We start from the raw sequence: 72,089 nt of genomic DNA, 5'->3' as shown, positions 1-72,089 counted from the left end.
TAGGCCTCCCCGAACACAGGTGGGCCCTAAGTGTAACCCTGCTCGGAGCCTCTCACCAAGGCTCTTCTCTGACCTGGCCAACAAGAGGGTAGGAGTTGACTTTGCAATGGCTCTGTTGAATGAGCCACAAGGGCAATGCTGTCCAGGTGAGATCCATAACAATGTGTGGTCTCTGAGAATTTCCTATATAACCAGTGACTAGGGATCTCCTATCAGATAACACCGCTTGGAAGCGTGAGCAACCTTCATCCCCCATTCCCACCTCACAATCTGGTTCAGGAGGTCTACACCAGACCTTCTGGGGAGCATGACTCCAGAGACTCCCTTTCCCACCCTGCACCACACCATGGATCACCACTCCTCCCGAAGAACCAGACCCCATAAGAGACTCTGTAGCCCCTGAGGCTGCCTGAGCATCTCTCTCCGCCTTGTTTCTTCACTGTTTCCCCACAAGGAGCTGTGAGAAGTTCAATAACTTTTTTAAACAATGTGAAGGTATATTTTTTCAAAGTTATTTGTATTGTTTCTTTAACCTTTTCCAGCATTACAAATTGGGGAACTGGAGAGACAGTAGAGTAGGTAGAGGATTTGCCTTGCATGCGGTTGACCTAGGTTTGCTCCTTGGCACCACATGTGGTGCCTGCCCCAAGCCTCGCCAGGTGTGTAATTCCTGAGTGCAGAGTCAGGAGTAATTCCTGAGCATTGTTGGTGGTGGACCCCAAAACCCAACACAAATAAATGAAACAAAAGAGAAATCATTTAGTAAAATAATAATAATAATAATAATAATAAATCAGACATTCGGGATTCTTTATTAGTTTTTAAATCCATACCATTTTAAGGCAAAATAACACAAGTTGTTTTTATGAAGCACTGTTCCTTTATTAACAGCGAGAAACCTCCAGACCAGCCCCATACCTAAGAGGCAGAAAATCAAACAGGGCCAGGCTCTGAAAATAGCAATCCCACATGCCAATCCGAGGGTCAACCAGGGGTGTTAGTCTGTGTTTCTAGAACTTCCCCTCGTAATTAAATTCACAGGAACAGAGTGCTAACATATGTCCATTTCATTGGCTTCCAAGGAGAAGGAATTCATGTTCGGGCCAAGAGGATGACTCAGTGGTAGAGCACATGCCTTGGTCCTGGGTTCAATTCTAGGTACCACCGCCACAAAAGAATCCGTGTTCAAATGAATCATTGTGACTGTCACTCAGTGGCCTGTGAACTTGATCCCTGAGGCTGGGCCCCCAAGGATATACAGGTAAGAACCCCTTACAATGGGCAGACACAGAAAGATGCTAGCATGGCACCTCATTTCCTACTGGATCTTTCAACAACACTAAGAAGGAGGGTTGTTAACCTTTATCCATTATCATTCTCAGAGTTAGGAAGTGAGACCAAGGTCACATGAAGAAATTCTAATCCAGCCAGACTCCACCCAGAGCCAAGTGCTTCATAGGTAATTCAGAAAAACATTAAGTTTTGGTTGTGGTGGTTTTTTTCTTCTTAAGATAAGATTTGTATCCAACTTACTTTTGAAAGACTTAAGGCACCTTTAAGATTAAAACAGAGTGTAAGAGAAGGCATTTAAGGACAGCACTCCTGCTAAAGTAAGCAAAAGAAATGGAAGGTTCCAGACACCTGAGTGGAGCAGAACAAGAAACATTTATTTGCTTCTTAACTTCTCTGATAGCTAAGCCTGCAAAGAGAAACATCTTCGTGGCAGAGATTTTTATTTTCCTGACAATTCAGAGTGTACATATTTATCTACTGAAAAGAAAAAATATATTTTACTAAAGGTAACTTAGGTGGCTTTGGATGAAGAATGTAACAGAGAGAAAGGACTTTTCCTCATTTGTCAAATGGATGGACTGCCTTCAAGTCTCCTTCCAAATAGTGAGCGTAGAAAAATAACCTGTGCTGGTTCCACCAACGCGTGAGAAGCACAGTTCCCCCACAGAGCTCCGCTTCTCCTGACCCTGCCGTGAGACAGACCACTGTACACGGAACTTAGGGAAGGCAAAAACCCTAGGGAGTTGCAGGAAAAGGAGCTGCTTCATGGGATTTGGCAAGGTGGGAGAGATTCAGAATATCAGTGATGAATGGTTGCCCCGGCCTTCCTGGATGTGCACGTAGTGCTCGATGGGAAATTCATGAGCACTGGGCACAGGTGCTCTGGTCTGGCAGTATCCACGGGCAACATCAAAATAAGACACGGAAATGACTTTCCATAAACACATGTCAGTCCATGTATATAGTTATTGAGTTAAACTAATAGAACAAGATCGTGTCTCAAAGCTGAAAATACAAAACATCGGCATAAGGTACATTGGAGACAAGATTGGCAAAACCCTCTACGACACTGACGCTAAAGGCATCTTCAAAGATGACTTGCCACTGACCAGGCAAGTAGAAACAGAGATAAACAAAAAGGAATATCTTAAAATAAGAAGCTTCTGTACCTCTAAAGAAACAGTGGCCAGAATACAAAGACAACCTATAGGATGGGAAAGGATATTCAACCAATATCCATCTGATAAGGGGTTGATACCAAGGATATACACTGGTTGAACTCTGCAAGAAGAAAACATCTAACCCCATCAGAAAATGGGGCGATGAGATGAACAGAAACTTTCTCAAAGAAGAAATTCGAATGGCTAAAAGGCACATGAGAAAATGCTCTACCTCACTAATCATCAGGGAGATGCAGATCAAAACAACATTGAGATATCACCTCATACCACAGACTTGCCCACATCCAAAAGAACAAAAACAATTGGTATTGGCGTGGATCTGGGAAGAAAGGGACTCTCCTTCACTGCTGGTGGAAATGCTAACTGGTTCAGCCCTTTTTGAAAACAGTATGGACGATTCTCAAAAAATTAGAAATTGAGCTCCCATTTGACCCAGAAATTCCACTTCTGGGAATATATTCTGGAGAGGCAAAAAAGTATAGTAAAATGACAACTGCACTTGTATGTTCATTGCTGAGCTGTTTACAATAGCCAAAATCTGGAAAAAAATACCCAAGTGACCAAGAACAGATGGCTGGCTAAAGAACCATTGGTACATCTACACAATGGAATACTATGCAGCTGTTAAAAAGATGAAGTCATAAAATTTGCATATAAGTGGATATACATGGAGAGAATCATGTTAAGTGAAATGAGTCAGAAAGAGAGGGACATACATAGAAAGATTGCACTTATCTGTGGAATATAAAGTAACAGAACAGAAGACTAATACCCAAGAATGGTAGAGATAAGGTTCAGGACGCTTGCCCCACATCTTGGAAGTGGCCTCACATACTGGGGGAGAGGGAAGCTCAGATAGAGAAGGGACCACCAAGTAAAGGGTGTTGGGAGGACCTGCTCTGGTTGGGAGATACGAGCCAAAAGTAGACTATAGACCAAACATGATGGCCATTCAATACCTCTATTGCAAACCACAACACCCAAAAGGAGAGAGAACAAAAGGGAATTCCCTGACACAGAGGCAGGGTGGGGGGTAGGGTTGGTGGTGGGAGAGCTCCTGAAATCATTGGTGGTAGAGAATGGGCACTGGTGGAGGGATGGGTACTCGATCATTGTATGATTAAAACGCAAACACAAAAATTTGTAAGTATGTAACTGTACCTCACGGTGATTTACTAATAAAAAATTTTTTTAAATAAAATAAAATAGGGTTTCCCCATCTTGGCACTATGGACATCTGAGGCTGGATATTCTCTGTCATGGGGACCACCCTGTGCAATGTGGCAGCATCCTTGGCCTCTATGCCAGCAACACTAGTAGTACATCAAAGCCTGGCAACCAGGAATGCATCCAGGCTCTGCCAAGTATGCCCAAAGGGACACATTCCCTGGTTGGCAACCAGTGAGCTGGTAGGTATGAGAAGGGTGACAGAAGGAATCATACACAAAGCTGAGCTTTCTTGTGATTCTAGTGCAATGAGTATAAACTTGCAAAGATAAAGGCACAAAAGCTCTCTCCCAGGGCGCAAAGCGGAGAGAAAAGCTGAGATTGAAGAAAACCAAGGAGGCATTTAAACTGATCCTTGGTGGATTTGATTCGATTATTCATGGGAATGGCATGCCCAGAAGAGAGAGCAGTGCAGGGGAGCGACAGGCGTCTGGCTCCAGGAGTGGTTTTCTGTTGCTTCACCCTGTTTATGGGAGATATCAAGATAAGCCTGAAGGGAAAAGCTTTAAAACACCAGCAACAGATCTGGGACCAGATTCAGTGTGTGGGGAGGGGCAGGGGCAGGGGCAGGTATTCAAAATGAAAGAAAGAGAGAGGGAGGGAGGGAGAGGGGTCTGGAGAGGAGAGAGAGAAAGATAGAGGGGGAGAGGAGAGAGAGAAAGAGAGAGAGAGAGAGAGAGAGAGAGAGATAAGAAAAGAAAAGTGCCTGACATAGAGGCAGGGTTGGGGGTGAAGGGTGAGTGTGGGTTTTGACAGGAGGGGAAACTGGGGACATTAGTGGTGGGAAATGTCCACCGGTGAAGGGACAGGGGTTGGAACATTATATATCTGAAACCCAATCATGAATAACTTTGTAACTATGTATCTCACTGATTCAATTAAAAAGGGGGAAGAGTAAAGAGGGGGTTATGGAAGGTTTTGAATGGAAAAGAAGAGCATCCAAGATGCCAGAAGGAAATAATGGATTGGTGGGGTAAAAGCTGAGAGAGAGAGAGAGAGACAGAGACAGAGACAGAGACAGAGATGGATAGGGGGGCGGGGCACAAAAGAAGTGGGGAGACAGCATAAAGCTGCTCCCAATAAGAGAGGAGAAACCCACCCATGCAACAATTTTAGCTGGCTGGGGAAGCCTAGGAACAGGAGGTGTGGCTCTAAATGCTCTCAAGGAAGCACAAAAAAACAGGTTTCAGACCCTGAGTGGGCAGATCGCACACTTGGCTACACTGTTCTGACCAAGACGCCAGAGAGAAGATACTGGGCGAGACGGACTTTTGCTTTCTCAGCATTAGTTAGCAGCGGGCGACTTCAGTCCAATGCACGCAAACACCCCTCAGAGCCTTCAGCTCCCACCTTCCTACCCAGGCTTCCCCGACGGGAAGAGTAGCGCCCGGGCCACGGGAGCTGCCGACCAGCTATTTGTCCATCTCTGACCTCATTGGCTGGATTGAAAGTTCTCCCTGCCCCCCTCACCCCCCCAATCCCTGTTCAGCCTCAGCTTCTGTCCAGACCCCGGGCTCCGGAGCTCTGCACGGAGGACTGCTTTGTAGTGGGAGCACGGAGCGACTGCCTCCTCCAGCACGATTCCCAGCTTCAGTCCAGAAGACTGAACATTTTACAGTCTCTCTGTTCCTTCCAGTCCGGTGCTCTGTTGAGGCTGAATAAATATTGACTAGCCTGTAAAACACAAGGCCTTTTATTTCTATGCCCTCCTGCTTTGATAGGGTTCGACTGGGACAGCATGGTGGGGTACGCATGTGCGTGCGTGTGTGTGTGTGTGTGTCTGTGTGTATGCTCAAACATGTCCACCACAGCAGAGCAGATTCATGACCACAGCTGTGAGGACAGTGATGTCCTTCCAGGGAACAGACCACATGGGGGTTGAGAGGACCCCAAGAAGATGGGACACTGTTGGCAATGGCTGTTTTCTAGCAAATGAAATGCGTCGGGTTGCAAACAACAGAATGCCTGATTCCTACTACCAGTGGCCTTAGCATGTTTGCCATTTCCTAAAATGCCTGTCATTTCCATTCACGCAGCATGAGGACAGGTTCAGGGTGGTGCCTCCCGGATCTTTCTAATGTCATTTCCATTCACGCAGCATGAGGACAGGTTTAGGGTGGTGCCTCCCGGATCTTTCTAATTTTCACCCGTGGCTACCCTCGTTGCTGGCTTTTCCTGCTCGATAGTGTCAACTCACAACCCAGGACAGCAGCTACATCACTAACCTAGAATGGGGTAGGCTTATAACATTTTCCTTGCACATGGGAAGCCCACATTGATTTCTCTTCCTGCCTACTTGCTTCACTGACCATGGACAAGACACAGAGCCAATCATTGGCCGAGGGAGGACCACAGCCATGATTGACTTGAATCAGTGGTTTTCATTTGCTGGTCACACCAGTGCTGATATGTGGGTGCAAAAAAATAAAGTTGAAAATCACTGCTTTCAACCAATAGGATTCATTCCCCTGGGCTAGGGGAAATGGTCCATTATGTCCAAATTCCAAATGTCACAAGCAAGAGAGAAGCAGGAGGAGGCCCGGAGGGTAGGCACTGGAATGTCTCTAGTGGCTTTGGCAGAGGAGTGGGCAGGTGAAGGTTGTGCTGCAGGCTGACAGCATTTCTTCAGCAGCAAGAAATGCCTGCCATGGGACCCCTGGGACACTGCCTTCCAGCTTGCATGGGAAGTTGAACCAGGTCTTCTTGAGGGGACTCAGTGATCAGAGCTGAACCCTCTCCCATGGTCCTGCAGCCGAACAGACACTGGGCAGAGCAGCACCCAGATGTGCGCCCCAGCCCAGCCACTTTCATCTGGGTAATCACAGTGCAGATGGGAGGGCCCAGATAGGACACAGGAACCACACCCATCATTTTGACTGGAGGGTTTTCAGCAAAGACTTTGTTTTAAGAAATGTTAACTAGAAAATTGTGGGGGGAAAACCAGGATACCTGATGGTAGCAACTTTCAGAGAACTGAGACAGGCTGCAATTATAAATGCACAGAAATTTGAGAAGGTTCCCCCAGGGAGCTGTGCTCTAATCTCGAGGCAGGGGCCTGCTGGGCAGAGCTGGAGTCTCAGAGGGGCTACTGAGACACGGAGATCCTGCTGTTGTTTCAAACTCTACGACTGGAGCCAACCACCAGGAGCAAACAGACAGAGGCTGTCCAGACGTGAGAGACCTGGGGAGAGGAAGCCCCTCTAGGCAGCCTGGCGGCCTCCCTCTACTGCTCCCTGTGGCCCTCAGACAGCAACTGGAGTACAAAATCAACATGGCTAAGCAGGGTCCCCAGGGAGAGACTTGAGCTAAAAGGCAGCAGCTTAAGGAGCGACTGTCCCAGCAAGTGCCTGTCATAATTTTTCCCCCTAAATCTCAATGGCCTTAGCTGTAGAATGGGGGAGATAATCCTAGTCTGAAGGGTGATTCCTTGAAAAGTCATATCATCATCATCATTATTATTTTACTATGACCCGTGGTGCCAAGGATCAAGCCACTGCGTGCATGAGGACCAGTGGCACTGGGTCATCCATGCAGAGCATGTGCTTCTCTGTGAAGTGACAGCCTCTGCCCGAGGCACCAGTGGTTGCTTGTCCACCACTGTCCTGTGGCTTCTAGAGCAGCATCTTAGGGGGTGCTGGAGGGGGCAGCGCCATTGCCTTCTAGCATTTCTAACTCCGGACATGCCAGGGTAATCCTGGAGCTCTGCCCAGGGACCACTCAGTGGCATTTATTCGAGCCGCTTCTAGAAGATGTGAACTCTAATCCCAGCTACTGTCATAGGCAGATTAAGTTGAGGCAACTCAACGGCCTCTAGCTGAGGCCACTGACTCTGTGAGGAGACCAGAACTCAGATGATTCCTTGGGTGTCGGGGGCTCCCTCTCACAGAGGAACACTAACAAGGCTTCCCAGAAGAGAGATTTCCCAGCCTTGACTTACTCCAACCCCACGTTTCAAACCACGTGGCATGTTCCCACTCTATGTCAAACACATGTTTGAAGCAAGATAATTCATGTGATGTAGGTGAAGCTAAGGAAGGCACGAGGGGAGCACAAACTGAAATGTTCATGCCACATTTCTGTTGCCTTCACTGACCCATAAAAAGTCCTTATACCTTGTAGTAATGGCACCTGGAACATTCCAGGGCATTCCAAGTGGTCTAGGGACCATGGCTCCTGCTGGAACAAAGTCAGGCCAGGTCCCTTCCAGGCACTCTTGCATCACCTGACTTTGGGTCCCAGGGTCTCAGGTCATCTCTCCAAGCCCAAAACTCATTCACTGGGGATGGGGGAGGTTAGATCCCCTAAGGTTTTCTCCAGACCCCTAGGACTTACCAACTGGGTCAAATTGCTAGCCCCTTCTTCCTCTATCCTTTCCCAGAGCAGAAAGTGGGGCTCCCTGCCCAGGTTGATTGGATTAAAGCAGCTAAAGGCTGAGTGCTGAGTTCTTATTAGATAAACCCATGAAGGGTTCTGAGGGATGACCTTGGCCCTGAACATCCATATCTAGAGCACCATTAACTTCTCTCAGGTGGAGGGTGAAAGGGAAATGGTCTCAGAACTTCACGGATTGAAGGGCAGGAAGAGACAGAAAAGACCACCAATTCCAAAGAAATAGCTTCACTCCCACAAATAAACTGGATCTACATTGAGTCACTCAGCTAGATACTGAGTTCCTGCTGCATACCAGGTACCATGCTGAACACCTGGGACCCTGGATAGGAATCAGCTGGAAGAGTACTCCTGCCCTTCTAGGACTTAGCTCCAGGTCAGGAAGTAAACAAGTAAATGCTTCAGTCATGCCTCATCAGTCTCCACAGCAAATAGATCTAAGACAGGTGTGGGGGGAGCGTTCTCAGGAATAAGATGTGTGAGGGACAAGGGGCACAGGGTGGCTAGAGGGGCACTGGGCCTGCAACATTCATGGAAAAACCCTCACTTGATTCTGTCGGTGAGTTGTAGAGTAGCATGTTCCCCAGCAGGCAGAGCTCAGTGGACAATGGAACTTGGAGCATCATCCTTTCCTGTGAATAGCCATGGGAAGCAACGCTCCATGGAAACCATGGAGTAGTTATGTTTGTGCCTCCTGTAGGGGTATAAGCATGGGGTGGCAGCTTCTCTGGGCCAAGGTGATGCCTGTGACGTGTCTCAGGCATGAGCTGTTGGTCACCAACATATCCAGCAGCAGAGGCTTTGATTGCTACTCAGGTTGGAAGTGGGGCCTAAGAGGGCCTCCCTTTCCGCCTTGGTTACTCCACCTAACTAAGTAGTGGTGGAGTAGGAATGAAGTAGGTGGCATTGAAAAACAGGAATGGGGGACAAAGAAATAGAGTAGGAGAACTCAAACAGGTTCGATTGCTGGTACCCCAGGGCCCCCTGCACTTCTGGGTGTGACCCTGGAGGCCCTTGAGCACCACCAAGGTGGCTCGGGTAATCTCCAACACTGCAGGCCCAGGCAGCATGGCCTTCTTGAAACGCACATTGGGCCCTGGCCCAATTGGCTGAGCATCTGCAGGAAGGACCCATGAACATCTCTTGGGAGGCCTAAAAACAAAATAAAATAAAAAATATTTTAAAAGGGGACAAGGGAAGGTACCCAGAGCAGAGTTTCAGGCAGAGTTGATTGGTTGGGGAATTAAACCTTGGTATGTAAAGGGCACCAGGGAGTTTGAGAGTAGGGACGCAGGTGAGGCAAAGCCGGGAACAGCTGGCCTGTTGAAGGGATGAGAGAGTCTGTGCATCAGAGGTCTAGAGGGCACTGGAAAGAACAACTGGGTCAGTGAGAAAACCAGATGGTGGAGGGCCTGAGAGACCCCAGCAAGGACTTGAATTTTCACCCTAAGTAAGATAGGAAGCTAAGATGCTCTAAGCAGGGGCTAGATCTCCACACTGTAAAACTGAGTATTTCACCTCAGAGAAGTCCACACACAACAGCAACAAGGCAGGGCCATCACCCAGGAGGCATGAAGGTGACCCAGAAGCAGCTTAGATGGGGCCTGGCAGGGGAGCAGTGGGCTTCTGAATCTATCTGCTAGAGGAAGCAGGCGTTTGAGAGGAGAGGGAGAAAATGATTTCAGGTTTCTGGCCTGTGCTGAGGAGAGGCATGAGGAATTCTATTTGGACAGCTAATGTTTGAGGTGCCTATTCTCCCAGGTATAGATTCCTGACCCGTGAATGTGCTTTTCCATACCTAGGTCCTTTGTGAAGTTTTATTTGAAAACAAGGACAGCATTTCTAAAAGAACACACACACACACACACACACACACACACACACACACAGAGTTTGCGAACCTGTCTGTAGTTCAATTTTCTCACATTGCAGAAAGTCGGAGAGACTCTGGAAAAACACTGAGGGGTCCTGGAAAAGTGTGTTCAGGTTTCAAAGAGTCATTGGTGGCTCCTTCCAAAATGTGTTTTTGTGGGACTTTTGCTATTGATGGTTGGTTTGTAACTTGAGAAATTTTCTTAGAAAAGAAATGCATTTCTCACTTAGGGAAGAATTAGAGAATGGACATAACTGGGATCTTAAGAATTTTTTTGTTTTTGTTTTGGGGTTATAGCAGGCAGTGCTCAGGACTTACTCCTGGCTCTGGGCTCAGGGATTACTCCAGGAAGGTTCAAGGGACCACATCAAGTGCCAGGGATTGAACCTATGTCAGTTGCTTGCAAGGCAAGTACCCTGCCCACTGTGCTTTCTCTCCAGTCCGTAATTGTGATGCCAAGAGACCAGTGAAATGGAAACTACATTGGTTTACGTGGCAAACTAAGCTTAGAGAAGTCTCTCATCATACCCATCTTTTTTGAAGGTTGAAACCCAGGGAAAACCAAATGTAAATAAGGAGATTATATGGTGAATTGGAATTAAAAGAAAGAGAATGGGACAGGCTGATTCAAACAAGCATGTCATGAATTCTGAGCTGGTGAATGAACAGCTTTGCCTTGAGTTACTCAGTGTCCTTCCCCAGCACCAACATACAGACGTCTGAGCCTCAAGAGGAAAAAATTACTGACACGTGGGGACCCCGGGTTCCTGCCCCAGCTCTACCTGCTAGCTTTACTGTTGAACTGGCACCCCTGTTTGGAGATTATTAAGAAAGTGAGACACACTCCTCCCCCTCACCCCCCGACACACACACACTTGGGAAAATCATATCATGGTGGTCTAAAGCCCTTCCTTACATCCATGACAACAAGGCAGTCAAGAGAGGGTCCAGAGCCTTCAGCTGGGTGGATACCTCCTCCCTTTCCTCAGCCTTGTTTGAGCCAAATCTGGAACAAATCCTCATGTGCTCACACCCTAGGGTCTCTCCTTTCTACTCTCTTTGGTGTGCTGTCCTGTCTGACCCTCCCCACCCCCCACATCTGTGGTTGGCGCTGTGGGGACTGTCAGTCTAGACTGCTCTGGTCTGAAGCCCATCCTGTCCATTTCAGGAGACTTGAATATCTCTTCTTTGATCTGGTGCTGGCTGGTTTTGTCATTTTTCTCTCAGAGGGAAATTATATTTTCCATTTCCAAGTTCTTGGGAAATGCCTCACAGTCAACCGCCATGGGCTATCTACCCTGAGGAGTTTAATTTTCATGGACACCCACAGAGCTTGAGCTGGAAGAGACCTTAATAATCATTTAATTCAACCCTCTTGTTTTATAGACGAGGTAACAGAGGACCAGAGAAAGAATGACAGGTAGAATTATTGTTTATAATGAAGATAATATTTACTACCAGCACAAATCACAGAGAAGACATTAAGACACTGAACCGCACCAGAAAGCTGCTCACTCTGCCTTTTTATAGAGGTACAAACGCAGCGACCTCCATGAGTAAACAGGACAAGGCCACCTGGATGGGGGAAGGGAGGACAGCCGGGAGCAGCCAAGGGCCAGTGAAGCACAACAGGGAAGAATCCAGGTGCAGGAATCTCAGGCCCCTGCCCCGCCTCCACACACACACACACACCAAGAAAGGGGAAAATACTCAGGGAAGAAGTGGGAGCGCTTGAGTACATGTTACATGGTGAGACACGGAGGTGGTCAAACCCAACCCAAGTCTCAGATGATATATGTCAGTCATTGCTATTACTCTTAAGGAGTGGCTCCCTCTAAAGCCCAGGGTTAGGGAAGGGAGGGTCTGGGCAGGTGGGATCTTCGATTCACTTCACCTCTCCTTCCTGATCTCACAGCCTGTCCCAGGCAGCAGGACTCTTCAGCTCTCTCAACTGCCATTGAGAGAATGGAATGTCTTGAAGGGAATGTTTCTGTGATGGGGCACTTCCTGGGGTTCTGGCTTCCTGGAATTCCCCTCCCCGGGCCAGTGTCTCGGTTTGGCTCTCCAGCCTTCCCATCACAGTGGTCCCAGTGGCCTTCCCATTCAATCCCTGCATGGAACTAGTGAGTCCAGATTATTTCTGGGGCTGATGAACAAAAAAGTTTCCAACCAATCCACTTTCCAAAGTCCTTTACCCAAAACCACAGTCAAACCTGAGACTCAGGGGAATACAAGAGTTGCAGTGCATGCTGTGTATGTGGAAGGCCCAGGTTTTCCCCCTGGCACACTGTGGTCCCCTGAGCACCTCCAGAGTGACCTTGTATATTGAAGCAGCAGGAGCCCCGGAGCACTGCTGGGTGTGACCTAAAAACAGAATTTAAAAAAATCAAAACACAAAAATCTGAAACTCAGGGCCTGGGAGATAGTTCAAAGGGGAGAGAAAGCCTGGAACACACAAGGCCCTGCATTCCATCTCCAGCACTGTCAGACCACACTCTGAAAGCATGAGACCTGTCCTACTAGACCTAGTTGTGCTGTGCATGACCTCTGGGCCCCCAGACACTCACTAGGGAATCCAGCACCTCTGGAAAAAGAAAAGAAAAAGCAATAGAGCAAGCAAACAAACAATAAAAATGCTGAGACCCAAATCCGAACTTCCTCCAGGGACGTTGCTGAGGAGAGAATTGAGTCCCGAACCTCCAAATCTGTAGCTTGAAGCCCTCAGCTCCAAGTACTTCAGAATGTGACTCTATTTGGAGACAGGATCTTTATAGAGGTAATTGCTGTCAATAAGGTCGCTGAGTGGTCTTCAATTTAATGAGACTCTAAGAAGAGATTGAGCCACAGTCACCACAGAGAAGTTAGTTCAGTGAGGACAATGCAAGAAGGTGGCCGTCCCTTTCTCAGAAGAAACCAACTCTGCTGATACCTGGAGCTTGGCTTGGCCACCTGCAGCGTGGTGACAAATCAGTTTCGGTTGGAGTCGTGCAGTCCATGGCTCAGGCTCACGGTCACCTGAACTGACTGACACAGACACTGCGGCCACCATGATACCACTTTCTCTGGTCATCACGGCAGCTTCAGTCAGCCCCACCCAGGAGAAGCTCAAATTAGCAGGATGTTCTTGGGACCAAATTTCTTGGATGGGCTTCAAAAGAACATTTTCCCTGGTGATACAGACATTGAGAGCCACGCAAAAAAAATTAAAAGAACCCATGGCCCTTGCAAGAACTGATCTGCCCAGCCTTCATTCCGTCAGTAATGAACAGTGTCCAGGAAGGCAGGATAGATGACTCCTGGCAGAAAAGGGTATCGTTTCTTAATAAATAATTGAGAATTTAGGGCCCATGCTGACAAGGCGTTCTGTCTTGTTCTCCCAGCATCTGCATGGAGGAGGGGAAGCAGCAGAGGCTTTATTCTAATATTGGGTAGGAAGGGGGCGGCTGCCGAGCTCCCAGAAAGGGCCCTGCTCCCTCCCACGCTCCCTGCTCGAACACCCGCTAGGCAAAGCATCACAGTTCCCCTGCTGCAGGCAGAGAATGGCAGAGGTCTCCTGGGGAAGAGAGACCTGAGGTGACCTCAGGAGGGCCCCAGGGGCATGCCTAGAGCCTAAGGAAGGGGAGAGGGGAGAGGCCAGAGGGCTGAGTATTAATGGCGGCTATCATCACCAGCTCTTAACATAATGGAAGAGCTCTTTGCAGGGCAATGCCGGGGCTGGCCTCACACAGAAATGCAATCTCCTGGAACACGGAGTGGGCAGTGACAAGCAGTTTATCTTCCATTAGTCCCAGGCCTTAAATCATTATCAACCCGCTAAGGGGCCAAAGCACGACCACGGATTAGGATGTTCCCTCGTTTTCCTAGCAAAGGCAATAGGCACAATATTAAGACACATCTTAATGGGTTAAATTGAGTCCTAGCTTTAAAATATATATATATATATATATATATATATATATATATATATATATATGCTGGAGTCTTAACTCTCAATATCTCAGAATGTGATCTTACTTGGAAATAGAGTCTCAAAAGAGGTAATTGGATTCATGAGGTTAGCAGGAGGGGTCTTAGCCTGATAGCACTTGGTATGCTTATGAAATGGAGAAATATGAGACACAGAACCACACACAAGAACCCCTGTGAAATGAAGGCATGGGGGGTGTCATGCCATCATACCCACAGGAGCCAGTGATCACCCATTTTGGGAGAAGGGGAGAACAAAGGTTATCCTTCACAGGCCCCAGAACTTTGTTGATCTCTGCTGTTGGAGGGGTCACAGCTGGCAATGCCTGAGGGTCAAGAGGGTCACCTATGGAGGTTCTGGGGATTAAACATGTGCCAGGCATGGGACCTTGGGGCTTGCCTATGAAAGGTGTGTTTGAGCCATCTCCTGTTCCTGGTCTACGGTACTGATGTCCTTGTCTCTGACTCCTGACCTCCAGAATGTGAGACAAAACATTTCTGTTGTTTGATGCCAACTACTGTGGTACTTGTTACAACAGCTGAGCTAATGAATGCCCCCAGGAAGTCCTAGTACACTGGTGGAAAGCCATCTCATCCTGCATACAATAATCTATAGAAATGGATGGAGAAGAGAATGTCTGAGTCATTCCCCATAATAGGTTTGCCTGGATCACTTTTGTTCAATGTGGAGCAAATAGAGGCCTCAGTAAAAGTCAGTTCTCCTGAGGGACATTTCCTGACTGCAGGAGCAACTTCCTGAACTTAGGAAGGAGGGTGGTGTCTATGTAAAGTGGCAGTGGACCTCCTGGCAGGGTGGTGATTCACGAAACAAAGATTCAGATTTCCTGTTCCAATGGGGATTTCAGATGAACATCATCTGTCCCAAATGTTGGGGAGAAATACTCTGTCGTTTTCTGACAAGCCTTCCTCTGCTCACTTTCATCCATTCTCCAAGTTTGTCCTCTCTCTCATCTCTGTTGGAAAATGCTGGACCTCTGGCACAGGCATGCATGCTCACGGTGAAGGAGTGCAGGAGGACGTGTCAGCAAGGCATCCAGGCTTGGACTCAGAGATAAGTCTCAGAAGGAGCAGCCTCTGGCTCTGACTCTGACTCTGGCCAGGGAGTATGCTAGGAGTTTACCCTGAAAGAATCCACCCATGAAAGAGGCAAGAGTTGGTCTCCCAACTTTGACCCTAGAGCGCTCCATCTGGGGATAAGCAGAAAACCAGAGGAGAAAGGAAAGAACAAACCCAGAGGAAATTCAGTAAGATGACCATGTCACCTTAGGGAGACAATTAGGGACCATTCTCTGAGCTCCAATGTTTGTATTTCCCCCCATACCTGTTGGTGCTCGAGATTTACTCTTGGGTCTGCACTTAGGAATCACTCCTGATGGGCTCTGGGGACCAAATGGGATGCAGGGGATTCGACCCAAGTTGGTCACATCATAAGGTAAGTGCCCTCTGGTGCCTGAACTCCAGTGTAAACAATGTGGTTATATGTCCTTAAATTTGTGGTGTTTCTAGTGAGAACTGCTGGACCTGACATTATTTTCTTCTGTGCACAAAGATAAGCACTTTGCAAATGCCCATGGTGCTGGCCAGAGCATATTGGTTAGATAGTAAGAATTGGTGCTCCCTGAAGAAGAAAATGCAGCCACTGTTTCCTTCTCAAAAAATAAATACCATGGGGCTTGAGAAGTAATCAGTGGTAGAAGACTTGATTCGCCTGGATGAGATCTTGAGTTCTATCCCCAATGTCATTAGAAAAATAGCAAGAACAAACAACACAATAAATCCACTCTGAAGGTCTTTCTTGGTCCAGCAGTGTTGGAATTGTCAGTCTGCTGAGTGCCAAGACCCTGACTTGGAGGAGAAGTTTAGGATTCACTTTCTGTTAAGACAGGAGCTCCTGGAAGTGCGCGGCCGCATTTGCGGCCACGCAACATCTTATTATCTCATTCTTATTTTGGACAACCTGGCAGGCTACTGAATATAACCTGCCCTCACAGCAGAGTCTGGCAAACTCCCCGTGGTGTACCCAATGTGCCAAATACCAGTAACAATGATGGGTCTCATTCTCCTAACCCTGAAAGAGCCTTGAATGTGGCGCTTTTTAAAATCTCAGGGCTAGGGCGAAGGAGATGTTACTGGTGCCTGCTCAAGGCAATCGATGAACAACAGGAGGATCGTGATCGTGATTGTGAAGACAGGAGCTAAGGGATGAGCAAGAACCAGCCCAGGAAGCCAGTTTTGTTGGTGGCTAAAACATGTCAACATCTGTGTAGCTATAGGAGAACCAGATTTTTAAGGCCAAATACTCAAGACTATTTCCTCGAGGAGAGAGCAAATGATAGACGTGCAGTGGAAACTTCCAGCCAGGCCAGACGTCCAGAGAATGTGAATCCACATCTCTGCCGAGGTGATTATTTCTATTTCTATTTTTTCTAAGTGGAACTCAGAGCTGAGGCTCTGGATGGGGAGCTTGCTGTCCTTGTCAGAGACTGCCTTTCTGATTCAGATGCAGCTCCTGTGAGTGAACAATTCCTTGAGGAGGGAAGAAAGCAGAAGCAGGGTGAGGGGAGTGGAGGTGAGGGATGAGAAAGGAGGGCTGGAAGGACAAAGAGAACTCCCTGAATGGAAATTGAATCTGGCCAATAACCAAATCTGGCTCCTTCCTCTCAGCATGAGGTGCCCTGATTGGATAAGAAACTCAGTGCCAGCCCTTTCAGACTTGCTGGGTTCTTTGTAGAGACAAGGGTGCATTTGATTAGATGCCCATTAGCTCCCAGGGAAAGGTCTGAGGTGGGGAAGTGAGAGTTCCAAGCTGATAAAATGAGAGGAGCTCTCTTTTAACAGCTCACAATGCACGTTGAATTCATGGCTACCTATGAACACCACCCTCCACCATTGTAAGGAAACTGTTTTAATTACTAAGATCTACCTTGACAGATAGCTGAATGAAGCCCACATTTATAGATTACATATTAAATGTAAGCAGGCACCATGGTTGACCCTGGAGACATAAAGCTGAGACTGTAGCATTCTGATATTAAAGACGCCCCAGTTCAGAGAGGCACATTGGCAATACTGGATAAAAAAAAAAAGTTTAGTCTTCCCAGGGACTATTCTATGGGCACTGGAAGGGGCCCTGACCCGACCTGAAAACTGAAGACAGCCAGACCACCTCAAGACTCTTAATGTCTAAGTGTTGCTTCCCTATCCCCATGGTATTTAATTTTTGAGAAGGAAACAGTGGCTTCATTTGCTTCTGCAGGGAGCATCATTTCTTACTATCTAACCAGTGTGCTCTGACCAGCACCATGGGCATTTGCAAAGTGATTAGCTTCATGCACAGAAGCAAATAAAGCCAGGTCCAGCAGTTTGCACCAGAAACAGCACAAATTTAAGAACATATAACCATAATGTTAACATTGTTCTCATTCAGGATTTATCAAGGGGGGAATCTGCCTTTTGCAGCAACTCTACCATCTGGTTTCTATTCTAGTTGCACCAGTGTTGACTATTTCCTGGGTGTGAGGAGTCTCATCCTGTGGTGTGTCACATCCACTCCTAATCCCCATACACTGTTCTTGGATTTACTGGTCAACAGAAGATATGAAATTCCTGATATCTCCTCACTTTCCATTTGTCCCCATTATTGGAAAGTGAGGTGAAGTGAGTTCTTCCTCCTCCCATCTCCGTCTTCCCCATCCCCCCATAACAGCTCTCATATGTCTCATAAGTTTCACTCATTCACTTAATATTTACTTCGTAATCTAAAAGATGGTTCTCCCCAAGGGGTTCAGAACAGCCTCCCTAAACCTGCCTCTTTAGCATGTGGGTTATTTTGAGCTGAGGTCAGTTAGAGTTCTATGAGTTCGTGATAAATTTTTATTTTGACTTCCATGAAGAACGAATGTTGAGAGGTACTGCCAGGATTAGGGTTTTTACCAAAAATAATCTCTCAGAGAAAGGTATCTATGTGGCAGAGTGAAGATGAGATCCAATCAAGACATCTAAGGGCCTAACTTCTTGTCTAAACACCTAACAGCTAAGAGTCTAAACATATGGTCTTCACCATCCAAGTTCCCCTCTCCTCACTGGGAGAGACTCCCATTTCTCACTTGGAAGATGCATCTCTTTTCCTACTGAGATATAAACCTGCATTCTCTACATTGTCTTTAGATTTAATTCTATGCATCTATGTATGCATAGAATTAAAATCCCCAGACCTGCACTGAATCTCTCTGATGTTATTTGACCAATCTGAGAAGAATCTGAGGACTAAGAGAATTTCCTTTCTGCTCCTCCACACCTGTGTTTCGGGGCCTGTATAGACTGAGACACAGTGAAGATAAAGGAACACGTGGGCCACTTCCCAGGGTTCATGGCTGCTCTCAAAGTCAGCTATGCAGAACCCTGAGATAGGGAACTGCTTCAAATAGGCAGGGGCTCAGCTTGATCATAAATAAATCTTAAGGAAACATCCCAGAGAGGAAAAGGGGGCAGTGCACTTCATAGAACTGTTAGGGCGATGAGCTCCTGGTCATCTGTTGGGGTGAGTCTGAGGAACTGGTGGTGGTTTCTGAAGTGAGACTGGCATGCAGGTGGTACAGAGGGAGCCAGGGATGCCATCAATAGCTGCCCCACAGGTGCACTGTTGCAATCCAACAGTCCAAAGTGGAAAGGAGCCCGAGAAAAGATAACTCCCTATATATGAAAACACCCCTACTTTTGTCTGACAATTATTTCATTTTCCTTTATTGCATTTTAAAATGCTCAGTGGGGTTTGGGGGGATGCCAGGTCTTTGAATGCATTCAAAGCAGCGTTGCTTTTTAAGCTGCAGCAGGTCTGGGAGAGTCCTGCTGAGGGCAAGGTCTTTGCAGATGAAGGTAATTAGGGATGACCTTCACCTCCCAAACTGGAAGGGAGCATGTTCTGGGTGATGTAACCTCTTCCTAATCCTGATATGGGGCCGCAGAGAAGATGCAAAGGTGTCTTGCCCTGACAGTGAGTCAGGAGGCAGAGTGTGTGCAGGAGCTCAAAGCTAGAAGAGCAGCAGGATGTAGCTGTTCTTGGCTCAGCTACCAAAAGATGGTTTCTGATGTCTCCACTCTGACGGGCCGTGATCAGGGACACTTGGATGCTCAGCTCAGTTGGATTTAGGGTCAGAAGAGCTGGGCAGCTGTCCCAGTTAGCAATCTATGAAGGGTGCTAAAAGATCACAAGGAATAAATCAGAAACATGGCGTCAGCGAACTCAGGTTTCTGTGCATGACTCCTGACAGAATTGGCAAAACTTCAACCTCAGCCAAGGTACACCCTGCCCCAAGCGAATCCTTGACTGCCCTCTTGATGGAGACAGAAGTGTCTGGGGGACTTGAGAGTTCAGAGCTATTGAAGCCAATTTGCCCAGGTCGAAACCTAAGTTCTGCTACTTGCTCATGTGTGATCGTGAGCATGTTACTTTCACCTCTTGATGTTCCAACCTGATCATCTATAACATGAAGATGACAATAGTGCCTGTTCTGAGAATTAGATGGGCATATATGCTCACCTGTGCCAAGCCTGGTACCTAGAAATGCCCATAGATGGACTCTTATCACTTCTGTGACTAACTTTTGTGGCTAAGCTAGTTGCTGGGGGTTGCACTTCTCTTGAGAACAGCCAAATTGACTTTATATGAAGACTCTCTTAACTGAAACATTGCAAAGAAGTTTTGCAGAAATAACACGAAGGGTAGAACTCTCCAAAGAGTTCACATAAACCTCCCCAAGATGTTCTGAATAAGGCTTCCTAAAACAGATCACTTTGGTTTTTGTTTTTTTGGTTTTGGTTTTTATGGCCACATCTGGTTGTGCTCAGAACTTATTCCTGGTTCTGTTCTCAGGGATCACCCCAATAGGCTCGAGAGACCATATGGAGGAGCCAGGGATTGAACTTAGGTCAGCCACATGCAGGGCATGTTCTCTACCCGCTGCACTATTTCTCTGGTCCCTAAAATAGATAACTTTGGCTTGTGAATCATTTTGAGCTAAAATCAATCAGGGTCATGAAACTTACAGCTCTTCTTTAACTATTGAGAATGATAAAAATTGGGAATTTTTTCCAGTTTTGTTTGTCTGTTTACCAGGAAGAAACTTCCATTAAAGAGACCTATTTGTCCAGCAAAGCAAGCATGTAATTATAGAAAATTTTATCTTCCCCATAGAAACCCCCTTTTTCCCAGGCAAGCAAGTCCCCCTTGTTTCTCTTTGAAGCTCCAGGCCCCATCCCACTCCTTAGCTCAGGATATATACCCTTGTTTTGCCTCATTTACTTTAAAATCTATATCCATGTAGATTCTCAACATGTATGCAATTAAATTTGTTCTTTCTCCTTCTAATTTGTCTGATGGGAATTTGATTGCCTGCTTGACCAGCCTGAGAACCCAGAGGGATAGGGAGTCACTTCCTCTCTACCCCTGCAAGCATTTATTACGTATAATTAATTTTACTCTCTTAAAAATGTAACCCCCTGTGAATGTTTCTAAAGATACCATCTGACTTTGAAAATGCAAAATGTGAACAACAGTAAGCATTACAGGCAAGTTTTTCTCTTAAGAAATTTCCTACCCCAGATGTAGAGATAGTACAGGGGTAAAGGTGCTTGCCTTGTACACAGTTGATCCTGGTTGAAACCTCAGCACCTCTACATCACTCCCTCCACAGAGCCACAAACAGGCTCTGGTTACTTCCACATGTGGCCCCCAACCCATTAAGGATAAAACAAGCAAAAAAAAAGCAACAAAAAACAGGTATGATTTTCATACCTTTATAACTTGCATTGCTATAGATAATCTTAGAAGGGAATTTGAGGGCTGCAACTCTAGTTCCCCAGGATGAATCCCCTTAGAGTAGAATTATTGAATCAGGGAAATCTACATTTTTCAGACTTTAAAAGCTATTGCAAAGTAGCCCCCCAAGTGGCCAATATACCTATATGAGCGTCCACTATAGCACTGTCCCCCCGGTTGTTCATCGATTTGCTCGAGAGGGCCCAGTAACACCTCCATTTTGTGTACTTGTTGTTACTGTGTTTTTTGGCATATCGAATATGTCACGGGTAGCTTGCCAGGCTTTGCTGTGCGGGAGAGATACTTGCCAGGCTCAGTAGCTTGCAAGGCTCTCCAAGAGGGGTGGAGGAATTGAACCCAGGTCACCCAGGTCTGCTGCATGCATGGCAAAAGCAGTGATAGCTGCTTTGCTATCACTCCAGTCCATGAGTGCCCACATGCAGTGCAAATGGAATTTTCAGTCTAGGAAGAACCTGCTAGCTCATTGACAAACTGTCCGCCAAAAGCTCCGCCATGACTTAGAGAGTAGCTGAGAGCCAGCTGATGTGGATAAGAAGCCCTGGATGGGATAAATCCTCTTAAACCCACCCTCGGGACATGAGTGCCTGATGCCACATCTCCTGGGCCATGAAAACTGACTGGTATGCAAGACAGAAGAGACAATTCACCTAGGAGTCAGGCAGGTGGACCTGGAAGGGAAGTCAGGTCATGGACTCCAGGTGGGAGTTTGGTTTCATTTGACCTCATTTCCCTAAGGCCTGACTTAAGTCAACAATAGTGGGCAGTCTGGTGAGGTTCTGACGGGGTTATTTCTTTGGGGAACAGTTGTACCCATTCCAGAGAGGGTAGACGACGCAGGACTGGGGTGTAGATGAGATGCAGAGTGAGTGAAGGACCTGGATGAGATGGGGCTGGGGTGTGGAAAGAGGAAGAGGAGGAGGAAGAGAGAACAGGTGCAAGCGGGAGAGGCTTGTAAGGAGAGGAGAAATGAAGAGGAGGTGATGGAGGGGGAAGAGCAGGAAGCTTAGCCCCAAACCATGGCCGTGGGCCCACAAAGCTCCTCTCCCATGATTACAGCACCCATCTGGGTCTTTAGTATTAAAGGAAAAGTTAGAAATTCTTAGAAGGGAATTTGGGGGCTGCAGGTCTAGTTTTTCAGGATTAAACCCCTTAGAGTTGAATTACTGACTCCCTGGGAAGGAAACTCCCCCGACCCCTTTCCCAGGAATCCCATTTTTCCTTCCTTCAAGGAAATAAGCCAGTGCCCAAAGGGCTGAGACCACCCTCCTTTGTGCAGTCCAAGAAGGGGGTGCAAAGTCCTACCCCCTCATCAACAGAAGGTAATTAGCTCTGTGACTGTGGCTAACTTTAACTGTTCTCTGGGAGCCAAAAGGATGCATATTTGGTAAATCATAAATTCAGTACAAAGAAGTATTAGGCCAAGCACATCCAGTGGTCTGGACTCATTCTGCTCACCTGGCCCCATGTCCTAACCCTGCTCCTGGTGAGTCTCCATGCACATACACATGCATGCTTGTGATTCCATGCAAGCACACACACACACACACACACACACACACACACACACACATACACAATGACACACGTCTAAGTATTTCAGATGATGTGAACAGCTGTGCTCTCTTCCCAGCCAAACCCAGGATACTGGGCTAGTCTCTGTGCTGTACCACTCAGCATTACGTGTCCTAACATTCTCCAGGCCAGTGCTCCAGGGGCACAGCTAGAATAGTGCAGACCTGGTCCTGCTCACCTAAACTGTTCATAGAAGGGCACACAAAGACCTTCTTTCTTTGTACACAGGCCTCCCTCACCTGGAAGTTTTCCTTCTGGAATGGACAACGCAACCACTCCTTCCCTTAGGCCGCCACTTCATGCTGTCTCCTCCTAGGCTGCCACTTCATGCTGCCTCCTCCAAGCAGTCTTCCTTGACTATCCAACCTAAAACAGAATCACCCAGTTAGTTGTCTGCTCCCTCCTTGTACTCTGATTTCATCAGCATCTACTAGGCCCTCTTGTGTTAGTGTGAAAGGACTTAGAACTACATTGACAAATTTAACTTCTGTCTCTCCTAGGGCATGAGTGATGTTCCGAGTTTTTAGCAGGATGGTGACTCTCACATAGCTTTTACCTCTCAGGTTGGGGACCCACTTCCCAGGTCCAGCAGCAGGGTGCCTTAGCTTTTCTACATCGTGTGGAGGCTCTGGGCTGAAACTCTAGCAGGGAAGTATGATTAACTTAGGGGACAGCCTATTCATGGGGTTCCAGAAAGGCCAGAGAACAGTCCAGTCTCGGACAGTACAGAGAGGCCACAAGCGAGGCCACAGGCTGGCCACAGGGCCCAGGGGAAGTTGCTATTCAGATGCTGCAGTAAAAGGGACCCACCAGACCCTGTGCTGGATGCAGTCCCCCCAAGCCCCCGGTTGCCCAGACTTTCAATGGCTGTCAATCACTGAAAACCCCGCCTGCTTCTTGGTGCTTTCCTGCAAGAATCCTAGTGGCCTGCAATTGGTCAAGCCTCCATCCCAGGCCCAGCCCTGCCTCTCCCATCTCAGCTGTGGCCTCCATAACAGAGGGGGGGGTGCTTGCCCTCCCCACCCTTCCCAGCCCTGCTTAGAGGGTGCCTGATGCAGGATTTGCTCCTGACTCAGGAAGGCCCAGAGGCTGGAAGGCAGATACGTACCATAAATAGCAACAGCCGAGATCAGTGCGAAGTGGCCTCATTCCCAAAATAGTGATGGAGACTCACTAACCTCATTTGGTAATAGGTAACTTAACATGCCTGAAATTTGGACTCTGGAAGTTTTGACCCACTCAGAGCAGGTCAGAGCCAGGGAGGAGGGTTTCAAATCCTACAAGGGCAGATCAAATGCTCTCTTAGAGGCTCTGGGTTAGGGGTGATTCATGGGGTCCCCTATGAGGAGGGGGTGAACAGGGACCAAGGCCAAGGCATATCATCCTACCCCTGCCCTTCCGTTGCCTCCCAGCATCCTGGGAACGCGCTGAGGGAATTTTTTTTTTTTAACTCCCTCCTGAGAGAATGATTAACCAAAGATCCTTTTTCCCCTTCTGTGGAACAGAAAAGAGACTGTGGGAGTGGGTCCGTCCCAGGGTTTATTCCCCACCCAGCTCCCCAAGGGCCCTGAAAAAGTCATTTGTTCTAGGAATCCCTGGGTAGTTCTGAAAAAAAAAAAAAAAAACAGACCCAGGAACAGTCTAGAATTTAGCAGCCGTGGGGGACCTTGCTGAGGAAGGGGCCAGTTTGTCTCTCTCCCAACTGCCTCTGACGTGAAGCCTCCAAACCTGCCAGGAGGAGCCCGTGAGCCCCACGCGGCAGCTTCCGAGGGAAACAGACCGCCTGGCACGGAAGGTCTGGGCTCCCCTGGAGTCATCTCCGGGATCCCACAGCCCGAAAGAGGGGCCTGTCCTATTTTTGTAATCTCTTCAGGAAACACATTTGCCGCCTCCACTTCCTTGTCACCCACTCTCTCTTTTCAGCAGCGTCTGATCTGGTTTCCACCCCACCTCTTCGCTGTGGGAGTCCCAGGAAGGGCCCAGGGCCTCCCCCCGGCAGGTCCGGAGAGCTGCTGCACCTAATGCCAAGGCCTCACCCAGGCTCACCCAGGAAGGCTCTCCCCGCTCGCTCCCTCTGACAGGAATTCCTCCCTCGCTTCCTTCTCAGAGTGGCATCTCCGGGGCACAGTGCGCTTGGATCCCTCCAATCCAGGCTGCCTCCTCTACTCTCTCCCTTGCTCAGAGGTCGCCTCTGGCATCTCCAGCAGATGGTTGGTCTCCACAGCCAATCTCTCTGGTGGACTTGTTAACATGGTCGCTGAGTCCCAGCAGCCGTGGGGCATCTTTTCAGGGTCCACTACTGCACATCCAAGCATCCCAGATACAACTTGTCATTTTCTCTCCCAGATCTCTTCCACGTTTCCTATGGCCACGCTTAAAGCCTTAGTAACATCCTGGCTTACCTATCGGCCTCACTTCCCCAATTCGCCCAGGGACCCAATTCTCCCTTTGCAATGTTCCTCTTACGTCACCTTCCTCCTCCCAGCCACAGCTTGTTCCTGCTCTTCCCAGACCTGATGGCAAACTCCTGCCCTCACAGTCCTCTCCCCGCTGCCTCCACACTACTCTGCGTCCATGATACTATCCTCAAAGGCCAACCAAGAAGGCCTTGTCTCGCACTCCCTGTTTTTAAACCTCCAATGGCTCCTGTGTATCAATCCCTGCTGCCTGAGTGTGCTCTAGACAACACATGAAGCAAGGTCCTCTGGGCCCCCCTCCCCTCCCTTCTCCTCACACAGACTTTGGCAGCTGGACTCAAATTCCCATTCCTCTGGGAATATGTTGTACATTGGTGACTCTGGGCCTTTGATGAAGCTGGACCTTTCTCATCTAATCTACATCTTTTCTCTTTATCTGCATCTATGAAGGGGCTAAGAAGATGTCTTAGGGGTCAGGGGCACATCCCTTGAGTGTATAAGGCCCAGAATTTGATCACTGACAATGCACATCTTCCCATAGCACTGCCACACTGCCTCATTGGTCCCAAGCATTGGACCTTTCTGCCTAGTTGACGGAGTTTCTGGGACTGACCCCTCTGCCCCCTGACCTTGGACCTCCTCCCCAAACAAAGGCAAAACAACAAACAAAAATGAAACTCTTTCCCTCTCTCAAAGCTCATTGCAAATGTCACTTCCTCCCTGAAGCCTCTCTGGATTCCCCAGCCAGGGGTATATTCCTTCCCCTCACTCCCAGGAGCTGCTCATCTATTTCTCTCACCATGCTCATCACACACCATCTCCCAGCCTTCATGTGGCACCCCTGCCCCCTCAGGGTCACTTGGACAGGGCCTCTGTCCTCCCAGAGGAGTGACCAGCTCCGGTGGGCGAGAGAAGCATACACTTGTTTGCTCTGCACCAGTTTGAAAATCCATGTCTCAAGTAGGTCATGCAGGGAGGCATCCAACTCAGGAACAGGGAGGCGGGTTCGGATCCCAGCCAGGAGCGCAAATCAAACCGGGGAGATCAAACCCGAGCTCTGGGGGTGGCTCCGTCCATTGCTGGAGAGACTTAAATGAAGCAGATGGCAAGCATTCAAGGCTTTAGGAGTCTAAGTAGGGAGGAGGGGGCGAGACCGTCAAGAAACCTTTCTTCCTGTGACCGTGTCCCAGGGGCGAGCCAGGACTTAATCCCCTCCAATGTGTCCCTCCAGAGACACGTCCTGGCCTCAGAAGTGAGCACAGGCTTCTCTCCTCTGAGAGACGGAGCTGCAAGGGCATTGCTGGCTTGGTCTAGTTACACCTCAAAGAGGAGCAGAGAGAGGGCGGGAGGAAGGAGCCGGCAGATGGGCCTGGAGGAGGCCCCGCGGAAGCCAAGGGAGATGAGAAAACCAAACAGAGCGAGTTCCTGTCGTGGGGCGCCCAGATCCTTTCAGCTGTTGCTAGGAGGGTGTGGTTCAAGCTTAGTGTGCGTGCACACACACAAACACACACACACACACACAGTCACACACACACACACAGTCACACACACCAAAAACCCCATAGATTTGTCCACGTTAGCATTTTGGCAAGTGGCCCGACCTCCTCGTGGAAGCCTCGATTCTGGGACACAGGAGCCCACGTAACCTAAATCTGTCTCACGCGCCGTGGCAGCTGCCCCGGGAGGCGGCAGTGCGGTAATGAAGACATGAGCCGCCGAAACGCTGTGTCAGATGGCAGGAGCCACATCTCAGAGCCCTCATTTGCAGTCCAGCATATTTTTTTTTTTTTGTTCCAGGTCCCAAAGCCGGCGCACATGCTCCTCGGCTTGTCTCTCCCGAGCTGCATCTCCGCTTGCCTTGGCCAGGGGCCAGGGGATCTTAGCCTTGCCAACAGGTTCCTGCTATAGAAAGCTCTGGAAACCTCGCCTCTGACATCTGACAGCGGTGGGGATGGGTGCTGCCTTCCACATGCCTTAATCTTCTACCACAGCATTCTCCCACTTCCCCCCAACCTGCCCATATACCCCAATCCAATCCAAGTGTGTGGGTCACACATTTGGAAGGGGTTTGGAGAAAGGCGATACCATTATTTGCCAAGCCAAGTCTCAGCGCAGATGGGAAGGAAGGATTCTCTAGACAGGGGCCCCCGGTTATGTTCATCCCCCAGGACAGGGCCTTCCTTCCTCTCCTCCACCTCCTCCTCATCGTACCTTCCTGCATCCTCTGCCACACAGACTGGCAAACCTTCGAGCCCAGGCCTTCAGGGGTTCAAGGAACAGAATTCAAGTGTTGAGCACATGCTTTCATGTAGGAGGCTCAGGGTTCATGCCATGCACCGCATGGTTACCTGAGCTCTGCTGGGAATGACCCTACAGCACAGAAAATAAAGAAACACAGAGCTAACCTTCAAACACAGAGCTAACCTTCAGGTTCGTTTGGTCCCAGAGTGAAGGTGTGTTAGCAGCTGGGCCACTGCCTTCAGCTCCCTGCTGGGCCTCCCCAGGCAGCGCAGGTGTGAACTTGCTGCTCCTGTGACCTTCTGTGAGGTGCCACCAAATTAGATGGAGGGGTTGGCTAAGGGCTGGAGCAAGCAGGTAGGGTACTTGCACACAGTCAACCCATATGGTCCCCTGACTCTGCCAGGAGTGATCCCTGGGCACAGAGCCAGGAGTAAACCCTGAGAAAAACTGGGTGTGGCCCCAAAAATAAAATGTTAATTTTGAAAAATAAAGTGTCTGCAAACAATAGAGTCTTCATTCCTAGCCAGAGTCTTCCAGATACAGGCTACAAGACAGTTGCCATTGTCACTAAAACATCTCTGGCAGTTTAGAGAGTGGGAAGTACAGAGAGCAGGAACTTGGTTCCCACTTTTTTTTTTCCTTTTTGGGTCACACCCAGCAATGCACAGGGTTACTCCTGGCTCTGCACTCAGGAATTACTCCTGCTGGTGCTCAGGGGACCATATGGGATTCTGGGAATTGAACGTGGGTCAGCCGTGTTGCAAGGCAAGCACCCTACTCACTGTGCTATTGCTCCAGGCCCTTGGTTCCCACTTTTGTAGACACCTGGGGCTCATCCTCCCAAGCATGAAATACTAGATGGTATCTGTGGGCAAGGCAGACAAGGAAGGGAATTGCTCTGAAGGCCACTGTGAGTGTCAGTGAGGGAGCCCCGCTGAGAAGCTTGGGCAGGGTCTGCGGTGCAGAGAGGGGATGGCATGAGCCCCTTGACTTCCCAACATTCTCTAAGTCAGAAAACAGAACCTGGGTCTGGGTACTGCAGCAGGTAGGGTACTTGCCTCCCATGTGGCCAACACCAGTTCAATCTCTGGCACCACATACTGTTCCTGAGACCCTCCAGGAGTGACCCCTGAGTGCAGAACCAGAAGTAAGCCCTGAGCACATTGGGTGTGGCGCCCAAAACAAAAATAGAAAATGAAGGCAGGAAAACAGAAACAGGACCGGAGCCAGAGAGAAAGCACAGTGGGTAAGCCGCTTGCCTTGCAGGTAGCCCAGCCCCAGTTTCATCCTCAGCACCAGGAGTGATCCCTGACCACAGCCAGGTGTGGCCCAAACCGCTTTCTCTCTCAATTAAAACAAACAAACAAACAATAAACCACAATAGGTCAGATGCTTCATCATCTGTGGGTTTCAGATCACTTGGAGAAACCAGAGGACTAAAGTGTTTCTGATGACTGAATTATTGCAGCTTGAAGTAAGGTAGCAAAGATACACAAAAATGGATCTGATTTTGAAAAATAGATCTGATTTTTCTGGCCTTAAATACTTTGAAGATCTCATTTGCTGATTTTTACCAAAAAATTCCTGCTGGAATTTTACCTAAAACTCTGTCCTGAAGGGTGGAATAGCAAACAGAGATTGAGGAGCTGTGGTGGAGGTTGTTGCCTTGTTGAGATTTATTTGATATTGCAGAATATAATCTTGAGAATGTTCATGTTAACAGAGAATGTATGTTCCACTGTTTCTAGGGAGAGAGTTCTCTAAAGTTGATTAAGTCAAGTTAATTGATAACATTGTCAACCTTCTGTCTCCTTCCTGGTTTCCTTCCTGCTTGCTCTGCCTATTACTGAGATAGGAGAGTTGAAACTTCCAATTATAATTTTGTGTGTATCTATAGCTAATTTCACTACCATCAGTTTTCGCTTGATGTGCTTTGAAGTGTGGTCATTAGGTACATAGCTTTTCAGGATTATTATGTTTACTTGATAAATTGACTCTTTTATTATTATTGTATAGTATCTTTTTTTGTAATCCTGGTAATAGCCCTTGTTCTAAATTCAACTTTATCTGGATTAATATAGTCAATTGGTTTTCATTTAATTAGAATTTACTTGGTATATTTTTTAGCATACCATTAGTTTTAATTACTCCATATTTTTCTATTTAAAGCGGGTTTTTCTGAAAGTGTATCTAGGTGAATTTTGTTTTTTCATTCAATTAAACAATTTTCTGTCTTGATGTTTGTTGTCATTTACATTAAATACTAATTATAGATTTGGTGGGATTTTATCTGTTGTTTTTCTACTTGGTACTTGTTTTTTGTTTCCTCTATTCTTCTTCTACTTCTCTTTTTCTGCCTGCTTTATTCATTTAAATAAAATATTTTATTTACTAAATAAGTATCTATGTGTTTAAGTTTGGGGACCACATTCAGTGGTGCTTGGAGGATACTTCCAGCTCTGTGTTTAGGGGTTGTTCCAACCAGAACTCCCAAGACCATGTGGTGCCAGGAATAGAACCTGGGCCTCCCACACACATAAGGCAGCCCTTTGAGCAGTCTCGCTAGTCTGCTTTTAAGTTGAATCCTTGCCTGTTTCATATTCTCTCCTGTATTGGTTTATTGCTCATGCTTTTTGTGTGTGTGTGTTTTGATGTTTTGCGTGTTTTGATGATGCTTTAGATTTTTTGTTTACTTGCTTTTTGTTTGGGGCCATACCTGGTGGTTTTCAGAAACTACTTGTTTTGATTTTTTCAAGTGCTTCACTTAAATGATTAAAAAAAAATTCCACATTTTTAAAAATTGAATCACTGTGAATTACAAAGTTACAAAGATATTCATGGTTGGGGTTCAAGCATATATTGTTCTAATACCAATCCCTTCACCAGTGTCCACTACTGTCACCAGTTTTCCTCTGCCCCCTTGGCCTGCCTCTGTGGCAGGTACTTTGCCCCTTCCCCATTGTCCTGTTGTTCCCTTCCCTAACTTATCCCCATCACCCTTGCCCCAGTGCCATGCTGCCTACCGGAGACCAGTTATCCTGCTCTTCATTTCTATTGTCACAGACATTTGATATTCCCCGAAGAGGTTTCTTTATATCCCACATATGGGAGAGATCATTCTGAGTCTGTTTCTCTCCTCTGGCCGATTTCATTCAGCTTGATACTCTCCAAATCCATTCATGTTGCAACAAATTGTATGACTTTATATTTCTTAAGGCTGTGCAGTATTCCATTGTGTATATGTGCCATAGTTTCTTTATCCAGTCATCTGTTCTTGGGCATTTGGGTTGTTGCGTGTTTTGGCTATTGTATATAGTGCTGCAATAGACATATGAGTGCAAATGAATATTCTGACATGTGCTTTTGGGCCCTTGGGGGATATTCCCAGAAGTGGAATTTCTGAATCAGATGGACGCTCAGGAGTGGAATTTCTGAACCAGATTGATGCTCAGAGACTACTCTTAACTCAGTGTTCAGAAGTTGCTTCTGGTGCAAGAGACCATGAGTGTTGGAGATCAAGCTCTGGCTTCCTGTAACCTGTGGAGCTATCTCTCCAGCCTTAGGTTTTGTCATATACACCTAACTTACCTTTCACTTTCAAATAACATTGTCGTGTCACATGTATGGTATTGCCTTGTCAACTTCTGATTTTTCTCTCTTTTATTTTGATCTAGTATGATCATATGTTTTACATTTTATAAGGTTTTATAAATCTGATGTTTCTACCTTCTTTTCCTTGCTGTGGTGGTGACAAGCAGGGCTCACACAGCTTGGTTGTGACATTCCCCAATTCAGTTGTGGTACGTCAGCTTGGGCTCTGTCACACACCCATTCAGCTCATGAGGGCTGCACTCCTTAAGTGCTGCTGCTTGCTTTTGGATTTGCCAGGGGCTGCAATTTTTAGCTCTGATTCTCGTGCACATTCTTGTTGTAGAGCTCAGGAGAGAAATGTGGGGTTCATCTACTTGCTGACCAGGGTACATTTCTATAGGGTTGTATCCCTTTGTGGTGGGATACACATCTGGTTTTGTGTCTGGTGTGTGTACCTTAGAACAGTAAACTTTTCCTTCTTCCCTCTCCCATTTTTTTTTCTCTTGTTGTCAAATATTTTACTTGGATATATTTTGGTTTTAGGGCCACATCTGGCTGTGTCCAGGGCTTACTCTTGACTCTATGCTTAGGGATCACTCCTGGCAGGCTCCTGAGACCATATGGGATGATTGAACCTGAGTCAGCCACATGCAAGGCCAATTTTACTTTCAATAAGTCTTTTAAATATAAATTTTTAAAAATATAATTTGCCCTTTTAAAGTATAATTTGCCCTTATTTTACTTTCAATAAATCTTTAGTGAAGTGTCAGAGAACGCAGACAAAACTTCCAGGACCATGCTCAGCACACGAGGAGGCTTGAACTCACAGCCAGGTGCATGGAAGGCAGGTGCTTTAACCCACTGAGCTACTACTCTAGATTCTGACATTTCACATTCTCAGATGTGATAGACTCGTGATACATTCCTGCCATTTTTTGTTTTAGAGTCAATTATATTTGTTTCAGAACATTATGAAAAATAAGGGGAGAAGTGTCTTTATCTTTATTAAGTACATCTAGATATATACTTTATTTTGTTTGGAGAAGGGGTTTAGAGATAAATTTTTAAGTTTGTCCTATTCAAGCTTCTTTTAACATTTCCTGAGTGCCAGATATGCTTGTGATGAATTCACTATCTCTTTTGCTTATATAAATAATTATTTAGGGACTGGAATGTGGCTCGGTGATAGAGCACTTGCCTTGTATATGTAAAAACTTACATTCATTTCCTGCACACCACACTATACAACACACACACACACACAATGTTAATATTTATTTCATTTTGTTTGAGAGATAGTCTCTTTAGGTATAAAATTTTGAGCTGACAGCTACCTTTTTAATTTAATTTTAATTCTATTTAAGGTTTTTTTTATTCTGTTATCTTCTGGATTATATAGTTTTCAGATATAATTCAGTTTTATACTTTTGGTTTTTGTGTTTGGTTTCCTTTTAGTGTTTGTTTGTGAATTTCTATTGACCACCTTTACTTTCATTTATTTATTTTTTTAACACTGATTCTCAGAAATGTTCTTTTCATTTTATTTGTGAGCTCTCAAAGGTATTCTTCATCTCTGTTGCTTTCCCTTTCTTTTTTTACTTTTTAGTTTAATCTATGTTTTTATCAATTGCTAAAATTGGGCTGGAGCTATAGCACAGCGGCCAACATGGCCGACCTGAGTTTGATTCCTCCGCCCCTCTCGAAGAGCCCGGCAAGCTACGAAGAGTATCTCGCCCGCACGGCAAAGCCTAGCAAGCTACCCATGGTATATTCAATATGCCAAACACAGTAACAATTGTCACAATGGAGACGTTACTGGGCCCACTCGAGCAAATTGATGAACAAGGGGAGGACAGTGACAGTGACAATGCTAAAATTATTCATGTGTGTTCATGCATACTACCCATTATTACACTTGTGCTTTTAAAAATGATCACAATTGATTCAATAAATAAATAAAAAAAAATGATCACAATTATTTCTGAGTATAACAGTATCCAAGTCATCTCTGAGTTTGATTTAGCTGATAACTTAAATTGATTTTTCTTGTATTAGGAAGGGTCTGTTTCATGATATTTTATTAAATGCTAAATGTCACCAAAAATTAAGACTGCAGTAAATAGTACCACTGAGCTAAGCTGAACATTAAAACATCTGGCCTCACAGACCATGTTTTCTAGGATCAACCCCTACGCTTCCTAAACATTGGTTACATATTTATGTATAATGCTTTTAAATCAATCAAGACCATGATAAAAATATGTCATCTCACTTACATCTATTGGACTGGAGTGATAGGGTGTTTGCCTTGTGCACAGCCAGCCCGGCTGATCCTGGTTCAATTCCTCCGCCCCTCTCGGAGAGCCCTGCAAGCTACCAAGAATTATCTTGCCCACACAGCAAAGCCTGGCAAGCTACCTGTGACCTATTCGATATTCCAAACACAGTAACAACAAGTCTCATGATGGAGATGTTACTGGGCCCACGTGAACAAATTGATGAACAATGGGAGGAAAGTGCTACATATTTTTCTTGTATTTTTCTTCATGTAGAGCTTTACTAGGAGATTGAGTCAACCTAGTCAGAATATGAGATAGGTTTCGGTTTTATGATTCTTATGGCTACCTTCAGAGCATTGCTGGACTTTGTTTGCTCACATGTAGTTCTCAGGTGATTTTGTTCCTATGGCACATTTAGCAATGTCTGTATATGTTTTTAATTGTCATAAAACTCAGGGATGTGAGTAATATACTGGTGTCTAGAGTGTAGAGAACGAAGATGCTAACAAACATTTTACTATGCACAGGTTAAGAGCCCACAGCCAAAATGATATGGGCATCTACTTTTCCATCTCTATCATTCAGCCTTCTTTAAGTGCTGGTGCCTCAGAGGGTATCTGTAAAATTTCATGCCTCTTATCCAGCAGAAGATAGCCGCTATTTGTTATGAGGGCTACCATCCTGGTGGCAGAAGGTGGGAGGGCAGTAATGACACTCACAGGCAGACTCTATGTCCTATATAATAATTTTGGAGTTTCCTACTGATCTTTCGCATGGAAGAATAACTCTGCCTTTCTTGCTGTGTCTTGCATGAAAGGGGGCTTCCTGACTTCCCTGGTGAACGACCCTTCATGGTACTGGCATAGGATCCTGGACCTAGAATCATGGGTCTAGAACCACCTCCTAATCTGGGATGGAAGTTTCTTCCTTACTCCTTCCATTTTCTCTGCACTGGGGTTTGTCACGCTCAGATATGCAAGACTTTTATTCTCTCCAAAAGAGAAAAGACTTTGTGCCTTTTCTACAGCATTAACTTATTCCTTTACCAGTTTTGTTCTCAGATCTTCCAGCCCCCAGTATCAAATATTATCTGTGGGCACCTGGGAAAAGTTCATGAACAGCATCCTGGCAATAGATGCAATGTCTGCGATATTTGTGATTCCCTGGAATCTGTACCCTCACACTAGTTCAACTTATTTTTGTCAGATCATTAAATTTTCAGCTAAACTCTTCTTACCCATGAGGAAGCATGTGACTTCTCTTCCTTCCATACTTGCCATATGTCAGCCCGTGTTTGGGGAGAACCCATATTTCTTTAGTGTCTAGGCTACTTGGTTGCTTTGCAACCTTAACACTCCCATGGTGTAAGACACTCTTAATTTTGTAGTATATGCAGATTTTATTTCTCTTTTACTTCAGATTTTATCTTTCCAGTTATCTACAGTCTAGGTCTCAGATGGATAAGGCCTGGAGTTTCTAACATAATCTTTTTGGGGCAATGAAGTTTTTCCTTAATATAAAATGTCTCACAAGTGATCAATAAACAGAGGATGAGGTCAGTATAAAGCAGAAGTCATGTTGGTTCTTACACGTTTTCCCCAGCACATCAGCACTTTGAAGAAATCTGAGACAAACTTTCTCACAATAAAAATTTAAGTCTTACAAATATATTCTGGACATCAAGAAGAACCTGGAAATCTTTAGTCTTCTTAACAGCCTGTCTGGTCTGGCTTGGAGTATTATTTTATGCTTTCTCTAACTTACATTATTCTGGATAGATGAAGAGTAAAGCTTCAGAAGCTGCAGCAATGCTAAGCCCAGTGTTAAAACAATGAATTGATGAAGAACTCTGTACTGCAAATCTAAAATTTAATATTGATGAAATGTTCTCTATCAGAAAAGAATGCTCTTCAAGATACATATTTCAAAAGAGGAAGCACAAGCCTTAGGCTTCATGTGCCGGTGTATTTACTCAGGCCATTATTTGTGTTAGCATTACAATTGATTTTTATTAATATTCTGGTTTCAAATTTTCATAGGATTGAATGATCTGTCCCATTCTTATTTTTTCCCATAAGCTCTGTTATTTTGCAACCTGGTCTTGCAGAATGGGAATTTTTTAAAGTGCAAAAATGGTAATAGAGTAGGAAAAATATTGCCTATAATGTGTTTTTTTTTTAATCATGAAAGCAAGATGTGATCATTATTGAAAAATTGAAAACTGCAGACAGGGAAATGGAAAAATTCAATAACCAATAATTATACTATTCAGAGATGATTTTCAATTTACTTATACTTATTTTAAACATAATTGGACTCAAAATGCTACATTTTTTCAAAACTAAAGAATGTAAATCACTTCTTAAGAAATTATGTCTGCACCAATGAGAAAGATAATACTATATAGGGAAATTTAACACACACCACACACACACACACACACACACACACACACAGTACAAACAACCCTGCAATCCTCTTACTCTAAGAAAAGAACTCATTACATCAGAGAATGGACACATTTATACATTAATTCATTTGAAGTTAAAACAGATGGAAGCTACCTCTTGGTTTTTAAGCATTTCTCAGCACTCCAAATCCAAAGACCTTGAGATTCAGGGCTTTAAAAGGCTTTTTTCTCCCCCTGAATTAAGGGCATTGAAAATATCTGATTCATCCAGAATCAATTAAAACATTTTTTGGCATGAATACACTGGGAAGTCTTCCATGCTACAATCTTACAGCAGACCTCCTACACCCTTTGTTTAATTGTGTGTTAACAGTGGCCGTTTTGCTGAATCTGACTGAGGTCTGATCTTCTCCAATCCCCTGAACTCTCACGTCTTGGAAATTCTGCAAAGGACCAAGAAGACATGAACAGATCAAGACATCTGAAATAACTCAAGAGGAACATGATGTGTATATTTCATTGACATAGTGATGCCTGAGTTGTAAATATGCCTTTGGAAATATGCTTGTGCTGCAAGAAAGGATCGTTCTTCTACCCTCTCTTCCCAGTGAAAGTGGAAAGGTTCACATAGCAGAAGTAAACACTCTGAAAATTCTTGGGCTTCTGAATGAAGGTCCGTGACAGTTTGATTTCTGAATCACCTTCAGTTAATATACTCACATGGATGAGCTGGCAGAGGAACACCCAGCTATTACCAGCAAACCCAACCAACCCATCCACCACTAACACAACTCCAAGGACAACGCTGTGGTAGAGAAGTGCATATCACCACTAGGTCTGAGTCTAATTTTGATTGCTTTTCTAATTTACTTTGATTTACTAGAACTAATTTGCAATAGTGACTGGCAGTCCGCCCTCAGAAAGGGTGCTTCTAAATTTAAAATTCAATTTTAATTCATTTCGACAAATACTTATTGAGCCCTTGCAAGTGCCAAGTAATATGCTAGGGCTGGGGATAGAGAGGTGGATCAGAAACACAGAGACTTTACCCATAGAAAAGAAAAATATCAGAGATGAGATTATCTACTGCTTTCCCTCACAGTACTTCTACTCCAAGACACTTCCTGAAACTCCAACTTACACTATCGACCTGAGCAATTGTCTGGTCCTCCAGTCTAGGCCAGGGACCCAAAGACCCACTTTCTGGTCATGTGGGGTTTGCGGAAAGGTGGAGTGACTGGGTTGAGTAGGTTCAGTCCCTTCGTTTCTGGCTCAGCAGTAGCAGGAAGCCCCGCAGCATGACTGAAAGATGGGGGCAGGACTCAGAATGTGTAGGACCTGGAGAACCTCTGCCATTCTGTGAGCTCAATGTCATCCCTGGAGTTTGTTCCTTTTCTGCTTAACTCAGCTAGAGTGCTTCTGTTGCTTGCAACTCAGAATCTTGGCCCAGGCACACTGTTGGCCTTCTGCCCTCTGACAGTTTTCTGTTCCATTTCAAATCACAAGTAGAAAAATACCTGGAGAAAAGCTGTCTTGTGTTCTCTATTGTTCTGACATGGCTTATCAAATTGAAAATGTTTTAACCAAAAAAAAAAAAATACAAGCAAAGGGAAAAAAAGTGCTGTTGATCTCAGCTGCAGTTCTGGATCACACAGAGCCATCCATAACTGTAGGTGAGGGACCAGAGCGATAGAACAGTGGGGAGGGCATTTGCCTTGCACACGACTGACCTGGGTTCGATCTCCGGCATCCCGTATGGTCCCCCATGCACTGCCAGGTATGATTCATGAGTGCAGAACCAAGAGTAACCCCTGAGCATCCTTGGGTATGCCCCAAAAAGCAAAAAAAAAAAAAAAAAAAAAAAAACTCGAAAAAGATATAACTGTAGGTGGCATCTATGTTGCTCTGTTACAAAGAACCAAAGTTAGAGGTTTCCCCCTCAAATAAAAAGAGATTTAATGTCACTATTATTCAAACATTTTCTTGAGAAGGAGAAAAAGAGTAGATCTAGGAGGGTTGTTTTTAACTGCTGGTCTGCACAAAAGTTATTATTGATGCTTAACACCATGAAATATAGTAATACTATCACACATATTAAGCTGTGATTATTAATATAGAAATACTCTTGCCATAAATAGATACAAATGTTCTTTTTTAATAATTTTTTAGTTACTATGAAATTACAAGGGCTGGAGCGATAGCACAGCGGGTAGGGCATTTGCCTTGCACGCAGTCAACATGGCCAACCTGAGTTCGACTCATCCACCCCTCTCGGAGAGCCCAGCAAGCTACCAAGAGTATCTCGCCTGCACGGCAAAACCTGGCAAGCTCCCCGTGGCGTATTCAATATGCCAAACAGTATAACAACGAATCTCACGATAGAGACGTTACTGGGCCCGCTTGAGCAAATAGATGAAATTACAAAATTATTCATGATTAGATTTCAGGCATATCTGTCTTATCCCCCAGCCCCTTCAAGTGGCATGTTTCCTACTACTGAATACCAGTTCTCATTTTCTTTGTTTCCATTGTCTTTGGGTATTCATTATTCCACCATTATGCTTCTTTATATCCTGCATAGAGAGATCATCCTGTGTATGTCTCTCTCTCCTTCTGACTAATTTCACTCAGTATGACACTTTCTAGGTTTCTCCATGTAGCAGCACATTTTATAACTTTATCTTTTCTTATGGTTGAGCAATTTTCCAATGTGTATATGTACCATAGATTCTTTTTCTAGTCATCTATTGGATAGCTGGTTTGTTTCCAGATTTTGGCTATTGTGAACAGTGCTGCAAGGAACATAGGAACAAAAGCAAATTGTCTTTTCTCCATTTTGTTTTAGGGTGCTTGGGCAACATTCCAAGAAGTGGAGTTGCTGGGTCAAATAGAAGTTAAATTCCTAGATTTAAAAACATTTCTATAAATCAAACAAACAAAACAAACAAACACTGTCCTCCCGTTGTTCATCAATTTGCTAGAGGGGGTCCAGTAACATCTCCATTTTTTTTTTTTGTGAGACTTGCTGTTACTGTCTTTGGCATATCGAATACATCACGGGTAGCTTTCCAGGCTTTGCTGTGTGGACGAGACACTCTTGGTAGCTTACTGGGCTCTCTGAGAGGGGCGGAAGAATCAAATCCGGCTTGGCCAGGCTGGCTGCATGCAAAGCAAACGCTCTACCACTGTGCTATCACTCCAACCCTATAAATAAAAAAAAAATTTTTTTTTTGGTTTTTGGGACATACCCAGTGATACTTGGGGGGTTACTCCTGGTTCTGCACTCAGTAATTACTCCTGATGGTGTTCAGGGGACCATATAGGATGCTGGGAATTGGGGATTGAAACCAGGTTAATGGCATGCAAGGCAAGCTCCTTTATCGCTCCAGTCCCATAAATCAATTTTTAATTGGTTACTTCTGCCTTAGGCTGAAGCGATAGTACAGTGGGTAGAGCATTCACCTTGCACGTGGCCAACCCGGGTTTGATTCCTTCGTTCCTCTCGGGGAGCCCAGAAAGCTACCGAGAGTATCCCGCCCGCACGGCAGAGTCTGGCAAGCTCCCCGTGGCCTATTCAATATGCCAAAATCAGTGACAACAAGTTTCACAATGGAGACATTACTGGTGCCTGCTTGAGCAAATCAATGAACAGGACAGTGCTATAGTGCAATTTCTGCCTTAGAAAACTGCAAAATAGTTCTCCCAATCTCAAGAATAGAGATGTTGAGGGTACTGAGATTTTTCTTATAAGCAATCAATTCGTTCTTCTGGGCTGTAGCTTGTATGACACCTGATTAAATGGCATAGAGCCTTTCCTACATGGGGGCAAATGTCCTGTTCCCAGCACAGGCTAGCAGACCCCTCTTCAAGGATGGTTGAATTTCTAGGGTTCGACTTACTCTGGGCAGGCACCCAAGTCCTTCAGGTGCGACTGCCCGCCTGCCTCCGAGGCCATGGCATCAAGCCTCCAGGGGCAGCCTTTTTCCCCTATTAAGTTACAGCACCCAGAGCTCAGGGCCCTGGTGAACCCACAACAAGGAAATATTTTAAATTCTAGAGCTGCTCCCAGTGGCCCATCTTGGAACCTTTCTTTACTGTTTCCATGAGCCCTGCACACAGCTGTTGCAAGGTACGATCTTATCCTTTACCCAGACACCGCCACCTGTTGTAGACAATTTGCAATAAAAGCAAGTGGGTGGGGGCACATTCGATAAGATCTCTGCGAGCTCGTTCCCTCAGCTCAGAATAGCCCCACAGACCATTCCATTCCAGTCAACTTCGCAACCGTTCTTCTTTGTCACTATATTGCAAGAGAGGGGAGGAAAAGCAACCCATCTCTTTTTATAGAAAACAAATCAAAGCTCTGCCTGTCCAGGGGCTGCTGAGGAGAAGCTATCACACTCACTCGCTTTTCCTGCCTCCTGCTGATGCTGTTGTTTCCTCCACCCTTGCAGGATGCACGGTTGGTCTCAGTGGCCCGTCTTTCTCTTCTTCCCATCTCTCCATCCTGCACTCCCACCTCTTGCTTTGCTAAAGAACACAGACACTCAGGCTGGCCTCTGGAAGGAAAATGGATGAAGACTACAGCTTCATCTATTTTCTGCCTGGGATAAACCCAGCCATCTCCCTGGAGGCCTGGTCAGGGAGCCACATTTGTAACCCTGGTGGTTCTTTTTCTCCCCAAGGTTTTGTGCCTCGAGATTATCTCCTTGACTATCAGGTAGTTTGGGACTGTTTTGAGAACGGATTTGGAGGTCAGTCATATCCGGCAAGAGAAGAAAGGGAGATTTGGAAATCCAACTGTACTCTCTACAGTTGAACTTTTCTAGAAGCATCTAGTTAATTCCTCGATGCCCAGACTGCTTTCTGTTTCTTACTTCTTCTTCTTCTTTTTTTTTTTGGACAACTTTTACCTTTCTTTTCTAAAAGGAGAAGTACTGTTCTACATTTTTTATCAGCTAGTGTAGTTTTAAACAACCCTTGAGGAGGCTGGGATGAAGGGTTTACATCCCAGAAATGAGCACAAAGTTAAAGAGTATAAGACAAATAGCCCATGTCTGCCCAGCTGTGGTTATGGGAAAGGGTGGGAGGTCTGTGAGAGAAGAAAAAAAGCTAGTATTCAAGCTCCATAGAGCTTGGTGGCATCTCAGCAGCAATGCTTGATAAATAGAAAGGTCTCAAGGAATTCACTGTCTCTGCCTTTCCATTTTCTCCTCTTTAGAACAGGGCTACCAGTAACTTTCTGGCAGGGCTATTGTAGGAATTGATCTCGATCATATAGAGAAAGGGATGAGCTCAGTGCCTCTATAGTTATAAGCACTCCATACATTCCAGAACATTCTTTCCACATATGCAATATCTCAAGAGTCACGGCTAATGGGAGGTGCAATTATAGCTCAAGTATTCTTTTTCCTTAAGTATCAATGTCTGCCTGTTGAGTCATCGATAAGCCATCCACTTACCTCACCATCTGAGCAGGCCAGTTCTGGGGTGTGCATTTGGCATTGAGCAGAATGACTCTACAGTCAAGTCTGTTCATGGAAGCGGCAGGCAGGCAAAGAAGAGAAGGAAGAAAGAGGGTTTTGGGGAGCACATCCCCACAGACCTTGCATCTCAATCAGAGCACAGCCCTTCTCTCTGCAGTCTGCCCTGGGGGTCACATGCCCTCTCTGCATGGATTTCTCCTTCACATGCATCTCTAGTCAAGACCATATCCTCTTCTCAGGGGCTCTGGTCGCCCTGCTGCTTGGAATCTTGCTCACCTGCTGCACACATAGAGCCATCACTCACAACCATGAAGCAATCAGCATGTGAACAAGGAGAAAGGGCAGTTCAACCAAGGCCCAGTGATGACTCCTGCACTCTAGACTGAGTGCAGAGGCTTGAGTCTCTGAAATAGTCAGGGACTGGAAATGGGATCCAGCAAAAACGGAATGAGGAATTTTCTATTTGCTGCCTAGACCTATAGAAGTCCCATTAGGCTCAAGTGTTGGGTAAATAGAAAGTACCTACCAGCATGATTTATGGGATTTATATAGAAACACAAGCAAAACTCCTGTAAGTTGATAAAGAAAAATTATACTGGAGAAAGATGATTAGCAGTACAGAGATAAAAAAATTTAATGGAGAAATTTCTGTTTTTTTCTTCCTGTTTTGGTCTTTTACAGCTTTATTTACATAGCACTAAGGTACAATATATTGCACATATTTAAAGTGTAAACTTGGTGCGATTTGACCTATGCAAATATGTGGGAAACTTGCACCCCTCCACCATCTCTGGCTCAAGAGGATCCAACTTTCCATCACCCTAAATGACCCTGTACATTTTTGTAATTTGTCTCCCCATCCATCCTCCTGAGATAATTATGATATGATTTTTATTTGTTATTAGAAATTAATTTGCACTTATAAAGTGTTATCATATACTCCGTGGACTCACTTTCATAGTCTGACTTCTTTTGCTCAGCAAAATTATTTTATTGTTATTTAGTAAAATTCTTAATTCCTTTTCCTTTCTTAAGTAACAATTCCAAATCTGTTTCTTTGAGACATTGTTCTCCCTGTTCTTCAGGGGGGAAAGATGGTGAACTTGCAGACCAGAGCATTCTTCACCCTCTTGTACATGACGCTTTCCCTTAAATGTGTCTTATTTTAATGGCTAAGAAACTGGATTCCAGTTTCATCCAGAATTTGGCAGTGATTGAAACACAAGACAAATTTTGGGGTAGTGGGGCAGGGATCAGAGGACATTACAGGGAGACAGGAACTATGCACATACCAGTCACAAGTTTTGAGCAAAAATAAAAGTGGTCAAAAGGAGAAGAACTCAGATAATCTTGTTTGAAAAACAGCAAAATTTTTTCATGACCGTTGGTGGTGGTATGTTTTGTAAACATATTCATGAAATGTAAGGCTTTTCTTTTAACCCTCCCACTGATCCATTAGTGTTTTAGCTAAACACTAGTTTTGTCTTATTTAGTACACAAAACAACTGGATTAAATACAAGTAGGTAAGAACACAATTCCCGAAATCAAGTATATTGTGGTTGACCCAAGATTCCTTTTTAATTGAAACCTTTTTTAGATAAAAATTAACTCCACATAGCACCCCCAACCTTCTTGGACTGTATCTGGCTTCCTCTCTGGCTTATATAGACTGGATTTTTTCATTTTTGTCTACAGGAGCTGGAGAGATCGCACAGCTGTAGGGTGTTTGCCTTGCATACAGCTGGCCAGGTTCGATTTCTCCACCTCTCTCGGATAGCCCAGCAAGCTACTCAGAGTATCTTGCCGCATGGCAAAGCCTGGCAAGCTACCCGTGACATATTCAATATGCCAAATACAGTAACAAGTCTCACGATGGAGATGTTACTGGGCCCACTCGAGCAAATCGATGAACAATGGGAAGACAGTGCTACAGTGCCTACAGGAAAAAGCTATCCTATGTAAGTTAGTAGAAGCCTGATTATTTACCACTATTCTGTTGTGATGGTGGCTGCACAGGACAAATTGTGCAGAATAAAGGGAAGATTGGGAGATCCTGAGAATAGGCAGGTCCCGGGGATAGTCAGCTTCAGGATGACTGTGATGGGTAGAAGAACAGGAAGTTTTGGGGAACGGGTGACATAAAATTCTTGATGGTTTTCATACACTAGAGTTGTCTTCTTGTACGAAGAAACCAGTAGCAGAGAATAGTGACCTGTTTAGGGAGAGAATTCCCTAAACTATGTATTTGGGAGTCAGCTGGGGGGGGGGGGTCTCTCTCTCAATTTAATTAGAAATCAAGTCTGTTCATTGTGTTTCTTTAGCTTCTCTCCTACCCATTCCACACCTTTAACTAAACGCCCAACATCATTATTTTTCTCACCCATGGCCATTGCCAACGTGCTCATGTTGGCTCAGTTGTTTTTGTAGGACCCACACCAAGTCCAAAATTTGCAGAGCCATTCAACCTCTCCCTACCTGTACCTCCATGTCCAGGTAAGTCAGCTCTGCAGCCAAGCCTCACTTCTCACAGTTGCCCCTAATAGCAGAAACACCTGGAGAGCTTCAGAAACAAACTCACAGTTCCTATCTCAAGGAGTTCTGCTTACTGAGCCCAAGGTGAGACCTACAAATCTCTTTTGCTCACTTTCAGGTGATTAAGATGAACAAATAGATTTTGGAACACCGCATACTAGTTTGAGGATTTCATTGGGCTAGTCACCTAAGAGCACTTTGGTCTGTCTCCATGCAGATGTCAGTCTGTGTGAGAGGAGAGGAAGTGTTAGAGCATCAGTGCAAGACTGAGATTAATGCAACAAGAACAAAACCAAGGCCATACCTGTGAAACAAAAGTGTGGCAAAATAATCCCAAGGCTAACTCAAGAAAAATTCTCAATACTGCCAGCCATTTTCCCAAATAATTTTTCATTCATACAAGATCACTTTCCTTTATTGAAGAAATCCAAAACTAGAAGACATTGTTGATTGAATTCCAAGATCTTTCTTTGGTGCTTGTAGAGCCTGAATGCTGTACTGAGTCCCCACCTCCCCTCCATGATCCTGGAAAGGTCCATTCTGTGGGAACTTCTCCTGGCCTTGACTGGTTTAGAAAGGCTCTTGGTAATTGCTTGAGTTGGAGACCTGTTTAAAAAGTCATAACAAGAAAAGAAACTCTACCCCTTTATCCAGCTTGAAATTTTTGCCTCTCTGGTGAGGGATGGGTGTTTGATCATTGTGTGATTGTAACCCAAACATGAAAGCTTGTAACTATCTCATGGAGATGCAATAAAGTTAAAGAAATAAAAAGAAAGAAATTTCTGCCTCTACAAGTGATGGTTGGAACTATGGCAGTCATAATGCCATCTTGAAAAGACAAACCCATGAGGAAGATGAAACAGAAAAAGGAAGGAACCTGTGTCCTTAGCAACGAGACCAAACCATTAAAGCAACCTGCCCTGGAATTTTGTCTTGTGTCAGATGATAAATTCTCTTATAGTTTAATCCATTATGAATTGGGTGTACTGCAATTTGCAACAGCAAGCATTCTGATGCACTAATGCATAAGACAGATTAAAATTAACAAATTGTGATGAAACATTTATTTTATAGGCTTTAATTCATATATTTTATTTATTAGAAGTCAGTCACAGTGATAATGGAGAATCTCTCTGACATACAATTAAAAATGGGGAGCCTGGGTATAAATTGAAATCAATCTAAATGTCCAATTTATTATAGCATTTTGTCTTCCTTGTATAATGGTGAGGCAAGTCTGATTCTCACAGATGAGCAACTGTGAATGGTAACAGTTTTGAGGGAAAAGAACTATTTGTTTTGCAAATTCAAGATACTTTTCAGCAAATAGTCATAACAAGAAAAGTTTTATTCCAATATCTGGGCTCACACACACAGAGTTAGGTTGGCAGGTACAAGCTAATGTGCTGACTATGGAAAGTTGGTATACATTATTTGTTTACAATTAAAAGCATATGGCATTTTAAATTTTTAAGAAAACGTTTGCACAATTCTCAAAAGATCGCCACAGAATCTTAGGTTTCTCAGAACACACTTTGAGAATGTCTGTCCTAAGTATAATTAAATTATGCTAATTATGCATAATTAATTTAAAATCCAGGTTTTAAATGTGGTAGACATGTTCCTTCCCTCCTGTTCTAACTCCAGTTTCTAGGAGCTCAAAGCCAGACCTTGTATAATATCACTCAAGTCTGGCAAGAAGACAAGCACTCCATTAGCATAATGGGAGAGGGGCTCCAAGCAGCGACAATTCACCAAGGACAAGGGCTGATTGTCCTCCTCTCTCTCCATCCCCCACCCCCTCCCACCAGTGCCCACCAGCAGGGTCACACTGAGCAGGGATTGACTAGCGTCGCCAAGACCAGGCAAGAGAGGACCCGGACTTTGGGGCAACTGAGTCAGATGAAAGAGAGATGGAGGATGTCAGGGAGTCGACCCTGAGACTGTTATTGTCGGGTGTATGTTCGCCTTCATTTCTTACCTCTGGAATCCAGGACTGAGTTACCTAGTGTCACCTGGTTACCTGGTGTCTGTCAGCTATTCTCTACTCAGACAGAGAGCAGGGCAAGCTTCCGGCAAGGTACTGAAGGAGGTTGCCTTGATCCTTAATCTATTTTCTCTGCAGTGTTTTCCACCTTCATCTCACTCCACCCCACTCCCACTGGGCACAGTGATTTCCTACTCTGAAGTCTCTTTAAATAATCCCAGCAGGGAAGGTGCTCGTCCCCACATCATTCATTGAAACATGCCCCAAAACACCAAGATATTTATTTATTGGAGGAATGAAAGAGCTAGGTGTCTATTGAAAGAGATTGTGACAGTCACAGGTGGGGAGATGTGAAAGAAATGAGGGAAACATGTAACACTTCAAAATGTGACATTATTTTATTGATTTATTTATTTTGGTCAGGGGCTCCTGTTCACTCTTTGTTCAGGAGTGACCAAGGCCATGCTCTAGGCATCAGATGTGGTGGCAGAGATTTGAACGAGGGTCAGTGGGATGCAAGGCAAGTGACTTGACCCCTGCAGTATCTCTCCTGTCCCATTAACATTATTTTAGAGCCCTGCGAAGAAGTTCTGAGATGATTTTCTTTCCTGACTCCTGGTATCAGGATCCAGAACCATTGCTGTTGCTTAATAGAATCCAGGTCACAACAGGTCACAGGTCATGGTTCGCCATACTTCATTTCTTTTCAACACTATGTTCTAGTGCTCTCTTTCAGCAAACCCTTCTTAAAATGCCTACTCTGTGCCAGGCATGGTGCACGGGACATGAGAAATCAGGATGAATGAAATTTACTTTTGCAGAATGTACAGTCTGAAGGAGAAGACAGACACTCATGAGCAAACTAATCAGGGCCACTCAAGCAAGACTCAAACACATTGAGGCAGAGAAAGATGATTTAGTGTTCAGAACCACTTAAAGAGGTGGATAGAGGGGTGGAACCTTGAAAGAAGGAAGAGTGGGAATTTACTAGACAAGCAAGAAGATTCTTGTCATAGGGCACTGATCAGGTCATGGAGACATGAGGCAGGGTAAGCTGGCACAGCAGGCTGGTTCCACTTCCTCCCTAGATCTGCCCACCGCACACACAGTCTTCTCTTCTCTTATCTCTCCACCTCTCTGCCAATCCTATTCCCAGACTCTCTTTTGCTCAAATACCTTTTCTCTCGAGAAATGAAACATTAAGGAACCATCTCCTTATGTGAATGCAAGATTAGGGATGGTTCCAGAAATGGAAGGCCGTTTCCCTATCTGGACTTGTTCTCTGGTATAAATGACCACTAAACCTTATAACATGCTACCTCTAATCCTCTAATCCTCTAACCACATGACAGTCCTGTTTGCTCATTCAAGAGCAACCATTGACTGTTAAGCATTAAACATCAGGGGCAGTTTGAGAAGATACAAACCAGAGAGAGATGCGTTTGCCCACAAGAAGCTTATTGGCAAATGGCTCCATGTGTTTCTGGTAAAGCTCTCTGAACCCAGAGCAGAGACTGACTCTGCTGATTCTGGAAGTGGAAAAGTCATTCCTTTCCCGCCTGGGAGCAAACCCCGCCTTCTGCTTCAGCTTGAAAATCTCAGAAGCAAATCTCAAAATGTGGTATCAAGGTTCTATGTGTCTGTGAGTCCAGGTGAAATACTACAGAGAGATGTGGGTAAAGGAAGACTCTCCACTCACTTACAGAACCTTGCCTGCCATCTGTTAGGAAAATGAAATATGAAATTTGTACTCTACAAACACTAAAATCAGTGTTTGTAGAGTACAAAAGGGACACGGAGAGGATCTCTGTAGGACTACAGCAATTTAACTGAGGGTTCAAGTCAGTCAGAGTGAAACAGACTTTGAAAGTGATCATTGATATCAGTACAGGGCGGAGGGAGGGGGGTGAAGAGGTAGATAAGGAGAAGATGCAGTTGCCAAGAGTTGGTTGTTCAATCCAGTGAAGTAATGATCTGTGAGAACTCTAATTATTGTATTTGCAAAACAATATATGTATAATTTGTGGGCATTTCCCTCTTCTTCTTACACAATAAAAGATTCATTTCATGAAAACCTTTTGTGTTTTTCTTTAGGAGATTTGAACAAAACAATGCATCTTTAACTCTGAAAACAATAATAGATCCTTGGAAGATTTATCCAAAATCAAATGCAGTTGTCATTCTATATTGATAATCTTTGCTATTCATTATCATATTCAGTCCATCATTTATATGCAGATGACACTATCATTTATGGTAGTAGATTATGCTGGGAGAAAGCTTAATATTATCTTCAAGCTGATTTAAATGAGCTTTAAGATCATCTGGCACAATCTAAATTACTCTTAAATATTAATGAAACAAAGATCGTGTTATTTGGCTCAAAACAAAAAGTTGGGAGAGCTAAAAAAAATTAGCATGCAGTGTGACCTTGAAAAGAGTAGACAAATGTCAAATGTTCAGAATTTAGGGATACACCCTGCCTTCACTTGTTACTGATAATAAAACTGATGAGCAGTGAAGGATTAGAGAAATTCCACCTCCTTGTTCAAGTACCTAGTGTTCTCTTCTTAGAAAAGATTGTTTTCCATCTCACCAATGTTACAATGATGTGCCTTGGGTTTTGCTGGTTTTATTTATCTGAATGCAACTCACCATTTGTTAGCCAAGTTAAAGATGCTTTATCCTCTCTATCTGGACAGATTTGCCTTGAATTATACATCTCATAAACATTACCGTCTGTCGTCTTTTAAACAATTGGCTAAAAATGAGAAGACTCTCAACATTTTGTTGGCATAATAGCTTCCTTCACATCTATTCCTCCACAGCAGTCCACTTAACTCTTTTTTTTTTCAGTCATCTACATTCTTAGTGAAGTTTAGTGAATGGGGAGAAAGAGCGAGAGCTGAGAGGACAATTATCAGGCAACCATTAGTATTCAAGTTCTGGGTGTGAACATGTGAGCATCCATGGACACGCGCAAGTACACGGACTCCTGTTGAAAATGTATGGCGCATTTTGCAGATGATCTTTTAGACCCCTTTCACTCTCAAATGTCTCACTAACTGGAGAAATCCTGCAGCTAACCACTCTGGGAACGATGGGGCTCATGGGATGCCCCTGCTGATGAGCCAACCAGGTCATTTCCTAAACCCCAGAGGACATAGCTGCTCATAGAACCAGCCTCCCACCTCCCAAGAGTGCTGAGTCCCAGACGTGGCTAGTGCTGGGACTGAGTCATCCTCCAGGGAGACTCTGGGAGTACTGGGACCTAGAACAATGAGTCTGCTTAGGTGAGACATCTGTCTTTGCTGTTGATGCCATTGCTATGGCTAATAGTTTTCCTTTACTGCAACCTGCATTGGTCTTGAAAACTTCATCTGGTCATCAGTGTAATTGACATCCATTTTTATGGCCTCATATCCATTAGCTTAAATTACTACCTTTGGGGTGTAGAAATTTCACTGACCAGGAACCTCCTGAAAGAATTGCAATGGGCTGTTGTATGTGTCTGCATATGTGTGTATGTATCCGTACGTGTGTATGTGTATGTCCGTATGTGTGTATGTGTATGTGTATATGTGTGTATGTGTGTATGTATGCATATGAATATGTATGTGTGTATGCACACGTGTATGCATATGTATGTGTGTATGTTGTGTGTCTGTGTGTAAGTGTGTGTCTGTGTTCATGTGTATATGTATGTATGTGCATATATATATGCATATGTATGTTTGTATGCATGTATATGTCTGTATATGCATGTGTATGTGTGTGTGCATGTGTGTATGTGTTTGTGAACTCTCACACTCACGTTTATGCATTCTCTCCACTGCCTCTTGCTGATTTCACTCCATCTGCTTTTCTACAGGAAGAACAATATGGAGAGAAGGTCTGTGCAGCTAGCAACAAAACTCTCCCCTGACATCGCTCCGTGTAGGCCCCATCTCTCCCTCTGCCTGTCCTCTTCTCTCAGGTTTTCTTCTCCTTAAGTTTAATACTCTCTAGGTTCATCCCTGTTACTGAAAATGTCTGGATTTTGTCTATTATTATTATTATTTTGTTTTTTTGGGTCATACCAGTGATGCTCAGGGTTACTCCTGGCTTTGCACTCAGGAATTAGACCTGCCAGTGCTCAAGGTACCATATAGGATACTGGGAATAGAACCCCAATTGGCTGCATGGAAGGCAAACGCCCTACTGCTCTAGCCTCAAGGATTCATTCTCTATCTATCATCTATCTATCTATCTATCTATCTATCTATCTATCTATCTCTTAGTAGTGAGCCAGTGTGCACAGAAATCAGAGACCATGTGTTTGTCATTTGTGTTGAGGCCCCACCTGGTAATGCTCAGGGCTTACTCCTGGCTTTTTGTTCAGGAATCACTCCTGGTGGTGCTGGGGATGGAACTCAGATCAACCTCCTTCAAGGCAAGTACTTTACCAGCTGTACTATCTCTGGAAATTATGGTGCTATGAATAGGGGTTTGTGCCTACCTCTTCCAGTTAGTGCTTTTATGTTCTCCCTTTGGGTAAATACCCAGAGTGGGATATTTACTGGATACAAATGGTGTCGTATGCCATTTCTATGCTGTAAGTTTTAAAGTCCTCTATATTTTTTTCTGGGCTGGACCGATAATGCAGCGGGTTAGACATTTGCCTTGCACAGAGCCAACATGGCCAACCCGAGTTCAATTCCTCCACCCCTCTCGGAGAGCCCGGCAAGCTACCGAGAGTATCTCGCCTGCACTGGCAAGCACCCCGTTACGTATTCAATATGCCAAACACAGTAACATTAAGTCTCACAATGGAGATGTTTCTGGGCCCGCTTGAGCAAAATGATGAACAACGGGAAGACAGTGACAGTGACAGTGATTGTTTTTTGACTGCACCTCTTGCAAGCTTTTAGTAGAACACTGTTCTCAAACTTCTGCTTTCATGGCTGCTTGGAAGTCAAAGGGTAGCCCCTGCCAGAAGTGGCTGAAACTCCAAAGGGCTCCTGGAACATTGGATATAAGCTGTGCCCAGATACCCAGGGCTGAGATCCTGCTGTGGAGACACCCTTGGACAGGGAGGAGGTGAGGCCACCACGCAGATAGAGGAATGCTTGGAGATGCCAGACTCTAGAATTGTTCTTTCTGGGGCACCAAGGCAGGTTTTTGCCAAGCTGTCTGACACACGGACCTTTCCTGGCTCAAACAGGAGCAGTGGAACTGTGGGGCTGGGTTGTAGGTGGGGTCCTGCACTGGGGTCCTGCAAGTGCCTCCAAAGAGCCAAGATTTCAAGGAGCTTCTGCGTGTGAACCTTAAATGCATGAGGGTCCTGTGAGCAGGAAAAATATTTCAAGTCAGCGAAGGCAGGAGTGAAATATCCTTCATGCAGACAGAGCACTGGGGTCTGGAGCGAGAGGCTGGGGGGTCCTCCACGTTCACCTCAGCTCTTTGTGCTCCTGAATAAGACGCCTGGAGGCTTTAGTCAGGCCTGAGGCCCAGGGGTCTCCACAGCCGCCCAGAGCACAGAGAGTTTCACTGTCAAGGAACCTGGACCAATACCAGACCCCGGGCCTGTGCACTCTCTGGGGACAGGCCTGCTGTGTCTGTTTCCTCTCTTCTTAGCATTTAGAGCATAATGAAGGCATCTCCCCCTATAATCTGTGGTCCAGATTTAAGATCTAAACAGCTAGTATGTTGTTGAGCACAACTCCAGCCAGAGCCCCTGGGTTCAATAAATTCAAGGTGCAGTTTTACTACAGTGTAAATTTGTTACCATATTTCACTGCAGAATTGTCACAGATTTCATGCCACTTTTTGCAAGAAAATGGGGTCCACTTTAGTTATGTGAAGCTTTATATTTATTTTTACTTTATTTTATTATTAGCCTATTCCTACAGGCTAGGCAACATGGGTATAATACTGTTAACGCTTCTTACATTGAAGTAACTTTGTAAAATAACCATTCCCCACCACCACCAAAGTGCCCAAGAGCCTCCACCACTGTCCCTATGATGTGAAGCTTTTGAAAAATATTGTTCTGGTGTCAGTTAAAAACAAAGTTCACCAATTATGTGGTGAAATACAGTAGATAGCATTTGTCTCTTCCAACCTGAGGATGACTCACCATACCCATGACCTGGAGCCCTTCCTTCCCTTTATCATTTATCTATCTTTCCTCTGCCACAGACACACTCCCTTTACTTTCTAAGGAAAGGGAAGTCCTGGGGCTTCTAGCCCCAGGACCTTTGCACAGACTGTTCTGGGCTCTTAGTTTAGAACACATCTTCAGGGATCTCTCCTTTAATTCAAATGTCATCTCTAGACACCTTCACTGGTCACTCAGATTCTACCTTACTCTTCTTTGGCACATTCTAGTTCCTTCATCTGCTCTCCTGATACTCATTTGTACTTACCAGTTCCCCTTAGACAGAATAATCGTTTATTAAGTTTAGTGTCTGTCTCCTCTCCACTGGAAGTTCCACTTGGAAAGAGACTTGTGTATCTTGTCTACTAGTATTCCCCAGACCTAGAACTTATGGTACCAAACACAGTGCTGAAGAAATATTGGGTCAATGGAAGTAGTGTTATTTTTTTTCCCATTTACTAAGAAGGTCATGTAGCCCCAAATACTTTTTTATTTTGCCTTCGCCTGGGTCCTTGACCCTTTCTACCTTTTCTGATTTAGAAGTTGTTCATTTGTTTTACTGGAATGATGATGTTAGGTTACTGTTGCAGGGATTTAGTAAATTTCTCCCACTCACATGATCTCTTTCTGGGTAAACAGGAGGCCTGAGCTACTCTCAGTGCTGTCTTGGGCGTCAGAGTGAGTAGGGAACACATATGTAGTCAGGGCAAAGGCCACAGAGTCAGCGAACAACATTGCTTGTGCAAGAGTAGGCCCGGCTGAAGCAGAACTAAAGAACAAGAGATTCAGGCGGCTGGCGGGAGGGATGCGGGGAGCAGAGCGAGGGGAGCCACCAGGCTCGAGACAGACGGAGGCCTGAGAGTGGCAGGACGGCAGAGCGGATGGAATAGTGACATTCAAGAAACATGTGAATGTGGCCTTGGCTTGTCTTGGGCTCCATCCAAACAGGGAAATATTACTGCCAAATGCACCCCATAATGAGGCTGGTTTATTTTTAATCAATAATGTAGTGAGGAGGGGGCAGGAAAGCAGGAACACAAACACGAAGCAATGGAGGAAAGGAGGCGGGACTCACTGTCACTAGACACAGTCTCCCTCGGACTTCTCTGGCGCACTCTGGTGCACTGAAGCCCAGCCAGAGGGCCACAGCTCCGAGCTAGCTTTGACGGTAGGACAGTTCTAGCTTCCTTCCTTCCCTCCCTCCCTGCTCCCTTTCTCCCCTTTCTTCCTCCTGCTACCTCTCTTTATGCCTCTATTTCTCCTTTCCTCCCTTGATTATTCTCTGCTGCATCCCTCTTTTCCTTCCTTCCTCCTTCCTTCTATCTCCTCTCCCTTCACCCATACTTCCTCTCTCCCTTCTTCCTTCCTTCCTTCCTTCCTTCCTTCCTTCCTATCCCTCCCTCATTTTTTGCCTCTTCCCTTTCTCCCTTCTTCCTTCATTTCCTCCTTTCTTCCCTTTCTCTTTCATTTATATTCCTTCCCTTTTTTATGATTTTATTTGTTGCTATCTTTTTTGTTGAAATCTCTGAGCTCATTAGATGTAATGTTATTTTACGTTTTCTTGGTGCCTTTAAAAAAATTTCTCTTGTCTCTGAAGTCGTTTTTCATCTGGAGATCCCAGTAGACCTGGGCTGTGTGGAAGGACACAGGGAGAGGGACCATGGGAATTTGTCAGTGTCAGACCTGAGCATGAGGGGGACTTTGAGGCCAAGATGGTGACACATGGACTCCCCTGGAGAGAAAATCTCTAGATCCTCACTCAACTCCCTGCCTCCAGGAGGACCACTGCAGAGCCTCCATCTGCCCAAACCTTGGAGCCTCTGAGACCTCCCAGAAAGGCAGCAGTCACCTGGGCTGATCCTTCAGAATGACAGGCAGGCAGAGCAGTCCACGAAGGTTTGTTCCAGGCACAGAGGCCACGGAAAGAGCATGAAGTCCAGGTGGAGGCTGGGAAAACATACAGGGAAGCACTTGGGGTGATCAGGACACAGAAAGAGGGGCTGGGAGTGTAGCAAGAGGCTTTCTTGGGGTTTATGGGCAGAAAGGGGCAACACAGGGGAGGCAAGTTTAGGTTTGTTCCATGGAATCATTCAGTACACCTGGTGGCCCTGGCCCTGGTGTATTAGGACTCCAGATTTGCTATAGGAGAGTAGGAGGGAGGAGGCAACTGGAGTTCGGGGGTAACTGTGTGTTCAATGGGTTTGTATATGTCAGGCTCCCTGATAGGCTGAATCATAGACTTTCTCCAAGAATTCACCAGCCCAGGAAAGGGATAGTCTCTCTTCAGCAAAGCCCCAGGATGTCCAAAGCACTCAAAGCACAGAGTAAAAAGACAGGCTGGAAGCAGCCTGAAGTCACTCAGCACAGGAGGCGGGAGGCAGCATGGAATTCTCTTTCTCCCGAGCCATGCAGTGACTATGGGGGAGAACAATTTCAGTGACCTTAAACTACAGCCCATCCACAGCATCCAATCCCACCTGAGAAGGCAATGATGAAAAGGTGCCCCCAGGTAGGAATGCTGGTAGGACAGGGGCAGATCCTCAGGAGGGGGCAGAAAAGTCAGAAAAGTCACCACAAGGAGCAAAGTGAAGTTTCGGGTGGACAGTGGGTGGGATATTCTGGGAGCCCCATCTGCCACCTTGGGCTCTTTTCACCTTCTTTACACAACCCCCCCACCCCCAGGCCAGAACCACATATACAGTCAGGATGAGGCAGAAAGGAAGAGAGAGAGTTACAGCATCTTTGCAAAGGAAAATCCCAGAGTGCTTGGAAGCAAATCGGGCAGATTCTCACTGAGTGGTAGTGACTGATAGATGTTTCCTTCCAGAATTTTTATTCAGAAAGAAGATACCAAGGAAAAAACATGCACAAGAAAAGGTCAGTGCCGAGCTAGCAATATGTTCCTGTCTCCAGCACAGATGCTCCAAATCTGGGGGATGAATTCCATGACCAGGGGAAGCCACTGTGGACACATTCTTAGAGGTTCATTAACGAACACCATTGGTGTCAGGCCAGCTCAGAGAAAACTCAGGCTAAGAGAACCTGCCAGTCTTTAGCTACCCCCATGTTTGTCCAACAGGTTTCACCAAACCCAAGGGTCTGATGCCCAATAGGCTCTTAGGGCTCTTAGGAGGCTGAGGTTTGATTCCATGTCCTGTGGGACAGTAGGGTAGGGGAAGGTACCTTGGGCTATTAAGCTATGGCCTGTGTCTAGCCTCTGCTCTATAACATTGGTACTGGAAGCTAAAATGGCTTCTCCTTGAACAAATGGCTCCCCTACTGAAAGGTTTTAACACTGCAGAGTTGGCAAGAGAGTCTCAAAGGTTGGACAAGAAAGATAGAACTTAGTTCGGTCCACTGGCCAGCAGTTCTGAGGGCCACAATCTCACACTGACTATTCACCCATGGTTGGTGACGAGTTCCATTTCCAGCTTCTAGAAAAACCCGCCTGAAACCAGGTCCAGTGCTCATAGAGGACCAATGTCTTCTCCTGGTCCCTCCTTGCAATTCTTTAGAGATCCCTACCCAGAGGCCTGCTTCCAGGCCTGATCCCAACCCCATCCCCATCCTACCCCACAATCCCAACCTCGGGGTGGCCACAGTGCTTCTTCCATCTTGGTCGCCTCCTCCATGGCATGGCTCACTGGCCCACATCTCTGTATCCCTCAGGTTCTGCTGCTGTTGCCATTTCTGGGATCCTGAACAAAATCCTGAGGGGCATCTCTCCATCAGCATCTCTGTGAGTCACCCAAGTGAAAGGGTTCCAGAGCACCCCCAACTTTAGCTCAAGTAAAGGACCAGCCAGACAGTAGAGGATATGCCCTAAGCTACAAAAGCAAGGAAGCCAAAGCCAAATCACAACCCAAAGGGGATGGGAGCCTATGTGATTGTTCTAGACTCACATCTGAGCTCCTCAAGGGACTGGGTACAGGGATCAGTCTTGAGGTTCATTGACGCTGAGTTCAGGAATATTCCAAAGTGACCGCAGGAAATTTCCTAAACTCCAGTTAAGTGGCTATTGGACCAGAGAGATAGTACAGGGAGGGGGAAAGCTTTTACTTTGTACATGACCAACCCTGCTATGATCTCCAGAGCCCCAGCCTAGGAGGAATCCAGCATCAAGCCATGAGTAAGCCCTGAGCACAGCCAAGTGTAGCAGCTTCCCCCAAAAGGGGGATAAATGATGACGACCTAGGGAGGTTTCATTCAGACGTTCTTAAATATTAAAAGCAAAATGTCTGGGATTGCAGCCCCGAGCTGTGCTGATCGTTTCCTATTCATCAGTCGCTCAGCGTTTCTCTGACTTGATAGAGGCCCACCCCCAAAAAGACATGCAGAGAGTGGGGAGACAGCCTGGAGATACCAGTCTCTGTAGCCCCGGGACTTCCAGCGGGGCTCACTAGGCACTTTGCAGAATTCCCCATTATTGTCTGGCTATTTTTATCCTTCCCGGATGCATCAAAAGGTGACGCAGTATCCCACATGGTTAGGATCCTTTTTCTGGCCAAACCATTCTTATTTGTCTGATCTCTTCAGAAAAGAATTTTTACAGCTTATTTCCCTCTTCCAAATAAAAGTGAAATGATCTCATCACGACATCCCTTCCCCTGAGCAGGCCAGTGACGCCAGTGCATGCAGAATGTACAAAGTCAGCAGCATGGAGATTGGTCAGGGGAGCCTCATGACCCCGATTCCACTCAGCATGGAGGTGCGTGCAGCCTCTGAACAGCAGGTGTGGGACAGAGGAGCCCACATGGTAGGTGACCCATTGGAAGTTTAGGCCAAAATGTGTCCTAAGGAAAATGAGCTTAATAATAATGATGGATGATAGTGATCATAATAATGACAATATAATGATGATAATAACAATGATACACTTTGTTCCATTCAGCTGGATTCTCTATTCACCCATTCTTATGGGCTGAATTATGTTCCCCTCGAATTTACATTGTAACGCCCCAACATACTAACTCTGGGTATCACTGTATTTATTTTAGATCTATTGTCTTTAGGATGGTGATCCAGTTAAAATCATGTCCTTAGGGTGGGTTTGAATAGCTCCAGCTGGATCCATGTACGAGGAAGTGCCCAGGCAAGTGTGTACTCTGAGAGACAACCGAGACCATCATGAGAACATCAGCTCTCTGCATGCTCAAGAGGAATGTCCTAGAAAAGTCCAGCTGGGCCTTGATCTGTCTCAAGGACCTTGAGCTTACCTTCAGGACCAGAAAAAAAAAAAGCATTTCTGTCAGTGGAGACCCTACAGATTGCTCTACAAGGAAAATTTCCAGAGTCCCTAATGTGAAGTAGGGTCTGCTCTTTCCAAATCCTGTCCCAACTTGTCAGTTTTGTAAACTGAGACATGGGAGAATTTGGAGCTTTTTGGGGGAGTCTCTAATCTCACCTAGATTTTCATCTCTCATCTCTCAGCCCAAATTTCTAGCACAAAGCTCTCCCTGGTCTGCTGGCCAAACTCTACTCTCCCATCTAAGTGTGTGGAAAAGCTAGTTTTATTTTTTTTATTTATTTTTTTAAATTTATTTATTTATTTATTGAATCACCGTGGGAAAGGTTACAAAGCTTTCAGGTTTAGGTCTCAGTCATGCAAATATCAAACACATTTCCCTTTACCAATACTTATTTTTTACCATGAAGAACCCCAATAAAACCCCACCCCCCACCCCTCCCAGTCCCTGTGGGGCAGATGAATTCTAGTTAACACTCTATCTGCTTTGATTAGATTCATTGTTTCAATAAAAGATTCACCACTATTGTTTAGAGTTTAACCCCCCCCCAAATCAGACATGTTGAAAAAGCATTGTGAAGTGATTTGCTTTCTACAGCTGGGTTCAAGAATTAAATGTTGGTTTTGGATTTCTGCTATTTTACTTATTGACCCTGGAAGTATTTCTACTGAAAGTCAGATAGTTAAGAAATTGGTTTCTGTGCTCAGGAGTCATGACCGTGCTGGAAAGCCGCTAGTGGGGGGCAACTGGTGGCCTCGGTAGGGCGTGAAGGGCGGACCGGAACGCCCCCCTTCCCATGAGGTTTTAGTCGCCCCCACTCCCCCGGCTCATACCTGCTGTCCACAAGGCTCCCATGCGGCCGCCATCTTTCTTTCCAGAGAGGAGAAGGCGACTGGGGCAACACCCTTTCCCCTCCGGACAGACCTGATGGCCTGGATTAACGCATAGTCCGTTCACTTTTCTGCTCCAAGCTGCCGGGTTCTGCATTAAGTACTTGTGCTTCTGGGGCCGTGGCCGTGCTGGAGAGCCGCTCGCGAGGGGCAACTGGTGACCTCGGTAGGACGTGAAGGACGGACCGGAACGCCCCCCTTCCCATGAGGTTTTAGTCGCCCCCACACCCCCGGCTCATACCTGCTGTCCACAAGGCTCCCATGTGGCCGCCATCTTTCTTTCCAGAGGGAGGAGGGCGGAAGGGACCAACACCCTTTCCCCTCCGGGCAGACATGATGGCCTGGATTAATGCATAGTCCTTTCACTTTTCTGCTCCAAGCTGCTGGGTTCTGCATTAAGTCCTTGTGATTCTGGGGCTGTGGCCGTGCTGGAGAGCCGCTCGCAGGGGGCAACTGGTGACCTCGGTAGGGCGTGAAGGACGGACTGGAACGCCCCCCGTTCCCATGAGGTTTTAGTCGCCCCCACACCCCCGGCTCATACCTGCTGTCCACAAGGCTCCCATGCGGCCGCCATCCTTCTTTCCAGAGAAGAGAGGGCAAATGGGGCAACACCCTTTCCCCTCTGGCAGACTTGATGGCCTGGATTAACGCATAGTCCTTTCACTTTTCTGCTCCAAGCTGCTGGGTTCTGCATTAAGTCCTTGTGCTTCTGCGGCTGTGGCCGTGCTGGAGAGCCGCTCGTGGGGGGCAACTGGTGACCTCGGTAGGGTGTGAAGGACGGACCGGAACGCCCCCCTTCCCATGAGGTTTTAGTCGCCTCCACTCCCCCGGCTCATGCCTGCTGTCCACAAGGCTCCCATGTGGCCGCCATCTTTCTTTCCAGAGAGGAGAGGGCGAATGGGGCAACACCCTTTCCCCTCCAGCAGACTTGATGGCCTGGATTAACGCATAGTCCGTTCACTTTTCTGCTCCAAGATGCTGGGTTCTGCATTAAATCCTTGTGTTTCTGGGGCTGTGGCCGTGCTCCAAACTAAACTATGATTTTCAGAGAGAAACGTTGGGTGGTTTACTTCCCATGGATCACTTTGTATATAGAGAGACGTCGTGCGGCCGCATAAGCGGCCGCGCGGTTTTGAGGAAAAGTCCTAGTTCCCGCATACTCGAGCTGTGCTTGTAGAGGCTTCTGGTCACCGGGGTTCCATCTGGGGGAGGCGGGATGCGGTACCTACCCCATCTGGGACTTCCCGATGATCTCGGCTCTTTTTGGAACCTGTTTTTTTTTTTTTCCTTCAGGATCTGTGGATCCCGCCCTCCATGTTGTCCTTCTCTTCGGCTGAATGCTGTAAAGATGGCGCTGGGGGGCGGGCTGTGGGCGTGACTTCCGAAATCTGAGGTTACCTGGGAGTTGTAGTCCCGGCAGATTTGAGGGAAAGTCCTAGTTCCCGCATACTCGAGCTGTGCTTGTAGAGGCTTCTGGTCACCGGGGTTCCATCTGGGGGAGGCGGGATGCAGTACTTACCCCATCTGGGACTTCCCCGATGATCTCGGCTCTTTTTGGAACCTGTTTTTTTTTTTTTCCCTTCGGGATCTGTGGATCCCGCCCTCCATGTTGTCCTTCTCTTCGGCTGAATCGGAAAAGCTAGTTTTAAGCAGAAAATTTCAAAGAACAATCAACTCTAGAGTGTCCATTATTAATGTGAAACAGAGCCTACACGGAACATTAAAATACACATATATCTCACAACCCAGTATTAGTCACTCACGTCAACCTGCTCAAAAACTTCAGGCTTCCAACAACCCCTGCTGTTTTCCTTTGAGGAAAATCCCCACAGTGTTATGAATTCATCTATTATCTTTAACTATTCATAAAATGTCTCAGGGTTGAAAAAGCCCAAACTTCTCTCTGAGAGAAACATTCTAAAGTATAAATGTATCCTAATGGAAAAAAATGGAACTTCTGTATCCTTGACTTATTTTTAAATTGCAAATGTTACAAGATGGATCTGATGTGCAAAGGTGTATTATTTAGTAATTGTCTGTTTGAAGGAGAAGAGGTATTTTCCTTGGTAAACTGCCTAGAGGCTACTAGAACATTCTCTTGAAGTCAGAGCTAGAGAAGCTTTGCATGGATCATCTCGTCCAATTATTTTCTTTATCCTTTTCTCCCCTTGGGTAGCAGAACTCTCTTTCCAAAAATACCTTTTGGGGGAATGTGATGGATAAAAGAGGGAAAGCAGACGCTCTGAGTTGCAGTGGGCATGTCAGAGTAAGACCTCAGCCCACTCAGACGCCTTCGGACCCCCAAGATTTTCTGGAACCCTGAGAGTTCCAAGGTGAACAATATGAGAACAACACATCGAGTCCAATGCTTTCTTTTTTATGAACTGGGAAACAGCTGGTAAGGGTGGTCATGGGCATGGTTGAGCACTTGATAATCACAGAGCCAAATTAGAACTCAGGTCTCCCAGTTGCTGGCCCCTAAATCTGTGTGAGTCATATGGACTTTGTCTTCCCTCCAGACAAGCTGAGTCCAAAATCCTGTGGTTTTCAAATCTGGGAATACCCCTGTGCAGTTATAGACATAGTGTGAACAAATCTTCTAAGTGCCCAGGATTCATAGATAGATTCCTAAATATCAGGTTTCAAATGCTTATTTGATGAAAATCATTTTTTTTTGTTTTTTGGGCCACACTGAGTGGTGCTCAGGCCTTACTCCTAAATCGGTGCTCAGAGGTTACTCCTGAAAGGGCTCAGGGACCATATGTGGTGCCTGTAATACAATCAGTGTTGGCTGTTTGTGAAGGCAACACCTTAATCCCTGATGAAATCTTCTTATACCCCAACTCAGTAGCTCTTCAGCCCCAGGACACCATTTGAACGACCTGAGAGATATCCTAAAATTACAAGCACCAGAAGTTATGATTCAGGAGGCTTAGCATGTCAACCCAGAACAAAAACAAAAAACAAACACTGTCCTCCCGTTGTTCGAGTTTTTGCTTGAGCGGGCCCACTAACGTCTCCATTTTGAGACTTGTTGTTATTGTGTTTGGCATATCAAATACAACACGGGTCGCTTGTCAGGCTTTGACATGTGGGCAAGATACTCTCGGTAGCTTGCCGGGCTCTTCGAGAGGGGCAGAGGAATCGAACCCGGCTTGGCCGGACCGGCTGCATGCAAGGCAAATGCCCTACTGCTGTGCTATCACTCCAGCACTGATCTCCAGTCACTCTGATGAAGTGGTCTCAAATTCCGCTTTGAGGGGTGAAGACCTCCCTCATTTTAGCCGTTAAAGCCTTCACCAGATGATGACAGTTGATTCAGGCATCACCTTTAAACACAGTTCCATCTGGTAAGTGCCTTACTCCCCCACAGCCCACTCACAGACTGATCACACCCCAGAGGGTGACTGGCTCTCATCGTAGCTTCTGGTGAACTCCACAGCAAATGGCCATCAGTTGAGGTGTTGACACTGAGAGAAGCAAGAGGAACAGATGTCCTAAGAAAATTCTGCTCTGCTTTCCATAGACAATTAGTCCAGCAACAAAGGCATACACAGGCTTTGTGCATCAGCAACACCACAAAGTCTCTCAAGGATTTGCTCATATCAGTGGGAGAGTAGCCTCTGCTTTCAGAGACAGACTCAGCAGGCGAGAAGGACCATCTCAGGAGCTGGGAAGCCTGTCAGAGCTTCAGAATCAGGGGCAACATCATATCATGCATGGAGAAGTTCCTGTGTTGAGCTGTGCCCAAACCAGATGTTGTTGCTGGTAATTATTATTATGATAATTCGTTTAACTCAGAATAAAATAGGGCATGATTGTTTACTGCTGCCTGTTTCCCCCAGACATGCAGAGAAATGAGGAGAAAAAAATCTCAGAGGTTTTACTCTTGGCTAAATGGAATAATTTTCTCAATTAACCAGGAATAAACATAGCAACAAAATAACTTGCCTTTTACATCCTACCAGGGTTGTAAATAGACTTCTTACACCTCCTTGCATGGGAAAGTCAAGGTGGAGACAGGCTGCCAAGGAATTAAAAACATCTTGAGTTTGGTTTCCATCTGAAAAGACCCAGTCCTTAGAAACCTGTTCACGTTGTCAGCCTTGGCATGAGACTTCCAAATGCTATTCTTGGTTTCTCTCCTCCATCCTGAACCCATTCCAAGGCCAAGAGATTGGGTAGAATAAGATGAAAGCTGCTGGGACCTCTTAGGGGAAAGGCTGGCAGGGACACAGGAGAGAGCAGAGAGCAAATCTGAAAGGAGGTGGGCAGGACGACTGGAGTTATAGGAAGATCCTCGATATCCACCAGGAATCAGTGGTGATCAATGAACAGGCTCCTCTCTTGGCACAGGAGAGCTTAACTATTACTGTGTGGGGCTGATGAAACCTGAGACAGAGCACCTAGTGGCCTGTGACACCCACACACGCCCTGGAGGTAAAGCCATTTGTAATTGTCAAATTTACATGAAATCAAACAGATATTATGCAAGAGAAATCAGAATAGAAGGTATGATCTGGACTATATCTCTTCAGTTACAAGGCCGCAAGTATTTCTATTTCCTCCTCACTAACGACATTCTTGCAAAGAGGCCCAAGGGCACTTCTGTCTAAATAAAATCTCTTTCAGTCACTACAGATTGAATCGTTACTGTTCCCAGCCCCCAAGTTATTTCTCTTAGAGGCCTTATCTCAGTCTCTGCACCACTGCTTTCTTCCTTGACCTCAAAGAATTTCTAGAAGAAACTCAATAGGAGACACTCATGTTCTTAGGTTAGGAGATGGGACCCTCTCTCAACAGAGAGGACACTGGTGTTCAGGACCAAGGACAGAGGTCCACATTCTTCTCCCTCTCGCCACTCACCTCCACCCCAACCCATACGTGCCGCTGACATCATAATTTTGAGCAGAAGAGTGTAGACCATATGGCCCCAATTAGAAAGCAAAATTGGGTTGAATCTCCCAGTAAGGAAATGTGCTTTTCTATGGAATACAAAAGCTATGAGAATAAGGAGTCTTGCCGTGTGTTATGCTAAATAAAATAAGCCCAAAATAGAAAGACAAATACTTATTGATCTCACTTATATGAGGAAGATAAAGAAATTGAGTATGAGAACAAGCCAACCCAAAACTAACTCTTGGATTCGAACCAGAGCAGGATAAGAGGATCAAAGGTTACAAGGGGGAAAGATGGCGGCCTCACGGGAGCCTTTGGACAGCAGGTATGAGCCAGGGTTGGCGGGAGCGGCAGGGACCTCATGGGAAGGGGGGCTTTGTGGGCCATCCCCCACGCCCCACCGAGGTCGCCAGCTGCCCCCCACGAGCGGCTCTCCGGCACGGCCACGGCCCCGGAGGCACAAGGACTTAGCACAGAAAACCAGCCGCTTGGAGCAGAAAAGCAAATGGACTATGTGTTAAACAGCGCCACCAAGCCTGCCTGGAGGGGAAAGGGTGTTGACCGGCCCGCCTGCTCCTCTCTGGAAAGAAAGATGGCGGCCGCAGGGGAGCCTTGTGGACAGCAGGTTTGAGCCGGGCTCGGCGGGAGCGGCGGGGACCTCATGGGAAGGGGGGCGTTCTGGGCCGTCCCCCACGCCCCACCGAGGTCGCCAGCTGCCCCCCACGAGCGGCTCTCCGGCACGGCCACGGCCCCGGAGGCACAAGGACTTAGCACAGAGAACCAGCCGCTTGGAGCAGAAAAGCAAATGGACTATGTGTTAAACCGCGCCACCAAGCCTGCCCGGAGGGGAAAGGGTGTTGACCGGCCCGCCTGCTCCTCTCTGGAAAGAAAGATGGCGGCCGCATGGGAGCCTTGTGGACAGCAGGTTTGAGCCAGTGTTGGCGAGAGCGGCAGGGACCTCATGGGAAGGGGGGCTTTGTAGGCCGTCCCCCACGCCCCACCGAGGTCGCCAGCTGCCCCCCACGGCTGGCTCTCCGGCACGGCCACGACTCCAGGGCACAGAAACCAATCTCTTAACTATCTAACTTTTAATAGAAATTCTTCCAGGGTCAATAAGTAAAATAGCAGAAATTCAAAACCGCGCGGCCGCGATAGCGGCCGTGCGACATCATTTTATTCTTAAACCAAGTTGTAGAAAGCAAATCATTTCACAACGCTGTTTCAGCATGTCTGATTGTGGGGGGTGGGTCGTAAACTCTAAACAATAATTGTGCATCTTCTATCGAAACAATCTATCTAGTCAAAGTAGATAGAGTATTAACTAGAACTCATCTGCCTCACAAGAATTGGGAGGGGTGGGAGGTAGGGGTCTATTGGGGTTCGGGGTTAAAAATAAGTATTGGTAAAGGGAAATGTGTTTGATATTTACATGACTGAGACCTAAACCCGAAAGCTCTGTAACTTTTCCCACAGTGATTCAATAAATAAATTAATTAAAAAAATAAAATAAAAAAGGTTACAAGGGGACGGTAGTCCATGGGGGAGGGATATTAGAATGTTGGTGTTGGGAGCAGTGACATGTGAAAAGTAAGTAAGGTCTCCTGAAATACATACCATGATAAAAATTGAAATGCTACCTCAATTTTTACTTTAAATGGAAGTCTTTCTACCAAAGCTCACTTCCAATCAGTCAGGAAACCCATTCAACTTCAAGGTCAAGACCAGTGAAATTCTAAGTATTCACTACTCTCCTGGGCATCTCCCCTGAAAATGTAAGTTGCAGATTTGTGGAAACGGGTGGTCCACAGACAGTTGCAGAACTCTCATTGGTTTCCCTTCTCTGCTGGGCCAGCTTTACCCCAAAACACTTTACCCCAGACATCACTGTGTCTTCCTACATCCTCACAACCTCTGAGAGAGCTCAGATGAGGTTGAGACCCAAGACCAAACCCCATTAGCCAAATATGGCCCCATGAATATCTTAAAGCTAGATATTCAACTCTCAAAAAGCCAGTAAGTGGCAGGAAACGTGTTTCTTTTTTTGCACCTTCTGGAGTAAGGTCAGAGCACAGACATCTCCTGGAATAATGTGCTTTTGCGAGATAGAACAGAAGGTGCAGAGGATATAAATACCCTGCAATTCTGTTAAATACCTTTATTTATAGAGATGAAAGTTAGGGAGCAGGATTAATTGCAGCAATATGAAGAAAGTAGAAACTAATTAAAAATGAACATTTTAGCATGTTATCAAAGGGCTGGGGTTCCCTTTGAAGGTGCCCTTCCCAAACAGGAAGAGGTTACAGTTTGGAGAAGTGATTCTTTTTCTGATTAGTCACAGTCTCTCTCTCTCTCTCTCTCTCTCTCTCTCACACACACACACACACACACACTTTCTCTCTCTGTCTCTCTATCCCTCCTTCCCTCGCCCTCTCGTCTTTCTCCCCTCTCTCTCTCCGTCACTCCTTTCTCTTTCTTCCTCTACCTCTTGCTTGCTAATTCTTTTACTCTCTTCTCTTTCTCCTTTCTCTGTCTTCTCACTTTCTCTCCTCTCTCATCTCCAGCTCCCCAACACACATGTTGCCCATATACCTCAGCATATTTAAAATACTGAGATCAGATGAGAAAAGGTAAAGTATGGCAGTCGCAAACTAAGCCCAGTTTACTGTTTCTGTGTTTACCATTTTAAGGGGAGACGAAAATAAAATCAGGGCTTCCAAGGAGTCTAGAACTTATGTCAGACCTCACAAGGCATCCAAAGGTCAAGAATGATGTTCTAGATCTTGTCGAGGTCACAGCCACCAGCAGTCATTGCCCAAAGGCATGCTGGGAGAATGGTCCACAGGAAGAGGCTGAGGAAAGAAGGAGTGGACAGAGACCACACTACAGGGAATTCCCTGGAGACCAGGCCACAGGCTGGCCCCAGAACTAGCCAGGGTTCCCATGTGCTCCTGAGAAACCCTCCCAGGAATTGCCCCTGGCACCCACATCCCAGCACTAAATAAGAATGGAGACAACTTTGGGCTGAAGCACACAGCACACAGTGGGCCTGAATCTTCCTGTTAGGAATCTGATAATGAAAATGCTCATTTGAATAACAAGGCTAAAAACAGTTGTTTTTGCAAAGCCTATGTTGTACGACTATTTTAATCATGGAAGATAAAACCTGACCCATTCCTGTCCACCTCTGCAAAATTCTCAGCGCTCTAAAACTAATTGCTCTCAAACTCCCTTCTCTTTATTCCCAGGCATCTGTACCCACCACCCCCTGAGCCTCATCTGTTGGATAAGCAATTCCATCTCTTGGGCTAAGAAACATTGGTATTCATTTTCCTCCAAAACTAAAAACATTCCTCACATTTTTCTTATCCACTTTCCCCAAATTCTTCCCCATTTCTACCACTGTGCCCCCTGCCCCCACTACTCTCTCTCTCTCTCTCTCTCTCTCTCTCTCTCTCTCTCTCTCACACACACACACACACACACATGCACACACACTCACAAACATTTTACTTCTCCTCCCTGAAAATCTTACCCTCCAGCTAAACAAGACACTACATAGCCTGCTTGGAGGAATTTGTCAGCTCTTTGCTTTTTCCCCAAACAATAAGTTGGGCAGAATCCTAGGAAAAGGGAGAAAGAGGGGTGGGGGCAGAATGAAGATGCCTTGAGCTTTGGCATATCTAGAGAGCGGACCTAGCAATTAATTTAGGGAGATTTTGTTGTTTCCACCTGCAGAGAGTCTGATGACTTCCCAAATCAACCTTACTCAGAAAGCTACATTTTTTTACATTTATTTTTTTTGTGTTTTTAATGAATCGGTGTGAGATACAGTTACAGAGTTTTTGTGATTGGGTTTCAGTCATACAATGTTCCAACACCCATCCCTCCACCAATATTCCCTGTATGTATTCCTCCTGACACACCCCCCCAGCCTGCCTCTATGGCAAGCACCTCTCTCTCTCTTTTTATCACTCTTTTTCTCTCTCTTTCTCTCTTTCTCTCTCTGTCTCTTTGTCTCTCTGTCTCTGTCTGTCTCTGTCTGTCTCTGTCTCTCTGTCTGTCTGTCTCTCTCTCTTCCCTCCCCACCTCTCCACCTTTGGGAATTTTTTGGTTTGCAATACAGATACTGAGAGACCATCACATTTGGTCCTTTATCCATTTTTAGCACACATCTCCCATCCAGAGCTATTCCTCCAACCATCATTGTCATAATGGTCCCTTCAAGAACTAGACTTTTAGTAACTCTCCATTGCATTTGGGATATCTTTCTGTGCTGTGAACAATCTTACTTTTGATCCCCCCCAATACTTTGTGTGTAATGTTAGTTAGATTTCATTCTGGCCTGGGTTGACTCTGCACTTCCAGAAAAGCTTCTAGAGATATCGCAGCCTAATGGATCTTGATGACCCAGTCCCACTCAGGAGACCACATTCCTCTCCTAGGATTCGCTGGGAGTCATTCTCTCCAGCACTTTTCTGAGGAACCCGTCTCCCAGCACTGTGTTGCTTCCAAATCCCAGGGTACTGACTTGTCCTTTTCTCCACCACCCCCCTTTCCAGGATGCTGCACCAAGACTTTGGTGTGATTTTCCAGAAAAGAATGCCCCATTGCAAATGATCAGTTGTTTGTTTCTCTGAGACATAAAGGTAATCCAACCTCCTGAGATGAACTGTGAATATACAAACCCATATTGAGAGGTGGGAGTTTTGAAATCAAGTCAGGGATCCTCTAAGCGTCCTCACAGAACCCTAGGACTCAGTGCTAGCATCTCAGAGGAGCAAAGGACTGAGCCCTAACATACCACTCTCCAAATCCCACTCTTGATGCCCCAAATGTCCCCAAGCACCTTCCCTGGTGCCCTCCATTCTTCTAGGACCTTCTACACCATCTCCTTTCACAGGAAAATGGAGATCATCGCTTCCTGGGGAGAAAGGACTTTTGGCAACTCTTTGAGTCCTCTTCTTAGGGAGAAAGCACTTTTGGACTTGGAGGCCTCTGCACCAGCTGGAAGCACCTCCCATTTCCAGAGGAAACGAATCAAGGCCCTATGGAAAAATTAAAACCTGGACAGTGTCTATGGGGGCCATGAGGAACCAGCCTTTCCCCCAGCCCCTTTCAGATGGGAGGGTTCATTTATCACCTGGAATCCAATCACTTCTTATAAAACCAGGGCAGGTTTCATTTAGTGTGATGAGGTATATTGCAAGATTTCAGAAAATCAATTTTCCTGAGAGCCATATTAAGCCCCGGGGAATATAACACTAGATGTACCTCACATAAGTTTTTGTTATTACTCACAGAATCACTGGGGAAATTATATACTTAGCCCGGCGAAGGGTAATGGCTACCTTCATTGTCTTGGGCAGCTCCCACTCCACTCTCCTTCATGAAAGAACAAATCAAAGTGGTTGGTTGGCCTCCAAAGGCCCTTGCCAAAGCTCTGCAGAGTCAGGGGCACGGGGACTACTAGCTGAAGGGGCCTGATTTTCCAGTGATGCTAACAAGGCTTATGGTATAGTCTATTGCGAACCCTTGGCTAAGAATTCACCTTTGTGATGGATGCTGCCTCCTTTGACCAAAGCTCTGTCCTGATGACATCCTCAAATTGGAGTCCTTTGAGCATCTTTACAAATGAAGCCACAATGAACTAAACATTGCTTTCAAACCATCTGCCAGGTTAATATTTCCAAAGAGGTGTATTTCTTAGCAAGAAGCTTTTCCACTGTGGCTAAGGAACATTCCTATCTATGCTCCTCTGGTTTCTCGGAGACGTTTATATGCAAAGCAATAAACCAAGCTTGCTTTTTATGGGGCCCCAACTGGAAACAAGGGGCAGGGAGTGAGTACCCCAGCCAACTTTTGCAATAGCTGCTTTCTCTACAGTCCCTTCAGATAGAGGGAAGAGGGCTGGAGTGTGTGTGTTGAGGTGGGGAGGTGCGGAGGGACAATGCTTGGGTCCTAGGGGATGCCCACAAGTACCGGAAATGATCTTATTTATCCTGAGTCCAGCTCTACACTGTCCAGTAATGACAGCAATGATCTCCAGTGGCTGTGTAAATGGATTTAGATTACTTAAATGAAGCAAAATTAAAAATTCAACTCCTCAGAGGCACTGGACACATTTCAAATGCTTTCTAGCTACATGTGGTTTACTGGCTACTGTGTGGGAGAGCAAAGACATTGAACATTTTCAGCAACACAGAAAGTTCCAGTGGACTTTTTTTTATCTATTAAGAAAACAGCAGCCATTAAACGGGCCTCAGAGTTTAGTTGGGGCCACAGTCATATCCCATCTATCCCTAGTGCCCTCATTTCCCAGGTCCTGTTGCATCAGAATAAATTGGACTTCTTAATGGTCTTTAGGTCAGAGAAATTCTCTTCCATCAGAGCAGAATCCGCCTCAGGAAAAAATCAGAACTGGTTTTGGAAATTAAGAAATGAGAATGAAAAATGTGATCTGTGGGCCAAAGCTGGTATTTGGGAATCTGGAAAAGGTTTTTATCAACAGAATGGATGCCCTGTACCAAGAACCAATTTTCCCACCATTAGGACAGAAATTGCATTCCCCTGAAATTCCTACACTTCCATGCTGACCCCCCAGTACCTCAGAACATGATTGTTGTTGGAGATAGAATCCGTAAAGAAGTCATTAAAGCAAAACGAGGCCATAATGAAGGTTTTTCCTCATCCAATATGGCCAGCGCCCTTCTCAGAAAAAATAAGACACGACAGACCCAGAGGGAAAAACCTCCAAGAGAAACAGTAATCACATATATGCCGAGAGTGAGGGCTCAGATGAAACCAGTAACTTCTGGGTCTCTGGGCCCCAGAACCAGAATCAGTAAACACCTGTAGTTTAGACCATGTCACCTTTGGCCTGTTGTCAGAGCTTTAACAAATAGGCCTCCTGAGCAGATTCTTGACAGAGCAAACCGGAAGCTGATGTCACACACACATACACACACACACACACACACACACACACACACATCAAGATTCCTTCAAAGCAACAGGAGAGATTTTTGTGGGGACATGGCCCATCGTCACAATTTTTCCCTCAAGCGTAACAAAGCAGCTGTTGGCACGGAGAATTATTGTTCTTTCTTTGCCTGTAGGGAAATTCAGGCTTTGATGCGGTGCACAGAGCCACTGGGGCAGTGGAACATCAGGAGGAGATAGACAAATTACCCAGGAGAAAGGGCAGCCCATTTCAGAAGAGTGTTTAAAAAATCATTTTGCCTCCACTGATATGATGCTGTGACAGCTATTACCAATTTGTATATGTCAACTCTAAATTGGATCGTGAGTTTGTTTACACACACTGAGTAGCGTTAAACACACACACACACACACACACACACACACACACACACACACACCCTATACAGAGCTTGCAGCTGTTCATGGTGCTTGTCCTTTTCAAGGTGTTTAACAAAAATTAATGAATGCTGCATGCAGCCTACCGTATGTTCAATGTAACATGTAACAGCCCACAGGGGATGGGAGGCACATTGTCTGACAGAGGGAAGTTCTGCCGCTACTACTTTCAGATTGATAGACTTCCTGAGGGACTTGCTCACTAGTCAGCGAGGAATGGGGATGAGAACGTGTAGCTCAGAGAGGGACTTAATATTATTCAATGGGTTATTTGTATAACCCAGCTCTTATTGGTAACAGGAATTTTCATCTTCATCTTCTTTATACTTTTTTTTCTGGCAACATTGCATTATTGCAATTTGTTTAAAAGTGTTGTTATATTGAGAATAGGCAACACCATTAGTGTATCCATTAGAAATAAAACAGAGATGCAGCATTTTAGAATCACATAAAGCAATGCTGGGCACATCTTCATTTGCTGTCTGGTGTGATTTTTAAGAATAGGTTATTTCTCTTACTTTACATCTAGGGAAACTAAGTCTCAGAAAATTGCAGTGGCCTTCCCAAGCTCACTCAGCTGGTTGGACAGGAATACATACTCTCCACACACACACACACACACACACACACATACACACACACACAAAATTATTGTTGCACAGCCAGGAATATGAACCCAGAACCTCATGCTTACAAGGCATGTGCTCTACCACTGGGTACATCCCTGGCTCCACTTCCCTATTCCTTCCACCCTGACAAATCACAGAATACAGCCAACCTATCACAGAAGAACAGGAGAGTGTATCTTAGAAAATGGCCCTGTAACCATTGCAGATACTAATGGGAGCTGGGCATCTCCTTCCTGAGATGTCAATGATATCTGCAAAGACTCATGGGTAATCCCAGTGGACACACCAAAGAACACCCAGGGGCCAGTCCCTCTGCGATCCAAACCTGGCCCTTGTGACTCAGTCCCAAATGGTTTGTGCCTTGTCCAGCCACCCTTAACCTGGTCAGTCCCATGCAGCCTGGGTAAAGGAATCAAAAGAAGGGAGAAGCCTTCTGGAATCTATCAGTAGAAAGTGAAAAGCAATGCGGATACCAGCAGCAGTTCATGCCTTCCCTGGCATCACCCACAGTCTTTGTGTGTGGAGTAAGTAGTAAATTTCTCCAGGTCCCACCTACACTCACAGAATAGAGGAGTCCTGGTACTGGTCTACACAGTCAGGGTGAGCAGTGTGCCCCAAAGCCCCACAGAAAGCCTATCTAAAGTGCCACATCTTTGAATCTTCAGCTTGCACTTTTGTTAGTGGCCTAACCATGCTACCTGCCCTGATGTACCCAGAATTGGTGCACCCACTGATGCAGTCACTCAGAGGGTGCTCCAGACCTTCTGAAGTAGCTTGATACAAACTCGACCCAACGGGTGCTCTTTGTTGGAAGGTGGCGAGCAGACCCAATCAGATACCTTCTTGGCATTAGTCAATGCCATGGATATGGAGTCAAGCTTCCCCCATTGACTCTGATTCTCTTCTGATTCTGACTTCTCTCTGATTCTGACCGAGTAGAAGCCAGTCTGAAGCTAAGGAAGCTAAGATATCCTGTTCTGTCTCTTTCCCTGGTGGCCTGGAATTAGGTCCACATCATCCAAGGAAGCCTAGGCACGCCTCCTCTTAGGAACCTTGAAGAACAAACATGTGGACTGGGGAAGTCTCCTTGCAGGCATGAGGCCATGAGTTTGACCCCTAGCAGCACCTCACATGTCAAGTGAAATCCAGGTGGCACAGTCATTTGGGGTCCCGAGAGGTGGGAATACCGATAACTTAAGTGTGTGACCCTAGTGAATGTTGTAATGATGCAGGCGTGTGGGCCCCAGGAAAGACTCATGGATAATTCTAGGGGTACACACCAAGGAACAAGCAGTGGCCAGCTCTCACAAGTCAGCACACAGGGAACAGTAAAACGAAAAAGGGAAAAGACTGTTTCAATAAAGAATGAATCTAATGTCTTAGAGGGAAAACCTGAAGCTTGAGTGTGAGTCACCAAAATTAGTGTCACCAACCCCTAACTCTAGTCACTGAGATTTCATTCTCTTTCTCACACTTTATTTCTTTATTTTCTGCTTCTTGCATCATTCATCAGACTAAAGAAAAGTACTGAATATTTGCCCCTGAAGACTCCAGTGGAAAGTAGCGGAGGAGTGTCAGGTTGGATAAAGCAGAGATTACTGCTTT

The sequence above is a fragment of the Sorex fumeus genome, unplaced genomic scaffold (genome assembly GCF_029834395.1).
Source record: "Sorex fumeus unplaced genomic scaffold, SorFum_2.1 ptg000039l, whole genome shotgun sequence".
NCBI lineage: Eukaryota > Metazoa > Chordata > Mammalia > Eulipotyphla > Soricidae > Sorex > Sorex fumeus.
The sequence above is the reverse complement of the archived record's forward strand: the minus strand, read 5'-3'. Positions refer to the sequence as shown.